We start from the raw sequence: 72,089 nt of genomic DNA, 5'->3' as shown, positions 1-72,089 counted from the left end.
TGGATCATCTGTGTTGACTTTAAAATGTCTGCTTCCTTGTTGGTCAGCAATGCAGATACACCAAGTATCCCTGTTTTCTGTGTATGTGGGACAGCAGAGATTGTGAGAAGCATTGGGTGGAGTTCAATTGGCCTCTATGATCTGACCTCAAACCTGGTGATCTAAACATTCTACATGAGTCACTTGTTGACAGAAAGAACATTATATTCCCACCTCTGCACATAAAACTGGGTCTCATGGAGCAATTTGTTAAAGCTTTGCCAACTGAAGGAGACTGTTTCAAGTATCTCATTTTTGCATTTCCTAGCTTGTCGTTTGAAAAGATAAAATACCTTAATATGTATGTTTGGTAGCAGAACTTTACTACTTGTACACAATTTGACTCACAGTAACAATTTATAGCTTTTATATGAATAAAATAACTCTAAATAAACAGTCTATTCAGGTAATTTTTTCTTTATTTTCTTTTGTATTTACATTTTGTATGATTTTTGGGAGAAAGGGAGGGTATCTTGTACCTTAAAAAGTTGATGTGATAGAGAAAAACTGGGGTCATTTTTGGATTCAGATGCCAAAAGTTAGTCAAAAACAAGTGTCAGATATAACTCAACAAAAATTGTGTTTCCCAGTGTAATGCCACATAGCAAATAACCCCTCAAATCCCCGTGGTTTACATCAAAGATATTTTTTCTTGCTTACAAGTCTGTGGGTTGGCTGAGATTCAGCTGATCATGGCTGGAGTAAGGTGGGCATGGTTCCAAATTACAAGTCTACTTTGGGCCTGCTTTCTATAACTCTTTCTGGGATGGGCACTACTTGGGGCATGGTCTCTTAATGGTGATGGTGAAAACACAAAATGCCAACTCAAATCATGCAAGCACATTTAAGACCTCTGTTATAGTACTCTCACTAACATTCTGTTTGCCAAGGCAAGTTATGAGGACAAGCTAAATATCAATGGGGTGAATAAATACAGTACACTAATTCTATTGAGGGCTACTGCAGAGTTACATGGCCAAGGTCATGGATATATAATTCTATAACAGGGAAAGAGTAACAAATCAAAAACAGTAATTCAATCTACCACAGTCACATATTTGAAAAAATAGTGGAAAAATTGCAAACAGTACAGTTAAGAACCCCTCACAGTATTGTACCCAAGTGAAGAACACAGGTATAGATAATTGTGTTCGGTGGGCCTGAAATAGAAAGACTAATAGTCACACTACTTTTAAGATTTGGGAAGTTTGTAATAAGATAATGCTGACTAGTTCACCTTCCTGGATCTGGATGAAAAATAATAATAGACAATAGTAGACCAGGGTTGAATAAGAACTTGAGTTGGAAAAAAATCTCTGGGAACTAAAACTCTGGCAGACGTGACTAAAAGAGGTGGAGTATCATTTTTGGTTCTTCAGTTGGAAAGACCAGTGTCTTGTCTCCTAGAGGTGACTGGACAAGATAAACCCTTAAAGTCTTTCTCAGTTCTGTGTTTCTGTGATGTCAGTGTTACTTCCTTTCCCAAAACCCCCAGCAGAGCCACATGACAAGACCCATGATGGCCTTTGCAAGTTCTTCTTTTGGTTTCTTTGGCACGAGGCTGATGGAGGAGGAATGAGAGCCTGGAGGTCTGCTTTTGGCTCTTGGTTTTGGGATGTCTCATTGATACCAAGATACCACCCCTGGAAGCCTGGTCGCCACCTCCAGGCAGAATCCCCAAGCTGAAGAGTGTTGTGTGTTAGGAACAACAGACACCTGATGTGCATGGCCAGATTCTACTTTCAAAGTCTTCATACAGATTATAGGACCCTTAGGAGTAATCTGGGTGGAACTGAAGAGTTATTGAACCTCTCTCTGCCTCAGAATCCTCAATGTGCAGTGGGGATGGTACTAGCTACTTTATAGGATTGTCATGCAGATTAAATAAGAAAATATATGTAAATGTCCCAACACAGTGTCCAGCACATTGTATTTAATAAATGGTAGCTTAAAAAAAAACTAAAACACTACAATGCCAAAAACATCCTATTATTTGAAAACAATCAGATGATTTTTTTTTTCTTTTAAAATTTCAGTTCATTGTTATATTGACACCACTAGCCTCAGGCAGTGTTGCCAATTACAGGTTGAAGCTCTTATAAAAAATTCCTCAGGTTCTTCCAGCGAGGGAAAATGGTTTAAAACCCTTACAAAGAAATGTTTATTGATAGGCAATATTATCTGGCCGTGGGCCCCACTGCAGAATGTAGTAGGTAATTTTTGCAGGCCTCCCCTGTCCCCATTGGTTTCCAGGTCCCCAGACACAACTGTGACCCAAATGGCCTGTAACTTGCTTCAGGGCAAAGGCTGTGACTTATCCACTACTACGGGCTCCCTAGTGTTAAGCACAATGGATTGTAAACTCTATATATTTAGTTCATACATGTTTGCTGATGAATAAATACACCCAGAATCAACCTATATACTCAGTATCTACCATCCACATCAGCTCAGGTGCCTCACCGATTTTCAAATAATGGACAGGCATTCTATCTTATAAGAACTTCATATCAGGTGAGTTTGAGGACCTGGACTTTGTGTTGAATGAGTTGCATAATAAATAGCACTTGGCCGGCTCATCTGCCAGGGGACTCTGCTTGTAGTTTAATTAAGCTTTGATAGACCTTTCACCAAGTTTACTGAGAACTTCTGTTTCCTCTGTTAAAGCGTAAAACTAAATGCAGGGGAACTTCCCCAGAAGTGTGTTAAGATCAAACCTGGTCTGTTGTGGGTTCCACATGAGAACCCATCAGGATGTCACCCAGTCTTTTATTTTTATTTTTGTAAGTTTCTCAAGATCATTTTTTATTTTTCAATTACAGTTGACATACAATACCATATTAGTTTCAGGTATACACCCCAGTTATGAGACATACAACTTAAGTGGTCATACTGATAAATCTAGTGCCCATATGACACCATACATAGTTACTAGAATATTATTGACTATATTCCCTATGCTGTACTTTACATGCCCATAACTATTCTGTAACAACCAATTTGTACTTCTTAATCCCTGTACTTCCATGATGCAAATATTGGTATGCTTGAAGTTGTCCCAGAGGCTCCTTACACTACCTTTATCTTTTTGAGTTCTTTTTAATTTTTGTTCTGATTGTGTATTTTTTGCTTTCTTGTATTCCAAATCATTGATTTGATTCGTGGCTTCATCTACTCTACTGTTGATTCCCTGTAAATTATTATTCATTTTAGTTAGTGTATCCTTCATTTCTGATTGGTTCTTTTTTATGGTTTCCATGTCCTTTTTTATGCTGTTGAGGTCCTCACTAAGTTCATTAAGCACACTGATAACTAGTGTTCTGAACTCTGCATCTAGTAGATTGCTAGTTTTCATCTTGTTTAGTTCTTTTTCTGGAGTTTTGTTCTGTTCTTTCATTTGAAACGTGCTTCTTTGCTTCTTCATTTTTGGAGCCTCCATGTATTAGGTAGAGCTGCTTGGTAGAGTGGCCTGATGTAGTAGGTGTTCTGTAGGGTCCAGCAGCATAGCCTCTGCAATCACTCAAGCTAGACATTCCAGGTGCATCCCCTCGTGTGGGCTGAGTACACCTTCCTGTTGTAGTTGAGTCTTGATTGCTGTTGGCAGGTTAATGAGAGGGATTTACTCCCAGGATGAGCAGCTGAAAGGACTGGCTGCAATCACTGACCACTGATCTCCAGCCACCATGGGGGACCAGCTGTGCAGGTGCCCATCCCATAGAGCAAGACTTACTTCAGCAGGGCTCTGGTGCCTGCTGTGTCTGCCCCTTATGTGTGTTGCTTGTGGAGATGGTTGGGTGACGATTCTTCTACATAGTCTGAAGCTGTCCACTTGCTTCACTGGCTCCAGGGCCACCCAGGAGGAGCAGGCCAAGGTCAGCTGCTGCCTTTGTTGTGCCTGGGGCCACCTGGTATGAACTTCAAATAATCAGCAGATGGCTGCTACTTGTGCTGGGCCTGGAGGTGCCCAGGCAAGGCCACGCTGCAAACCAAGGCTGGCTGCTGCTAGTGCCAGGGCTGTGACCACTTAACGAGAGGTACAAGTCATGCTAAGTCCAGACACTGCTTGTTTGAGAGATTTTAGCAAAGTCAGAAGCATGAGCCAGGCCAAGCCATTCATATAAAAAAGCCACTGAAAACAGCTTGGGTGGCCTGTACGTTGGTTTGAGTGAGGTCTCAGGAATCACCAGGGTGGGATGACCAGTGTGAGCCAGGTTGATGGAGACTCAGATATAGCACCTGCCTGTTGGCTCTATGGGGGCGGGGGTGTCTCAGAAAAGGAACAGTGGCCTCTGCCAGCACTTATGTCTGGGAGAAAGGTGCCTCCCAGCTCTTGCCCTCATGCCAGACAACCCAGTTCCTCCCCGTAGGTCCCTAGTGCCTTTCGAGCTATTCATGCATGGGCCCTTTAAGAGGTACTGCCTGGAACTCCAGAAGCCCTCTATCTCTCTCAGTCACAATCCTCCCTGGTTTTTACAGCCAGAAGTTATGGGGACTTCTCTTCCTGGCACTGGGATTCTGGGTTGGAGTGCCTGGTTTGCCTCCTCAGGGGTACCTCTGTAGCCGAGATAGCCATGCTGATTTTTACCCGTCACACATGGGTGTGGGACCAGCCCATTCTGCATCTCTGCTCCTCCCACCGGTCTCAATGTGGCTTCTTCTTTAAATCTCTAGTTGTAGGATTTCCATTCAGCCCGATTTCAGGTGGTCTGAATGATGGTTGTTATGTTGTTCAGTTGTAATTTTGATGTGGTTGTTGGAGATGCAAGTACTGCATTTACTTATGCTACCATATCGACCGGAAGTAATCTCACCCAGCATTTTGAAAGTTTTGTCTGGTTTTCTGCTCCCCTGCCAGCTGTACTTGTTCACACTACCATGAAGCTGGGCCCTGACCTGGATTTAAGCCATCAGTATTGCTACTTTTCCCGGCAGGTACCCAGAGGCTGGGTTTCTTGCCTTTGAACTTGCTTCCCTCTGTCCTGCACTGCCTTTCAAGCTTACCACTAGTCCACCGGCCACTCACTTGTTTTTCTCCTACCTAGGTATTAGATATCCTAGGTTTGGTATGTCAACCAACAGACCTTGAACTAGAGTCCTAATTCTCTTTCCCTCTCTTTAACCCATGAACTTTATCTAGCAATTTGTATTACAGTGTGCCTATAAACTCATATGCCTCCCAGCAGCAAGCAGATCGTGTCAGGAGTGATGTTGGTGGGTAGCATGGGAAGTGGGGGTGGAAAGACTCGACATCCCAGCTAACCTTTGCTTCCCAACATGGGTGCAGAGCCATAGTTCTCTGCTATGAGACAAATAACAGTGTGAGATGCTAAGTGGCCACAGCAACTCACCCCAAGATTCAGTTGCAGTAGGTGGGTGTGGGTAATGGGGATTGGAAGCCACATTAGCCTGGACAAAAAGAGGCATATATGTTGCATTTTTTGGCCCTTGTCTCCAAGTCTTCTTTTATTTTTAAGAGAAGGCAAAATTGGGGACTTTTATATGAAATATCCCAATGTTTCAAAACTAGCTGGCTTATTTATAAAATTCTGTGAGGCCCAATTAAACAGCCTGTAGGCTGTGTGCAGGCCTGTGTGTACAGGTTAGAGGACTCCGGTTTGTAGTGCCTTCTCCTTTTTTTTTTTTTTTTTTTTAAGATTTTATTTATTATTAGAGAAAGGAAGGGAGGGAGAAAGAGAGGGAGAGAAACATTGATGTACTAGAGAGACAGTGATTGGTTGCGTCTCGCGCACCCCTACCTGGGGACCTGGCCCACAACCCAGGCATGTACCCTGACTGGGAATCGAACCTGCAACCTTTTGGCTCACAGGCCGGCACTCAATCTACTGAGCCACACCAGCCAGGGCTATAGTGGCCTCTCAGTGCAAGTTATTTGACTCCTTGGGGGATTAGTATTATCTTCCTTTCCTTCCTTTCATATGCAGAAGTCCATACATCCCACAAGAGTGAGTGGAAGAGCTGGGTTCTGAACCCACCTTTTCCAGCTCCAAGTCCATGGGTCTCGCTGCTACATTGACTGATTTCCCAGTTTCTAAGTTTTCTCAATACATGTCCTAATGTGTTCACATGTGGGATAACAGACACTTCATTCTCCTCTCATGAACACTGCATCTATTAGACCCCCACACTTGGTCAGGGCTAAGTCTTTAAAAAAAAAACAAAAACATTTATTTATTTGTTTGTTTGTTTATTTTTAGAGAGAGGGGAAAGGAGAAAGAGAAAGAGAAACATCACTGTGTGGTTGCCTCTCACTCGCGCCCCCAATTGGGGACCTGACGTGCAACCTAGTCATGTGCCCTGACTGGGAATCGAACCAGCGACACTTGGTTCGCAGGCTGACACTCAATCCACTGAGCCACAGCAGCCAGGGTAGGGCTAATTCTTAGTGCTCTCCAATAAGGCTCATTCCACCACAGCTGGAACCTTGAGCTCTTGAGCCTCATGTGATGACTTGAGAACATCTGCCTCCACTAAAAGGTGTGTGATGGTCCCTGAAGAAATGCACTGCCTATGAGCAGTTAGGGGCAGGTTGGCCTGCACTGTTTAAGTTGGTCCAGGGTACATTAGGCTCTGGGAGGAGGAAACTGAACTTTCTTCCTCTTGCTTTTCCTTCTACCTTAGATATAACCTCTTCCCCAATTTTTCCTTCACGTGAGCCTGGGGTGAAGTCCATCTACCGCACTGAGTCTGTATTCTGATTTCAGGGTCTGAGTGTTGGCATCACCTTTGCTACAATCTCCTAGTATGATTTCAGCTTTAGATCTCACATTTATAAAATGAGAAGCTTGAACTGGTGTATCAGTTGAGACTCCAAGTGCCTGTGAGAGAAAATCCAGCTCAAGTAGGCAAAGGCAGAGTTGAAATGATTGGTTCACGTATGATAATTAAAAATAGCAGGGGCTTGAACAATATTTTCATAAATTGGTTTCTTTGAACTCTCATCTCTGCTCCTCTGTTTTGGCTTTATTTCAAGGCGGCAAGAAGGTTGCCAGTGACTCCAGGTGCACAACATTTTGGATTCAAGCCCAGTTTTTTTTTTAAAAAGGGATGGTGGTCTCTCTCTCTCTTAACAATAGTAGCTAAAGGCTGTGGCACATTGCTGGCTCAGTTTGTGCCAGGTGCCCAACCCTGGGCCGTCCCTAAGGCTGGAGAAATGCAACATGTAGAATTGTGTCACATGGCCCCGCCCCTTCCCTGGACCACCCACGGAATGAGCTTGTGCGAGGAGTGCTTCCAAGGACAATCAAAGAAGGGCAAAGGGGTATTGGAGTGAAACTTCATTACTGATTTAATATTAGTTTTTGACATGTAGAACTTTGAAATGCTACTGAAAGTTGCAACGATACAGAAAGATATGCCCAGAGAAGCATTACTTATGCCATATTTCTTTCACTCTGTTCCCCCACACTCCTTGTAGGAAACCAACTACATTAGTTTTCTGTTTGATCTTCTTGTGCTTCTTCTTATAAAGAGAATAAATATAGGTTAATCTTATTTTTCCCTTCTTCCTTATACAAAAGACGGCAGATTAGATATGCTCTTTTACACTTTGTCTTTTCACCTAACAGTACTTCCTGGAAATCATTCCATATCAAGTCCTAGAGCTCTTCCTCCTATTTTTTTTTTTTTTTTAATACCTCAGTACCTCATTCTGTGTTTGTACCACATTATATGAGACCAATCGCCTGTGCTTGGGCATTTAGGTATTTCTAATATTTTGTAAGTGTAAGGATTGCTGTAGTGAATAACCTTGGATTATTAGTATTTTTTTTATTGTTAGAGGTATATGTTTGGGGTAAATTCCTAGGAGTGGAATTGCTGGGCAGAAGGGTAAATGCATATGTAGTTTTGGTAGATATTGTTGAGTTCCCCTTCACAGGGATGGTACCATATTGTACCCCACCAGCAACGTACCCGAGTCCTGTTTCTTTAGCTTCACCAACAGAGGGTATTGTTAAGCTTTTGAAATTTTTTTGTCAGTCTGATGGGTTAAAAAAAATGTCATTCAATGTGGATTTAATATGCATTTTTATTATGAGAAAAATTGATCATATTTTCATATGTTTAAGAACCAATTTTAAATATTTTTTAATGAATTTGTCTTTTATGTTATTGTCTATGTTTCTATTGGATTTTGGTCTTTTTTATATTTAGAAATTAAAAAATATTAGATATTTGTTCTTTACAATCTATGCTGCAGATATTTTTATGTCATTTTTTGGGGGTCTGTTTTGATGATGATAAAGCTTTTTTTTGTGTGTCAGATTACCAATCTCTTAGTGGTAAGCATCTGGATTTTAGTGATATTAAAATATCTTTTCCTATTCAGTTTATATAGAAATTATTCATGTTTTCTTCTAGCTCTTGTACAATTTCATTTTACATTTAGATCTTTGACTCATTTGGTACTTATTCTTGTGTATAGTGCAAGAAATAGATCTCATTTTTTAAAAAACGGCTATCCAGTTAGCCCAGTGTCAGTTAGCCCCAGTGATTCTGGGATATCTCCTGTATCATAATCTAGATTTCCATAAGTATTTGGGCCTATTTTCTGAATTTCTACTTTATTCCATTACTTAGTCTGTCTTTTTGGGTGTTGACATTACCCTGTTTTGATTATAGAGGCTTGATAGTGTATATTATCAATAATATCTTATAGGATCACTCCTCTTTGATAGAAGCTTTTTGTTTTTGTTTTTGTTTTTTTAAAGAGAGGAGTTATTACAGAATATCTGCGGGGATGATCAAGTAGAAAGATGAGTCAGGAGAGAAAGGGGAAAATTGTATTGCCCTTGAATAAGCACAATGAGATAAGTCTGCAAGAGGCCAGAGGATATTCAGGAAGTTGGTAGATTTGTTGGTAAAGGGAAGAATTCTCTTCTAATTTTGTTTTCAGTGAAATCAGATGAGTGTGAGGAAAGGGAGAAGAAAAAACAGAGTCATTTTGCAGAGGGGGATTGCAAAGAATATAGGGAATGACTAAGACAATGCTGAGTGTCCACCTGAGGTGTATGGCCATAAACATAAAGCAAGACTCATCAACATAGTTATGTGTTTTTCTCTAGCCTCATACAATGGTTTGGGTTTGGGAGCTGAGTGAGCAAGAAGTTGAGTTTAAACAGTGTTGATATTTAGCCAAACTAAAACGCTGAGTTTAAACAGAATTGATATTTAGCCAAACAGAATTGTTATTTAAGTAGTAGGGGAAGTATGGATACCAGTGAGCAGAATGATGGGCCAGGGATTTAAGCTGTGTAAGGAGGGAAAATATAGACAGTGGGTGTGAGGGGTGAATGTAAGGAAGATGGTAGTGTCAATGATTGCAGATCCTGGAGGGGTCTAAGAAGTGTGGAGTCTTTAGAAGAGGAGGTCATGATCCTGGGGAATGATTTAGGGTGTGATCTTGGGAGTGAGTGGATAAGGTGAGATAGAAGGAAACATATCAACAAGAATATAGAAAGACTGAAGGGCCAGGATGTAGACTGTGTTGTCTTTGTGACTGTGACGATAGTGACAGAGAGACAATGAGCCAGATCCTAAAATTTGTATGAATTAGGGGCAGTGGCTGGGAGGTGGTGGATGGTGGCAATGAGAGGGGGTAGCAGGTGGCATCTCAATGAATCCTTTCCCAAGGTCTTGTAGAATTGCAGCACTAGGGAGTTCCGTTCCCTGTCACCCCTGGAAATCTCCATATGCCCCTCTTTAGTTTATTCTCCTGGCAATCTTCCAACGTTGGATTTAGCTGTGATGTCTGAGTCTAAGAGGCTTGCCTATGAGATTTGTCTTCAAGTATTTTAGAGCCTGACATTTCTTAAAACTTAGAGGCAATCAGACAGCCTGGAGGCAGAGTGTAGAGAAGCAAGTGGGTCACGTTCTGAAGGGCTGGTGTGAGTTACACCATAGGAATGATCTGGGATTCCTTTACAGTGTAGACCAGTTAATTGTAAAGGCTACTTGTTGTGACACAGGGACTCAAGGGGGTGAGCTTAAACACTCAAAAGGTCAACTAAACAAAATCCTGTTGAAACCACAGGGAGCCCTGCCTACATGAGGAGGCATTGTACACCCCTAGAATAGCCTACCCAGGCTCCAAAATCAAAGGTTTAGCTCTTTCTCCAAGGGCTTTCCAGTGTTGAAAAACACTCTTCTACTGCAAGCTTTCTTCCCCATCCAGACTTCCTGAGAATCCCCCTCTGAAGTTAGATTCTGAAAAATGAGGTGTCCCAGCCAGGTTAACTGGACCTGGGCCACCTTCAGAAGACCAATGCTGTCACAAGCCCTGGCTCAATCAGTGATCCCAGTGTGGCTTTGGCCAGGCAGCTGAGGCTGACCATTCCTGAGGCCTGTCAACAGGAAGGGCCCCAGATTTTCATGAGGGAAGATCTTCATGGGGCAACCAACTTGAAGGAGTGGGAATAATTAATTGATGGACTTAGGATGGGGTCCGTGTGTGCAGTGACAAATGGGACAAGTGAATGTAAGACCTGGGTCTTTGTGAAGAATTAAAGATCATGGTTTATGACCAGTTAAGATGTCAGAAATAAAATTCAGATTAATTTTTTTCAGTTGTAGTTATATGGTAATCTGGAAGCTGGTGTAGAGGTGGAAGAAAAGTGTGTATTGGACTGGGGGCCCACTGACTCATATTCACATGGGCCGGAGAGAACAGGACAGAAAATCCATCTCCATCCCATGTGATGTCTGAGGAGGTCCTGACTGGCTGAACTCCTTTTACAGATCCTTTTACCTTCTGGACCCCTGTCTGCACACAGGAGTATCTTTGGACTGGTAGACCCTTGACTGCACTATCTGTTTAGATCTTGAGGATAAGGTCAGTTCTATTACCTATGAGACATAATAAAGATGACCTTTAATTTAGTGGCATCGCAGTATTTTGTTCTCATATAAGCTACTATTTATGTTTTCCTGAGGAGCTCTCTTTAGTTTGTTTGCTTTTCTATTATAAAAGTCACCATTTGACTTCTCTTCTCTCTTTGATCTCGATCCTTACTTGTGTTACCTAGAGGGCACATATAGAATAAATGTTACAGGGCTCTAAAGAAGTGTTACTGGGCTCCTGTCTGGTTAAACAATTGCGTGAGAACAGGTACTGAAGTCCCAGCCAGGGAAGAAGGTTTAACTGTGAAATAGAGTGTTAAAATTCTGGGACATTCTAGACATATAAATACCATATTTAACAGTGGCCATTTGGTCTGGTATAGCCGGCCATCAGTTTCCTCAGGTATAAAAGTAGACATTCTAATCTCACCCATTGGAATTATCATAAGGATTAAACAGTGTGACTTGTATGTGTGGTGAGTGCCACTCAGTAGATGTTACTTTCTTTTCTTTTTCTGGTCATAGTGAAATGTGCTGATATATATCCTTGAAAATAACACCTTTAAGAAACCTTCGATGCTTTTGTGCATGAAGGACCCTCATTGCCATTGCATTTAGAGATGAACATTCTGCTATCTCAGCTCTTCCTTCAGCAGCTGCTCCCAGGTCTGTTGGGGTGGGGGAAAACTTTCTGGCCTTCTTCAGAACCATCATTTGTGCAGTGTCCCCAGGGCTATAAACAGCAAGGAAATGAGGAAGAGGAAGCAACATCTGGCGCTAAACAAATACCATCACCTTACAAATGACTTGTCTCATTTGTAATGATACCTGCATATGCAGAGTGGAGGAAAGTCAACACCAGGACCCAATACTAGAGAATAAACACCTGAAAGGCAGTAAGACGCCTTACTGACAGCTTCACTGTGTCTACAGCTAAATTCTATTTTGGAGAAAAGAGCAGGTGCTGATGTTCATAGCTTTTAGTCACACCAGACAGAAAGCCCAACTCTTGTTCTTTGTTTTGCAGAGCAGAATTCTGTAAACAGAGAAGCACAATAGTGGGTCAGTGTTTGGGGCAGTTCCCGGTGGAGGGTGAGCTTGTGCAGGCCCTGGGAGTGTTTCCTGCTTTGCTCCCTCACTCCTGGCCAAGACTACCCATGTTGTGCTGCTGCTGCTGCTGGGGGACTTGGGAATTTTTGAGATGTTCTCAGGCATCATATAGTTATACATGTAAGTGACGAAGAGAGAGGCTTTATGTGCCACCTGATTATTATGGGTATTATACCCTCAAAGAAGAAAACTGTTACTGAATCATTCTGTAACAATTAAGTGACTCCAATTAGGTTGTGATGGGAATGGCTCTGGGCCAAATGGTGATGGAGAATTTGTCTTTGGAATTCACTTGCTATGTCATCTCCTCTTGGCATGATTTTCCTCCCTCAACTGGAATCTACCACCCAGCTCCATGTGAGAAACAGGTCACCCCATGCTGATGCATGCTATCGAGGATCCTTTTTGTAAGGTCCCAGACATGCCTGCTGCCACCAGATGTTGCATACCGTGACATAAATGAGAGGCTGCACAGTGGCAACCATAAATGTGTTTGGTTTGTCTTGCACTGTGTTTTGAACAAAAAAAATCAATCACTTTCAGCATTTAAGAGACTTCACATAAATATCTAAATTTTCAGATTCTTTAAAAAACCTGAAAATTTTAGCAACACTGTGTTAATGTTTTCACATTAGCTATAATTGGCTGGAGCTAGCTAGGAGCTGCTTCTTTTAGAAAAGCTATTGTTCAGTTTGGTATCATCCCCGCTACTCCCTATTGTCCCTACCTAGGTCAAATTTATTTTCTGGCAATTGGCTCTTTTTATTCACTCACGTTACCTTCCTGGCCCTGTAGGTACTTGTGTTTGCGGTCTCTGCTTTAGACCTTCCAAGCTTCCTCCCTCCTCATTTGCTTCCATCCAAACCTTGTCAACTTGGATCCATTTCCATAAGCAATCCTGTTTTAGTGACAACCAAAGGAGCTCTTATTGGAGCAGCAAAATCCCAGAAAAATATTAATGATTCTTTAAAAAAAAAAATAATTTATTTATTTATATGTTGTTTTGTTTATTTATTTATTTTTAGAGAGAGGGGAAAGGAGAAAGAGAGGGAGAGAAACATCACTGTGTGGTTGCCTCTCACACACCCCCAACTGGGGACCTGACGTGCAACCTAGTCATGTGCTCTGACTGGGAATCGAACCAGCGACACTTGGCTCGCAGGCTGACGCTCAATCCACTGAGCCACAGCAGCCAGGGTTTAATGATTCTTAATAATTTGGTATCTTTATCAGTTCATTATGGCCATGATAATGCTGCTTAAAAGTGAATAATAAAATCTTTGCAGGTATATAAAAGAAAGCATTTATTTACTTCAGGTAGCCTACCCATTTGATGAAGGTCAGCAGCGCCAGGCTGGATTCAACTGAGGGGTTGTGGAGAATGGCTGTGCTCCACACTTTCCTCATCTTCTTCCTGGGAATAGTGGGCATGGACATATTCTCATGGTGAAGGAAAAGGTACAAGAAAGTGGAATCAGCACTCCTTGATTCCGCCTAGTTCTATTGGCCAACCAGTCACATGACCAAACCCAAGGTTAAGAGGTGGAGCACTATTCCTGCCCACAGCTGAAGTGCATGGCAGAGTTACAAGGCATGTGTATATTAAAGAGTTAACTTTACCCAACAAGAGGTCTGGTCTTTGTCCTTGGCTACTGGGAGGTGATTGCTAAGCTCCTGGAATGTCTAGCCTGAGGAGTGTCTTTGTTTGCCTGGGGGTTGGTCACTGGACAGTCTAATAACATGATTTATGATGGAGGCTTTTGGAGGAGGCAGCAATATCAATTCTCCCTCTGGCATGACTGAAGACTAATGATCAGCCATGTGAGGAGTATGTAATTGGGCCCTAAATGAATCTCTGGACATGGGCTTTAGTGAGCTTCCCTGGGTGGCAATATTCATTTGTCACACAACAGGGCTGGGAGGAGGTAACACTGTCCATGACTCCACAGGGAGAGGCCACCTGGAGGCTCACATTGGGACCATTCCCAGACTCCGCCCTCTGCATCTCTTCCTTAACTAATTTTAATCTGCATCCTTTCCCTGTAATAAACCATAACTGTGAAAATAACAGATGCTGGTGAGTTCTGTGAGTCCTTCTAATGAATTGTTGGAATTGAGGGTGGCTTTGGGAACCCCCTTGGACTTGAATTCATGTCAGAGCTGAGTGCAGCCGTCTTGTGTGGGCTGTTCCCTAACTTCACAGTTGGCCTAAACTCTCACAGCACGGAAACAAGAAGTGATGAAAATAGAAGCTAATAATGCTAACTGCCACAACACCCCTTTCAAGTACATCTATATCCATTTATTCATCTACTCAGCAAACATTTATTAAGCACCTACTACATGTCCAATGGTATTCTAGGACCTGAGACTAAAAGAAGTAAATAAGGCCTAGCCTTAAGTTCTAGTGGAGGAAACAAAATTTAAAAAAGCAAACAAATATTTGAGCTAGTGTTAGACTGTGAGAAGTATTATGACAAAAAATAAAGCAAGTCAAGTGGGTGGTAGAGGTTAGCTCTTTTATATGGGATGGTTAAGAAAGACTCTTCTGGAAAAGTAATGTTTAGCAGCCTGTGAACAGGGCACTCCAGCATAGAGTTACCGTATCACATGGAATTCATCTTCTGGAAGGTTCTCTTAATGTGGTCCTTGGGGACCGTGGTGTGCCTGTGAAGAACACAGGTGAAGGCTTTCTCCAACATGCCTCAAGTTAAGTCTGAGGCCAATTTCTTTGTGTCTGTTTTTGTGCAACTTGCTTATGTCTGATGGTTTCTTCTTTAGTCAACATGAGAATCATTTCACCTGCTTTTTTTTCTCCCTCACAGAGGATGATCTGTGTCTCTAAATGCTTGTAGTTTCTCGGTGGGGAAACAAGAGTTATTTCTATTTATTTTGTTCATTGAGAGAAGAAATGAGGACATAACTGGAAAGTACAGGGCAGCTACAGAGTAGCCCAAAGGGAAAAACCTAATGGGGAAATTTTATTAAAAAACGGAATTTACATATCTATGCTTTGGGCTTCCCTTTCAGCCTCTCTGTGGTTCTCAAAGCCCCTGGGTGTGTGGGCGTGGATGCTGGGGGGAGCGGGAGTGGTAGAGGGGGCATATGAAGATCCTATGGCTTTGAGGGGAGGGCTGTGAGAGTGGGAAACGAAGACTTTCCACATACAAATGTTCTGGGGCTGAGAATCAGAACATGCTTAACCACGAAGTTTGACTCTTGACCAGGGCTCAGCAGCTGGTAGCTGCTGTGGTAGATTTGTTGTCAGGAGTAGTTCAAGTGCATTCTTTTCTCTCAAAAACCCTTCTCTGGAGAGGAGGTCCAGAAGGCTCCCTTGGGGCAAGGGGGAACACTGCCTTCCCCTTTTGTAGGACTTCCTCATCCGTCAGGCCGTCAACCCAGGAGAGCAAAGTAAAGAGATGAGTGGGTGCACAGGGCAGGAACCATAAGGTATTCCTCTTATCAACCAGAAGCAGTTTCTAGTGAAGCTATTCCTAGTTAATCACAAGCATCTTTTTGCCTGACATGTTCAGCATTTGATAGGTATCTAAAGACAGTGTCAAAATGTGTTCACGGGCCCCTCCTATGGGGCTTTTGCTTAAAGGCTATGCCTTACTCCCATTTCCTTTTTCTCCTTATCTAATTGCTGCCTTCCCAGAATTCACTAATCCCTCCCTTGTTGACTTGTCTTTCTCCTCTGTAAGTCACCACTCCCTTACTCCCCGCTTCCCCCTCCCCCCTCAGACCTTCAGGAGAGAAATGGTGTAGAATTGAGTGACAAAGCAAAGTCCACTTCTTGAAATAATATTCTCCTATGCACATCTTCCTGTGCACAACCTACATGCTGCTTGGTGAATGCGTAATAAGCAGTAAGACACCCTGCCCTCCCTGCCCATGCTCCACACGCCCCTGTGCTGACGGGGGTTGGTGAGGAGAACTAATGTCATATCCAGTTATATTAGAAGAGCTTTCTCCTTCCGTGGCCTTCAACCTCTGATCAGATTCTCAAATTCTGAGTTGCAAATGTTAGGACATGCTCTACTGGCATGCTCTTGGGGAGAACCAAAGGAACAAAGCCACAGTCTTGAGGTAAGTAAGGACAAGAAGGTGGGTCCTGAGAGCCAGCAGAAGTGGTGCTGGCACTGGCTGGCTTTGTTGTAAGCCCAAGGTCAATGGATGCCTGCCGATGGCAGTGAGAACCTGTAACCACAGTGTCTTCTAATGATTTAGGGGTTTCCTCTTTTTAAAGTAGTGGAGTGAAAGACGTGAAGGTGACAGCTAGTGGTTTCAGAAGGACAATGAGCACTTCATTTGTATTAACTTTTCCCTTTCCAGGGAAAGAAAGTGAAGAGCCACGTCATTGTAAACCATCCTCACCAGTGAAGGAAGAACCCAAGTTAGAATTCAGGGCTGTTGCTTCTCCACACCACTGCCACTTCAGATACATGCTGTGAAGTTTTTGGGTTTTTTTGTTTTTGTTTTTAATTGTAATATGGCCTGTTGTTAACTTGAGAATATTTCATAAGGAATGACCTTCTCAGAAATGTGTTCATACCTCAGTGTGAGGGACTGTATAAAAGATGAGGAAGAATATGGTGTGAAAACATACTTGGATAGTTCAATAGGGTAAGAGGGAGTTGCTGTGCCATGGCTGGTGTGGCTCAGTTGATTGGGCATCATACTATAAAACAAAAGGTCACCGCTTCAATTCCTAGTCAGGGCACATGCCTGGGTACCTGGTCGGGAGGTGTGAGAGAGGCAGCTGATCGATGTTTCTCTCCCACATTGATGTTTGTCTCCTTTTCTTTCTCTCTCCCTTTCCCTCCCTCTAAATAAAACAAATTAAAAAAAAATTTTTTTTAAGGAGGGACTTACTGTGATGTCACATCTTTAGGCAGTTAAATAATAAATTGGCTACTTTTATTTTCAGCAATATGGTTTTCTGTGTAATACAAGAAACACCCTTTGCAAATTCCTAGAAATAATGAATAAAGTCTAACAAATATCTACCTGTACCTGTAGGAGAGTAAGGGAAATCTGGAGAGTCAAAATGAAGAAAGAGCGATGAATGTGCCTGAGCTGACCCTGGGGATCTATGGAGGGGTGGGAGTGGGGTTGGGGAACAGCAGTTGTGCAGGCTTGGGAATCCCCTGAGAAATCAAGGAGCTTACTAGGGTCTAATGACTAGCAACCTAGGAGAACAGAAAGTTGGAACTGAGGCCTTCTTTCCCTGTGTAAGGATAAACTAAAAACAATTGCTTATACAGTGCGATGATGAGGAAGCCTGTTTTTTCTTTAAAAAAACAAAATAGAAAATTTTTCCTTAAAACTCATAATTGTAGAGGTGCCCTCACATGGATATGATTAAATTTATATAATTAGAGTCAACTAGGACACAACCTACCAAGAAATTAATACAAAATGCTGTCACAGACTGGCAAGACCCATGGGACACCTTGTTAAAACATGCAAAAACTCTCTGGGAGACAGACCCCTATGTGAAGTCCCAACAAAAGATTAATTTCCAATAAAAAAAAACACACACACAAAAACAATCCATAGAAAGCAAGAGTTAGCAAACAAAACAAAAATCAATATTAAAACCCCAAGAACTTCAGATAATATAATTATCAGGTAGATTATAAAATAAACATTTTTAAAGTTATAAAAGCCATAAAAGAATAAGGGACACAATGAAAGAATAAGACACCATCAAAACAAACAAGCCAACCAACCAACCAACAAGACTAAGTTAAATAAGAAATCAGATATAACTTCAGAAATTAATAAAAATTATAATTGAAGACTCAATGCGTCCAACTGAAGATAACACATCATTGAATAAATAACCAGTGACTGGAAAGATAAACCTGAAGGCTCTGCAGAGGCCTGCACAGAGAAATGAAGAGAGACGACATGGGAAGAGGGCTTACTGACAGGGAGTGTGGAATTGGGGGGTCCAACACACATCTATCAGGTGTTCCAGAAGGAAACAGCAGTGAAAAATGGAGGTTAGGCAATATTTCAAGATAATAACTGAGAATTTTCCAGAATTAATAAAAGATACAAACCTTAGCAAGTTAATAATACAGAATTCCTGACTAGACACAACATAGTGCAGCTGAAACAGCACCAAGTAGAAAGGCAAGATCTTAGAAGCACTGCTACCTTCAAGACCTGTTGCCTCCAAAGAATGAATATCAGGTTGCCTAGAATGTTGCAACAGCAACAACAGAAGCCAGAAGATAGTGGGATAATATATTAAAAGTCCTAAGAAAAAGTAACCATCAACTTACATTATAACTAAACTATCATTTAAAATGTGGGCAAGACAAACATTCCCAGACAAATTAACATGAAGAGCGTTTACTACTTACAGATCTTTGCTGAAAGAATTCATCAAGAAAGTACTTTAGAAGAAATTGACCCTAAAAAGAAGCAGTGAGATGTGTGACGTTAGATAGAGTTGAACAAATATTTAATACATAAAAAAAGACTAATTGGGGAGTGAAAAACAAGGTAGAATGAAGGTGCTGGTCACAACAGTATGCAAGATGGGCAGGAGATTAGCAGAGTTCAGGCATCCATGCATTTTGGGCAGAAAGGTGGCAATACTGATTAACTTTAGACTACTAAATCAACTATGCTTATTAATAGTTATGTAAAGGTAATCACTTAAGGTGAGAAATTGTATGTATAATTTTTAAACCAGCAGAGAGGACACCATTGAATATAAAAATTTGATCAATATTAAGTAAATGCAAGAAAGGAAAAAAGAATCAGAGAATAACCAGGTTAAGTATAAAGCATGAAACAAGTGACAAAGAAATTCAAATACAGCAGGACTCAGAACAAAAGTAAAATTAAACTCAATTAGAAAGACAGATTGTCAGTTGTATTGGATCTTAAAAATCCAACTACAGTATGGCTTTAAAAAAAGACATGGTTAGAACTTAAGGAAAAAAATATTGACTGGAAAAAGGTAGAAAATACAAGCAAAATACTTGCCCCAGTAAAGTGATGTGGTTATATAATTAGAGTAGACAAGGTTGTCTTTGAAGAAAAAAAGTAGCCACTAAATAAAAACAAAAAGGAACAATTCCCTGGGAAGAGATAATATAATTTGAAGGCACCTAAAACATGGCATCAAGTTATATGAGGCAAAAAGTTGGTAAAATTTCAAAGATAAATGGACAATTGTATAGTCATAGAGAGATTTTAACACATCTCTTTCAGTAATTGAAAGTTTAGAATGACCAAAAGTTAGTGAAGATGTAGACCTGAATGACACAATGCACAAGCTTGATCAAAGAGACCTATGTGAAGAGTGCACATTCTTTCCAAGAGCACATGACACATTTACCAGAAGATCACATATTAGGCCACAAAGCACTTCTTGTTAAATAGCAATGAATCATACAGACAACATTCTTGATAATACTCAATGGCTAGACAACAAAAACAACAAGACAAACCAAACAATATATTTGGATTTTTTGAGGTGGCCCCTCTAAATAATTTATGACTATAAAAGTGTCTTAATGGAGGGCCTAAGAACAAATTGTTAACATTAATAAGAAAGGTCAATAAGATCACTGGCTATACAAAAGTAAATTTTTATTAACTGGCAATGAGCAGCTAGAAAAATATAGTTTGGCTAATATACAGTATCTATGAAAAGAGCAATAAAAATATAAAAGTACTAGGAATAAATCTCCTAGGAGATGTAGAAACCATTTTTATGTAAAATTTTAAAGATTCTTGAAGACGTAAATAAATGGAAAGATATCCAATATTGATGGATTTGTAGAATCAATTTCTAAAGCATTGAATGTGTTCCTATTAAAATTTAAATGAGGTTTTTGAGGTTCACAGGTTGATTCAAATATGTAGAAGGTAGAGAAAAGAACCAAGAATGCCAGGACAATTTTGAAGAGAAAGATAAAACTATGAGGGCTCACTCATTCCACTACTGTAGCAAGACTTAACTATAGTTTAAGTAATAATAAAGTGTGATATTAGCTCAGAGTGAGACAGAAAAGAGTTTAGAAACAGGCTTACATACATATGGAAATTTGTATATAGCAGAGATGATATTTCAAATCAGTGGGAAAATAAGAACTTTCAGCAAACTGCATTGGGACAATTGCTTATCCACATGGAAAAAATAAGTGAGATTCCCTACATCAAACTATATTTAAATGGATTAAAGACTTAACATATGACAAAGTATGGCTTTAAAAATTTTGGAAGAAAATTAAGCAGAATGTTTTTATGATCTCAGGGTAGGAAAAGATTTCTTAAACAGCACACCACAAGCACAAACCATAAATAAAAAGATCAATAAACTTTGACATTATATTAGTTTTTAAAACCCCTTTGGACATTAAAGATACCATAAACAGAGTGAAAAATACAAACCTTAGGCGTGGAGAAGACATTTGGCATGCACACAGCCAAGAAGGGATTGGCTCAGAATTTATAAACAACTCCAATGAAAAAGGCCAAGTGGTATCCTGAAAAGGACACCGATGGCCTCATAACATAAGAAAACACATATTTCTCCCTCTTGGTAATCAACGTCATGTAAATTAAACAAAGAGGAACTGATATTTCACACTCTTTATACTGGCAAAAGTGAAAAAAAAAATCTGACAATGCCAAGCCCTACCGAGGGGAGTGTAGTGGACGTTATCTGGAGGACAGGGTGGCAACATCTAATAACATGCCCAGATTGCTGGGCCAGGGGGTTTGAACATCCCCAGCTTCACACAACACTGTTTATAACAACGAAAAATTGAAGGGAAGCTTAAATGCCCAGGTATGGGGTCTAGCAAGGAACAGTTGTTTTATTAAATATATTGCATACAGATGCATTAGATTCTTTTATTTTCTATACTTACTTTTGTGTGCCTAAAAAATTAGCCTTGTGAGAGTTACGAAGGAAAGGCAGTTACACATAGCCGGCGTGCTTGTCAATTGGTGTAACTACTTTAAAGGCAAGTTATCATTCTTTTTAACTGCTAGCATGGACAAAGCTGGAAGTTTGGTTAACAATTTATATGGACAAGAGTGCTGGGAAACAGATACTCTCATACAGTGCGGGCAGGAATATAGTTGGAGTACACTTCAGTGGAAGTAATTCTGGCATTATTTAACAAAATCATAAAACCCCTTTGACCTAGCACAATATCCTCAAGGTACTTACTCTGAGAAAATATAACCACTATTAGAGCAAAGGTTTATCTACATGAAAGTTCATCTTCGTAACCACAGCATTCTTGGTAATATTAATAATTAAAGAAACAACCTAACACTATCGAGACTAGTAACACTAGGTTAATAATGTACTAATCAGTTCTAACTTATGGTACAACTATAGGATGGAATATTATGCAGCCACCGAAACGATACTGTTGAAACTGTTTAATTATGTAGAAACACTTGCAAAACATTAAGCTAAAATCAAGTAGGTTACAAAATAGTTTGTAGAACAGATCATTAAAAATATTTACATTTTATTCACAGAAGTAAAAATATCAAATGTTAGCAATAGTTACTTCTGGATGGATTATACATGGGTTTCTATTTTCTTCTAGATTTAAAAAAATCTTTCCCCAAATTTCTCTGTATGTAGTTCTTACTTTATTAGGAAAGAGTCTCCATTGTTGAAATATTGTAATTTAAGCAGGCTGAATGATACCGACTGACAACCACGCCAGAAGGCAGGGAGCCAAGAACTACAGACTTGCCAGGTTCTTTGGGAAGTCTAGTGAGTTTCTGAGTACAGTATCACAGACTCTGGCAAGACTGAGGACCTGGGTTCATCAGTGCAGTCACCACGGGCAGGCTGGGCAATTGGGGAAGCCGCTCGATCTCTCTGAATCTGGTTTCACCAAACAGCCCCGGCTGGCCTCGCTGCTGGCTTTGTTATGCGGGTCAGCGGGAAGGTGTCACGCGTCTGAGCGCGGTTTGCAAAGCCCCAAGCGGGCACGCACGGATTGCTGTAACCGCTGCCGGGCCACAGCTGCAGAGACGCTAGCTTGGGGGCGCGCGGGGGCGGGAACGCGCGCGGGCCTCGGGCGCCGGGGCGGGCGCGGGGGAGCCCCGGGCGGCGCTGGCTGGGGAAGGGCGTGCCTGCCGCTTCCGCCACGCGCTGGGGATTCCCCTGAGCCGGTGCCGGGGGACGTCCCTGTGTACGCGGGTATAAGGGCGCAGCGCGAACCCAGCGCGGCACAGACCAGCAAGCCCCCAGCCATGTCGCGCGGCCTCCAGCTCCTGCTCCTGAGCTCCGGTAGGGCCCTCGACCTCCTGTCGCCCCCCGCCCCAGCCTTCCCACGACACCCCCTTTCCTCGCTTGCTCATGCCGCTGTCTTTCTCCGTTTTGCAGCCTGCAGCCTGGCGCTAGCAGCGCGGGAAGTGAAGGTGGCTTGTTCCGAGGATGTGGACTTGCCTTGCACCGCCCCCCGGGACCTGCACGTCTCCTACACGGTCTCCTGGACCAAGGTAAGCGACGAGATGCCCACGGGCTGGGGTTTGGTCTGTTCAGTTGGAGGCAGCGGGAACGACCTTCCTAAGATTCGCAACCGTCTGTGGCTGGGGGCGGGGGCGTCTCCCGCAGCTATCTCCAGGCTTCGACACGCCTCCTGACCCGCGCCCCAACACTGTGCACACCCAGGAACGCGGCAGACTTAGGTTTCCTTCCCGAGGATTTCAGTCCTTTCCTACCCCTGGAATTGGCCCGAGATGAATGAGACGAATGACCCGCAGGAGACGTTTTGGGAGGGCAGATAATCTGGCTGGGTTAATCTGCAAGGCCCTGCGGTTGGGCCGACAGTCCGGGGAGAAAGCGGCTAGGGCAGACTTGGACATTGGACAGGAGGATTTATGATTTTTGGTCTTTTGTGACTGTGATGGCCATCAATTTGGGAGTGCAGGGTGGGCAATTCGAAAAGAAGGACTGAGAGACAGACAGATGTGGGTTTGTTTCATAGGTGGTAGTTACCTGTCAGTCATCCCCTTTCTGGGACGCCCTTGGCCTCCCCTTTTACCCCCTGCTTCTCCCCCCTCTGGCAGTCCTGAGAGGTCAGTCAAGGGGGGCGCTGTGAGGGTGCATGAGCGCTGTCCACGCGTGGAAGAACTAGCGTCATTGTCCCTTCTGTAGAGGATTGAATCGCACTGAGGCTTTTTTAAGGCTTTCTCTGAACCAGAACATTTTCAGATTCTAAGATTCTAAGACTGAGGTTCTGGTGGCATTGCAAAACCAAGCCGCGGCTGTTTGCTGTCACCAGCCCTTTGTTCACCTCCTTTAATGAGGTTACTGCCACAACAGCACCTCTGGTTTAAGCCAAATGTGTATGGTATCCCAGCCTTATTCTGCAGCTCTCACTCAAATTTCTGTGTGTTTGTTCCTTTCTGTCAAAGCAGGGTTCTCTACTGCCTGGCATAAAAGATGCTATAAGAACCTGAATGTGTATCTCTGGGTATTTAACAAGGCAGCATAAGACATTTATATTGTGTGTGTGTGTGTGTGTGTGTGTGTGTGTGTGTACTCTCCTAACCAGATTGTCAGTTCCCTGGAGACAGTGCTGCACAACTGCCTTTGTGCATTGTGAATGGCACCCAGTGTTTGCTCTGTTAATTGGGAACGTGGGTGCTGAGCGAATTTATAGTGGTTCTCTGTGAGTTATGCACAGTGGACATGGAGCTGCTGCCTCGGCCTTGGGGCATTGTGTTGTGTGTGAAAGTAGGTTTGTTATTATTCCTACGTCATTTACACCTTGTTCTCTGTGAGATCAGGGAACACATTCCCAAATTGTTCTCATTGTAAAAACAATACTATTTCAATAAAACTAGTGTGAAACCAATATTATTTGAATATTCATCATCTGCTAGCTCTGAGGTAACTATTTATAAATGTAATAGTTGTTTCATTCCTTCCCATAGATCTTCCAAGAGACCAGTACTATTTTTATTTCTGCCTTAGAGATGAGGAAACAGCCTTAGGGAGTGAAATAACATGCTCCACAGCCTGAGTTTTTAACCGTCTATCTTGATGTTTGTTTTCTCCCTTAATTACTTAAGGCAGAGATTTTCAACCCGTGCGCCACAAGAATTTTTAAAACGTGCAATACCTGACTATTTAGCCAGGGGCACTTACCCCTTTTCCATTAGATTGTTAAATGAAAAAACGACAACAGCCAACACAACAATAGTCATCCACTAGGTATGAATCAAAATTATACCTATTTTTTGTTGTGTTGCAGAATTTTAGTAATTAGTTTATGTGCTCCATGAGATGAAAAAGGTTGAAAATTGCTGACATGAGGTAAAAAAGTGAACGTATCCCTGGGCTAGCCAGGGAGGGGCTTATCTTAAAGAAGGGAAAAACATGAAATCACTGTTCCTTCCATAGAATAATTTTAAAAAGAAAACAACATTAATATCCCCAGGAGAGTAATGAAAAACTACTCATGAAACAAGCAGATGAAATTTCAGACTGTAAAGTTCAAACAGTTGTCAAGTTAAATCTTCTTGCACAAGGTCACTTGGAATGATACAGTAAACCATAGCAATTAACCTTGGGCATCTCCTTGCTTGTCAGCTGATGATGTAACTCTGGAATGTATGTGCTTGTTTATTGAACATGGTTCTTGCATGATTTACCCTGAAGGTGTTTCAAAACTGTGTTTAAAAAATAACAAAACAAAAGTCTCTTGGCATTCTCTTTTTTTCTGTTGGTCCATGGAATAGAATCATTGAAAAATCATAACCATAGTTTTTTTTTGGAAGTAAACCGTGATTGAGTAGTGGTGGATAGGAGAACCATGCTCTGCCAATAAACACGATCAGATACCTCAAAAATGATATGCATTGTTCCTTCAAGAACTTTTTAACAGGTCTCAGCATATTCTGTAGATAATTTGTTCTTTTTCAACCCAGTAATTAGACTTTGGCATCGATTGTTCTTGTACAACAAAAATGGATAGAGGGTTCTGGAAATGAGGCCAGTGGTGAAATATGGAAATACTTCATTTCACAGAGGATTAAGTGTCTTGTCATTTTCCCTTGCCCCCAATTTTCTTCTATAAAATGTTTCAGCCAAGTAGAGAGGTAGCTGTAAAGTGAGGACTTTAAACCTGGTGACTACAGCCAGCCTAGCTCCTGCTGCCTCCTGCGTCATCACTAATGTGGTCTGTGAAACCTTTTTGCACAGGTGTGGGTTGCCCGCTGGACATGAGCAGCAGATAGTCCCTAAGAGTGTGGAGGTTCCACTTCCCGCCAGACTGCATCACATTGTCACAGGTTTTCTGCCTGTCATAACTATGGTTATAATGACTCACAATTAAAAATTCCATGTACCACTCAGGTCTCCAGCACCACAGAGCATCCTGCACTGTCCATTTGGCACTGATCACTTGGGATTAACAGAAGGACCTGTGTGAACCATGTTTTGTATCATGTACCTTTTACCAAAAGACTCAAAGCAGATGGCGCCCAATTAGTGTTTGTAACATTAGGGCAAGTTGGGAGGGAATAGTGTCCATTTTATTCTCTCTGGTACAAATGTACAGTGACAGGGAGCCAGAGGCGGCTCAATAATGACATGCACAGGGTCGGGGAGGGGAGGTCAGAGGTGGAGCCAGCAGTAGGTACAGATAGCCCAATTCTTGTTAACCCAACTATACTTTCCTCCTCTCTGTGTGTCTTCCTCTCTGGGATCCAACAATGGATCCTTCTCTCATCCCTTCCTATAGTGTACCTTTTAAGGCAGAATGAGTGATTGAGGAGAAACACAAAAGTGAATGCAGTACAGCCATTAAATTTAGCTTTGAAAGCTCTGAGTAGATTGTGGTTGCTTGGGGAGGTATTTTGAGAAAATCTGCAAATAAACTTTGGTCTAGCACTCTTCTTCCGCTGGCTGTGACCCTGGGTTAGATTGTAGCAAAAGAGGGCATAGCACAGTCCTGTTCCTGCCAGGAGTCATAACATCTTAGAACATCTCTTAAAGGACTACATCTGTGCTCTGTACTGAGCATCATTGGCCCACACTCTCTTTAATGAAGCCGCACAGGTTTGGAGGGGGAGGGTGACACTGGATGGAGTGTTTGGGCTTGGGTGATGTTTGCTCCCACTACTGAGGAGTGCTTATTAGTCAGGAGGACGCAGCAAGCACTGGGTTTTATCATGCCAGCAGCCTGACAGCCTATGCTGATGCATAACGAAAGAGGATACATAGCTCATTTCTGGGTGACGCTGCAGGGGTGGGGACAGACATGCGTCACAAGACAAGTGCCCTTTTTAGATGATTTCCAAAGGAAGGGAGAAAGGGGAAGTAAGACTCTGGTTACAGAGAATAAATCTGACTTGAAGTTTATAATATTTAGAAGAGCACTAGCTGTGGAAGATCATGGGATGTCCTATGGACTAAGGGATCTGTGGGAGAGCGGGTTAAGGGCTTACATGAGGCTACTTCACCACATGGATATTTCTTGTTCTTCATTCGTTATGAAACTGTCTTCCATGCATTGTGAATATCCTCTTTAGTGGAGTTACATTTTCCTTCTCTACCGTCTTATGTAATAGTGAGACACAAAGCCAAGAGGCACTGAAGAGAGCAGAGTGTCTTGGGATGGGCTGCAGTTGATGAATGGTCTGGCAGATGCAATCTGTACAGCCACAGACCCTGATGGACCTGTGAAGGAGCCACTCACTGTACTTTCTTCATTTTGGAATGCCATCTGTTGTAAGAGAGATTTAAGAACATGTCTTCAGGAGAAAAAGGAAATATTTGTACATTAAATCGTCGTCGGCAGCCGTCCGTCTCGAGAGTGAGAGACGATGGTGTAGCTTCTTAAGAGTCTATCTGCACCGCCGAGAATGGCTGTGTAGTCCGACTCGGGAGTGACACGGTATCTGTCTCCTCCCGTGTTGAATCGACATCTTGCGATGACGCTGGAGTGTCCTCTCCAGTGAAACTGAAGCTACAGAGCCTGGGCAGGGTGATATGGAGGGTCTGCTGTTGCCCATGCAGCAGACCCCCCCCTCTCTTCGCAGCTGAAGGGTCCAAGGGAAAGACGGAGTCAATACAGCTTGGCTTCAGGTGCGCCGCAGGAGTTGCCGGTGTTGACTACAACGTCAAACCCCCTTAGGGACTCCGGCTCCGGATTTTCTGTCGGGGTTTACTCCCTTAGCCTTTCCCCTGAAGAGGTATGCCGCAAGGCAGTGGAGGTTTTTTGGAATCAGAGTTTTCCTTCTCTGATGTGCCCTGACTGGAAGATCGAACCAGCGACACTTAGCTCGCAGGCCGACGCTCAATCCACTAAGCCAAACCAGCCAGCACTAAAACATTGAAAGGTGAAACCAATGCGTATATTAGCATCAAAGAAAAATCATACTGTCTTCATTGGCATCTATACTACTTTACTACTATCACTTTTCTGTGTTCCACTTTAGGTCAGATTCTGAGAGACACAAAGTTGGTTTTCAGGTGTCTGTCATATTTACACTTTCATTATTTAGTAAGTATTTCTAAGTCCCAAATATGTGCCAAGTCCTGGGCCTGACATTGGCCATCCCAAGATCAACACGGAACTTTTGCCAGAGGACCATCTTGAGCAAAGGCTGGACATAGGAATCCACAAGCATTTTGGGAAAGCAATGGGTAACCAGTGATTTAGAGGCAAGAATTATACCGCAGAGGCGGAGAGGTAATGTTAGAAAGTAGGCTGGGAGCAGATTGTAAAGAACCTTGAATGCCAGGCTACAAGGGCTTGAACTTGATCCTTTTGACAGCAAGGAGCCACTTAAAGTTTTTAAGGAAAGAGGATGACATAATGAAAAATGTCATATTTCTTGTTGTGAAGGACCGGATATGATTCATCCTGAAAGATGAATCTCAGAGTGAGGCTTTATTCTTTCACTACAGTGAATCTTCTATCAGGTTAACTTGATCAGACTTGTGCACATGTGTGGATATACCTTTCCTTCCCTTGTGGTCACCAGCCCTGTCCACGTGGTTCTGTGGAAGAGTGGGCAAGACAGCATGTGGCTGCCTCAGAGTGGCAAAGAAGAAGTAGCCATGGTGGATTCACTGAGAATTTGGGGTACTGATGAGTCAGGGCAAAGTTGCTGACATCTGTTAGCTTGAAAGAGGGTGGAGAGGAAGAAGGCAGCTGAGGAATAAATAGAAAAAACACTAAGCACTTGTTTTCCATGAATAAAAGGGGGAACCTGAATCACATGAGGACTGGATTATCTTCATTCTGTACTTGGTTATGTCACTGCACAAAGAAGAGGAAGAGAAAAGAAGGTCTCCGTGATGTAAGGGAAGGTTTTATGTAAGGCAGGACTAAGAAGAGATTCGCTTACCTAAAAATAAGTATTGCTCCATCAAAAAACCATTTCCATGATCCCTCTTGGTCACTCCTGCAATGACCCCAAATTTTCTACCAGCAGTCCTTAGGTCAAACCAAACCTAGACTAGAGTACTTCCCTAAGATTCTTTTATACCTGTAAGCGTATTTTTGAGTTTTGTTTTTGCACTGGAGATACTTGGGTAAAATTCCCATGTGTCACGTAGTACTAGGATAAATGTAAGGGCCCAAGGCTTGTTAGTATCACTTGTAGTTTCCTGGAGCATCAACTAATCTACTCTTGTTCTTGTACCAATTCTTCAAGAGAGGATCTATTCCAGAAGAGCTGGTGGTTGTCTGAGATTATGGGTCCAGCTGTGAAAATTTATGGAAAAATAAGAATGCTAGTTGCCATAAGCAATTCATATTTACCTTGGACCAGACTCACACTGGGTCAGTTCTGGAGAGCAGAGGTTCTGAATCAAAGCAGGCCCTGGTGTCTCATTCCTTGAGGAGGGGGAGACATGTGAGCCAGAGGGATAAAACAGGATTGGCCTAGGGGCTGGAGCCATGTGGAGATAGCTCCCTGTGTGCCACGTTTATTTGTGGGGTGGTGAGGGGTGTCTCTATCAGTTAGGACTCTTTCATTTGTGAAGGATTACAATTCGACCAAAACTAGGTTAAAGAAAAGGGAATACTGCATATTGGTTTCTATAGTTGAAATGGAATAAATTTAAAAATCAAAGTATTGTTTATACTTCAGTTGCAGCTGGTGGTGTGGATTGAATGGTGTCCCACAAAAAGATATGCCTTGGCCCTAATCCCTGATGTTTGTGAATGGGATCTTATTTGGAAATAGGGTTTTTTCAGATGTAATCAAGTCAAAGTGAGGTCATACTTGATTAGGCTGGGTACTAATCCAGTGACTGGTGTCCTTAAAAGAAGAGAAAACAGAGACACACACACAGAGAACACCATTTGAAGATGGAGGCAGAGATTGGAGTGACCTGTCCACAAACTGAGGAATGCCAAGAGTTTCCAGCAAACCAGAGATAGGAGTGAGGCATGGAACAGATTCTCCGCTAGAGCCCTCAGACACAGCAGGGCCCTGCCAACACCTTGATTTTTGACTTTTGGCCTCCAGAACTCTCAGCGAATCAATTTCTGGTGTTTTAAACTGCTCAGTTTGTGGTACTTGGTTATGGAACTGTAGGAAACAAATACAGTTATATTCAGAGGTTTGTGAATATCCTCAGGGCTTCATGTCTTTCAGTCTCTCAACTCTTTCTTCCTTCATGTTGGTTTTATTATCAGCTTCCGCACGGTGGATAGTAGCTGATAACCGCAGACTTGTATAACCTGCCAGGATCAAGTGCAAAGGAAAAGATTTTGCCTTTCTTTTCATATCTCAGTGAATTTCTGATTATACTTAAGTGGGTTTGATTGGGTCACATGTCCATCAGAACGAGTTTATCTGGTCACAGATGTCAAGCTTGAGTGAAATGGGCCTGCTCTGGAACCAGATGTAGCGCCCTGTGAAGGACATTACCTCCGCTTATAAGGGTGTGCCTACCAAGCCAGCGGGACCCACAAGATACTAGTGGAAGAAGTATGATTGGCATGAACAACGAGTGGTCTGAGGTTACCTTCAAAGGGTTTTTGACCCCTTATGACGGTGCTTTAGAAAATTCAGAGTGTTGTTGGCTATTTTAGAGACATTGTGAGTAGAAAAATAATTTCTTCCTAGAGCAGAGATTGGGACTTTTAGGAAACTTTGCCAGAGAGGAGACTGAAAGTATCAACGATAAGGAATGCCTGAATGAAATGGATGGAGTGGAAAGCTATCAGAGATAATTTCTGTTACTGACATTATCAATTATAAAGCACGTTTATGTGTTTTCTGATTTGATTCTTAGAATAACGCCATGAAGTAAGTAAGGTAGTTCCAAGTGAGGAAATGAGACTCTGAGGTGATGTGATTTACCAAAGTTGACCTGAGAAGCTGAGCTTGACGTCAGGCCTTTCAATTCCAAGGCCAGTGCCCTTGTATCAGTAACTTTCTCATTGTATTTAAACTTCCTTCCTTCATTCAGCAAGTACCTTTTGAATATTTCCTATGTGCAGGGAACTATTTAGAATACTGAATGAAACCTTGGCTATGAAAAGAAAAGAGAGTAGTAACATTTTTAGGACTCTCTGTATGATTGATGCTATGCTACATGTCCACCTCCGTCATCACAGATATCTTTAGACCAACGTTGTGAGATATAATTACCACCTGACACCCCATTTCGGTGGAGCAGATGAAGCCTGAGAGCTGCTCAGTCAGTTGGCTGAGGGTAGAACTCACCATGGTGAGACTAGGGTTTGGTTCCAAGTCCAACTTCTGTGTTTTTAATTATGTTGCCTCTGCTATATTCGTGACTCTGTTAACAGTCATAAATTCAACTCTGTTTGTTAGATCCAGTAAATTTCAAAGTGGAAAATCATTTTCCCAATAAAACTACACTTAGAAAAAAAACGATGTTAATGTGCATACATTCTACCCTCATTAGGACATCAACCTCTAAGCCAAACTATTTTGCACATTATAAAGAGCTGTTTTTATGATGGATGGTGATTATATTGGCACTTTAATTGAGTTGGAAACCAAGGTACATGAATGTTAGTGCATGAGAAATGCAATAAAAAAAAAAACAGCTGTTAAATGTGATTGGAATATATCAGATTAATATCACCTTTAAATTCTTCAAGTACATAGCTTTAAATATGTTTAATCAAATTTGTAGGATTAAATATTTACATGCATATATATACACACATTGCCCCTTAAAGAAATCTTTTCTAGTAGTTTCCTATCACATTCTTTTTAAAAAGATTTTTATTTATTTTATTTTTAGAGAGAGGGGTAGTGGGGAGAGAGATGGGAAGGGAGGAAGAAAGAGAGGGAGAGAAACATCGACATGTGGTTGCCTCTCATATACCCCCCAACCAGGGACTCAGCCCAGAATCCAAGCACGTGCCCCAACTGGGAATCGAACAGGTGACCCTTTGTTCTCAGGCCGGCACTCAATCCACTGAGCCACACCAGCCAGGGCTCCTATCATATTCTTACCAAATCTCATTTATAATTAATTTAGATTTCAGGCTTGTCATCAGAATTTTTTGTCATTGAAATGGAAGTGTAGCTCTCTTATATTCAAATATAGTAATCCAGAATATTAGTACATAGTTGGATAAAATAATGTAAAATGATGAATTTTTAATTAAAATATTGCTTTATTTTCAGCCATATTTCACTATTTATTTGATTTATTTTATTCTTGTTCAAATTTGTCTATCATTAAAAAAAACAAACTTTATTTATGTGCCCTTAAAGTTAATACTTGTGTTTGATTGATTTAGTACTCAGCAAATTAAAGAGAGTTTATTTTAATTTCAGGCTTGTGATTTCCTTAAGGTCAAACTGCAATTTTAGAGAAAGAATATAGTATTTAAATTATTTAGTGAAACTGGTGGCATCCATAGGTTTTCTGAAAATGAGATGTCCTGTATTTTACCCTTTTCCAGTTCAATAGAAAAAATAGAACGGTCAGCATAGGACTTAATGCAGGGAGTGTGGATTTTTAAAAGATAATTGGGATGAGTGTTTTGAGGAATTAATTTGCCCAAATCATGTTGTGGTTTAGCACACTACAATATTAGCGCTGTGAAACATGCATTCAATCATTCCTGTCAATTATACTTGGCTGTGAATGAATCTGAGGGTTCCTTTGTTATAAATTACTATTTCCTATAATGCTTTTGTAGAGAGGCAGTGAAACACTTCTAGATTTTGAATGTTTAAAGAGCTGTTCTTGCCAGTTAATTTTGAGCCAGCTCAAATGTTTGTAAGGACTTATAAAACAAAGCAAAGTTGAGGATGGCTCATTTACTGTTACATTGTCTTCCTCCCACTGAAGTTCTCCTTGGTCTCTCAAACGCTGCTGCTGCCACCATGGTGAGCTCACCCCAGGGGCGGCGTGATGGCTGCTCGGCCACAGAGTCGAAGGCAGTGATTTGAACTTTTACGTAGAGTCTCTTGATATTGCTAGTGCCACTCCCATTTTCAGCATGCAACATTAACGTAAAAAATACAACTACTGTATTTTTGCGGTTGTAGGCAAATCCCAGATTGCCCGAGTGGGGTTGCATGAGAAGGCGTCAATGCAAGAAATGTCCAGACCTGTAGAGAATTTTTATGAGTTTATTTGAACCAAACTGACCACAGTTGCTGGGAAGCAAAATCTCAACAGATTGAGAAAATGCTATGGAGAATGGCAGTTTTGCAGCTTATTTTATACATTAGAATCAAAGCAGGAGACATAAGGAAGGTTATATGAAACCCATTGGTGGTATACTAAGGGGTGGGAGAACACTCTGGGGAAGTCTCTGGGATTGGATAAAAAGACAATATGGAGAAACATTTCTTTTACATTGGTGGGTACTGGATAGTTAACAGTTAACATTTACAGCACATGGAGATGGTATGCGGGAACACGGTAACAATGAGGAGTTCTGTGGTCTTGTGTTCTGGAGCAGCTGTTGTGTCCTGAGGGTCTGAAAAAGAAGATTACTCTGACATTTCAAAGGCATGTTATCTTAGATGCAAAAAGACAATACATGGGTTCATGTAAGGTAAAGACTGGCTTTTATCAAGGAAGTTACAGGCCTAGGATGTGACTACTGCCATAACCCACTTTTCATTAGTAATTTTTATGTTCAGACCATCCTATGTGGTTACTTTCAGTCTCTTGAGTTTGCAAGGCCGCCACACAGGCTTCCCCTGAGCTCGTCAGGTTTAGTGCGTGGCCCCTTTTTCATCCACAAAGGTATATCTTAAAATAACAAAAAGAAGGGGAATAGGCATCATCTGTACTCACAGCTTGAAGCTAGAGGAGGGTTATGAAATATTTCCAGGCACATCGTGTGGATTTATAGCTTCCTTTTGCTGGAGAGAGTTATCAGGCAAAGAGAGTTGTTTGTTACTGTGGCCAGAGTTCCCAGGTGAAGTCTGTAGGTTTTCTTGTTCTCTGGGTCCTTCAGGAAGACCCAGGAAGGGGCCATTGGAAGATGACCCTGTGGGGATTGAGATACTTTGCCGTGATCCCACTGGTGGTTGTGGTGGCTCAGGACATCAAAATTCTGCAGGTTGCTTTGAGGTTCTTTGTTCTGCCTTTCCCCAACTTCTTTGTGTCCTTCTCATGATCTCACCTTGCCTTTGTTTTGCTATTTGAAAATAACTAGAGGCCCAGTGGAAGTTATGCTAGAGGCCCATGGAATTCTGACCATCAAATAAATTTTTGTTGTTGTTACTGCTGATGTTCAAAATGAATTCTCTTCTGCATATAGGCAGAAGGACGCTGCCACTTGGTTCCGATCAGTCAGGCATACTTATTTCGGAGGTTCCCAGCAGCCAGCATGGTACGGCCCTCTTCATGTAAATAACTGCAATAGTTTATGTTCCCACCAGCTCCAGAGAGGTTGGAAGGTTTGATCTTGACTCTCAGATGGGTCTCTCTGAGCTGAGGGTGGGAGGTCCCCAGCAGAAAACTGGATGGGAGGAGAGGAGGCCCCCAGGAGAAAACAAGAGGGAGATCATTTCGAAATGATGGTTGCAATGAGTTTCCATCTCTTCAGATGCAGAGATTTCTAGCAGAACGGAGTTCCAGTGAAATCTGTTAGAAAGAAATCTGAGTTGAGTGCTTTTGGAGGTTAAGTTTGAAAAGACGTCACCATGGAGATTTCAGAGACCAGGCTGAATTGATTAGTTCAAACTGGAAATGGGGAGTGGGGAGTCTCGGAACAGGTGGCCCTGGATGGTCCTGGGCACCTGGCCCATCTAAAGTTCTGGTAGGAGGAAGCACCTTTGCAGGCAGCGAGGAGGGGACAGATGTGAGCACACAATGAGGTTTTAGTTTGTGGTTTAATTAGCATTGAAAAGGGAAAAATTGAGCTATATTGTATGTGTTCTAGAATCCATTGAACGACCTAATTATGGTAAGGTTCCTCGGCCACACCTTCTTTTCCCCCCTTTATTTTTGAACACCTAAAGGCCCCAGACTGTAGATCGTTGATTATTTAGGAAGGAACCTTCCAACACAAGAACTATCAAGAAATGAGATTTACGTTCATAGACTCAGCCTGAGAAAAGCCATTAGTCTTAGCAACCCCTTGCCAGGAAGGAGTAAGTGGAGTGGGGCTCCTTGTAGGAGCCATAAATCTGCCACCAGATGTCTCTGTAGTCCACTCCACAGGAATGCTAACTATCCCCCAAGGCTGTGGAAGCTGGAGCCTGAGCTTTCTGGTGACTTCGTAGTGTGCTCCCTAACTTAATAAATTAAGCAGAAACCAACCACTGAGGGTGTATTTGTGTGATCTTCTCTCCTGAGCTGCACTGCCTCACTGGGTGTTCCCCTGACCCCTTGGTTTTTTATTTTCCTGGTTCCCCTTTGAGAAGGGGAAGGGGAGTTGTAGGCGCCACCAGAACAGGAGATGACACCTGGGCAGGTGCAGGCACAGACGTGGCAGTGAAGCCTGCTCCTGCTGTATCTCACCCTACGGTGGCTCTTTGGTGCTGTTGCAATGCTGGGGACAGACAGGGAAGGAACCCCGCTGAACCCCAGGCTCCCCGCCGCTGCTCATGAGCACCGGAACAGTGATTAGCCTCTCTGTTTGTTTAAATCCATGTTAGAAGCTTTAAAACATTTCATTGGAGGATGGATGGGCAAGTTAATTAGGCAAATTAAAGACATATGTGGGGGAAAAGAGAGCTGATGGTGAATGTGGTACGTGCCTAATCTTTGAAGCAGATGATGAAAAGACCCCAGCAATTAATCGCAAAGATAGTTCAGGGGAAGAAAACCAGTCATATTAGTTTGGCTAATCTACCCCAGTCAGTCCGGCTGGTCTGTCCTGCGTCCAGGGATTTAAGCTGTAACTGTCCTTCTGGGTATATCTTGCTGTGGCTGCCAAGTGATCTGACACGGAATTCCTGCGTGGCTCTGCTGTCACCTGTCTCCCTACTTCAGTAGAGGAGTAAGTGTGGTGCCTCCTGTGACGTTATGGATGACCAAACAGTTACACAGCCTTCGGAGAACAGGGGACTGTTCATGGGAGGCATTACCCATTGGCACCTCTGCTTTTCGTTGAGTTGTCTGGCAATGATTGTAACAGATTTAGGGATGTTTCCAAATCAAAAGCTGGGATACGAAAATGAGAATCAGTCAGCAGGTGAGTTGGTATCTGAAGAAAACAAGAGAACATTTAATACAGAACAACCAGCAACAACATTTGATTCAGAGTGATTTACCCACTTCGTCAGATCACTGCCGTCCAGACACCGTCAGCGTCAGCGGCAACACCCCCTCTTTTCTGTAGGGTAGAAGACGGGAAAGGAGGGATCGTAAAATGCAGTCCTGACCTAATTCCAAAACAGACAGTCTTAAAGAATTGTCAGGGATCCTCTCCTCCTCCCCTAAACGCCACACATCCACACAATATCTTGCTTTAAAAAGACTGCTGGGGATGGGTTTTATGAAAACAGGAGGTGGCACCTTGACAAGGCAGCTCAGTGCCAGCAGGTTTGTCAAGAGAGCACGATTCCATAGGGTTCTTTTTTTTAACAGCTTACGACGGAGGGCGGGGAAGAGAGGATAGAGGTGCTCCAGGAAGATCTGCGGAGCTATCACCAGATGGAGCAGGAGGCCTCCAGTCCAGGGCCGTATTCCCTGAGGATCCGGAACACCACCAGCTGCAGCTCAGGGACATACAGATGCACTCTGGAGGGGCCGGACGGGCAGAGGAACCAAAGTGGCACAGTGATCTTGAAGGTGACAGGTGAGGTGATCTGCTGCCCTTGTTTTCTGCTTGCAAAATGCTTATGTACTTTCTGTGGGTCCTAAAATTGACCCTCTCAGTTGGAGCCTAAGTTGGAAGCTTTGGGTCACTTCTGTGGCTAACAGCTAAATTCTACTGCAAGAATGTCGTGGCTTTTTTCTTTTTCTTTAAAGAAGAACAGATTTACCCATCCTCACTGGGGTAGATGCCAAACGTAGTCAGACAACTCATCTGGCTGTTGTTTAGTCCTCTAAGAGTCCTTTGGAGCAAATAGGAAGTGTCTGAGTCCAGTTTTTTTGAAGATGGAGAAATTGTGTGGTTCCCAGCACCAGGTAACTGTGTCATAATCTGCTCCTTTGGGGCCTTGTAACCTGCCCTAAGGTAGCTGCCTCATGGTGGTAGACTTTCCCAATACCTCAACTCAGGCCAGAGTAAAAGAGTACAGCAAAGAAACAATGTTCCAGTGACAGAATACCATTTTTGCTCCAAGAATTGATTGCCAAGACAAGGATTATCTCCTTGGATTTTTTTCATGACTTCTTCTTTTAAAAAAAAAATAATTTGTTTGTTCGTTTATTTATTTATTTATTTATTTATTTATTTATTTTTAGAGAGAGGGGAAAGGAGAAAGAGAGGGAGAGAAACATCACTGTGTGGTTGCCTCTCACTCTTGCCCCCAACTGGGGACCTGACGTGCAACTTAGTTATGTGTCTTGACTGGGAATCGAACCAGCGACACTTGGTTCACAGGCTGACAGCTCAATCCACTGAGCCACACCAGCCAGGGTTTCATGATTTCTTTATGTAACTTAAAATATGCCTTGCATTTGACTTTTGCCCAATTCTTGTCAGTGGCTGAGTCTTGAAATGACAAACATGTTGTTATCATAGAGTCCCAGATTTTTAAATTATTTTATTTTTATTTTTATTTTTTTAGAGAGAGGGAAAGGGAGGGAGAAAGGAAGGGAGAGAAACACCGATCAATTGCCTTCTGTACATGCTCCGACCTGGGACTGACCCCACAACCTAGGCATGTGCCCTGACCAGGTATCGAACCAGTGATCTTTTGGTTTGCAGGATGACAGGACAATGCCCAACCAACTGAGCCTCATTGGCTGTGGCCCCTGATTCTTTAGAATAGCTGTTTTTCCTATTGGGTATTTGAAGAGAATCTGATTTAAGATAATATTCTAATACTCCCAAGAACACAATCACTGTTTATTGGTCAGTGTTTGGATTTGGTTCACTGTTACACACACATGCATGTGTATACACACCCCTTATAACTCTTCTCAGTCTCTACCCCTTTATCTTGCTTTATTTGTCTCTGCAGGACTTACTACACCTAACACGCTACATTCTCTGCTTTGTCTTCTGCTATATCCGGGTGCACAGTAGGCTTCCATGAATATTATTCACATGAAAGAGAAATGAGAGCCACCTGGCAGGAAGAGCACAGCTGAAATGAAAGAGAAAGCTACTTTTCTTTCCTTTCCTTTTCAAAGGCCTTCAAGTTGCCCGGTTCAGTGGTCAGACTCTATAGAGTCACTTTGACGTGGTTCAGATATTAGTTGTGTTATTCTTTAATGTGATCTTGGGCAAATCTCTGTTTGATTCTAAGCCTTAGTTCTCTCATCTCTAAAATGGGGACGATAATTTCTACAACATAAGGCTTGTTATGAAGGTTAAATGAGATATTGGACTAAAATGCCTAGGACAGCGCCTGGGGTAGGCTGAGTGCTCAATAAATGTTAGGAACCATTAGAACAATGGCTCTCAACCTTGAGGTCTCAGATTCCTGTGAGTGTCCATTCTCAGACTATTGCACTAAATTTTAAATCCAGTTTCAGGGGTCAACAGTTTTCTTGAGGACCATCATTGGTCCCTGAGAAGAGTTCCCCCATCATCTGCACTCTGCCTGCGTCTGCCTGGCCTTTAGGTAGACTCAGTAGGCAACTTGCTTCCCCAGACAGTACAGTGGATGTCATGCCTGAGTGGGGAGAGGCTGTCTCCGCTATGTCCCCTCCTGGGCTGAACACTTCACTCACCCTCCCAGAGTGCTGCAATCACAGCCTTTAACAACCTCTTGGGGAGCTGTTCTGTAGGCCACCCTTGCTATCAGCTTTGGTGGAGGAGCTTTAATGATTTTACAAAAATGGTAGCCAGGCGGCTCACCTGCCTCATTTTATAGTCCTGCACTCTTACGAATGTCAGGACACCTAGCATTCTACACAGCATCAGTGAAGTTAGATTATGTGCGAATCAACAAGTGGGGGTTTGTCAGATATGAAGGCAAAATAAAAGCCAGGAAACACCACAGATTTGAAATGCAGGCAGATGGGCAACAGGATAAGTCTGGACCAGACCCCCGGCTCTGCCACCTGCCTTAGTCCCTCAGCCTACTGAGCCTCGCCTCCTTCATCTGTAAAATGGGGATACTCAGGCCTCCTCAGAAGGTCCCGTGAGATGCTGTATGTCAGTCCCATTGCACACAGCTGGATGCAGAGTGAGAGTGAGTGCTGTCTGCTGCCACCACTGTCATTGCTGTCATTACTCTTGTTCTTCCGACAGCACAGATGTGAGGGCAGGAATGGGAGGCAAGGATTTAAAAAGCAAGGACAAAGCATCTTTGCCTTTTATTCTGGCAGAAAAGAAAAGTTTCGTTAAATGGCTTAATATTTCACTTATTTTTTTTAAAGGATGTCATATGGAGCGCAAAGAAGAGACTTTTAAGAAATACAGAGCTGAGATTGTACTGCTGTTGGCTTTGGTGGTTTTTTACTTAACACTCATCATTTTCACTTGTGTAAGTATCTTCTTGAAAGACCTGTTATTATTTAAAGATTAACCGGGGCACCAAATCGAATGTTTTGTAGATAGTGTGAATCATTTAACAACAGAGTGAGAGTCTCTGTGCCCTGGACTTATTGAGGCCCCCTGATGGTGAGAACTTACTAGCAAGCGCCAAGCTTGTTTTTTGTCTTATGGCTCTGCTCGGAGCACTGAGATGACACATGAAGTAAGACACATGAAGAAAGTTTGAGAAATGCCAGAGGGCCTTTGTAGTTACAGTGGTAGAAAGTGTAACACTGACTATCTACCCTCCGGGCAGTGGGGTACACAGAGAATGTCCTGTGGTAGAGGGTGGCTGACCGGTGCTTAGGCATCATTGGCATGCCTTTGAGTTGTCGGCAGCAGCCTCCAGCTTAAAGACCCTGAACCTCTTTCTGCCTAGTTGCTCACCTGTGTTGACTGAAATTGTAGGGGAGTAGGGTCAGCTCTGGACCAGGACCGCTAGGAAGTGATCTTTCCCATATGTCTCGATACCATCAGGAAGGACTGGCTACTTATGGACTGGGACAGATCTCACCCAGGAGTTATGCCGGGGATTTTTTTTGTCATTGATTGGGTCCCTTTATTGACTTACTTGGCTCTTTGACCATGTACTCATCTCTCTGGTTGCTATTTTAGCCATTAGTCAATTAGAAGACTCCAGTGAGCACCTACTATATATAAGGCATTAACCTAAGCACTGTCAGGGATATAAAGAAGTGTAGGAGCTTTAATTTGGTCCTTAGAGTTATTTGCACATAAGATAATTAGAATTACTGGGCAGTAAATTTAAAAAGTGATACTTATTTCTGTGAGTACTGATTTTTTCATACAGGTAATTAACAGCAGGGGCTTGAAATGACCCCAGTCTATAATCAGTGCATGTCCTGGTCAGAGTTTACAGATAGCAGTGAAATAGTCCAAATTCATTGTCGAGTGAGTGAGGTAGCCAGTAGATGGAGGGCTCCCAGAATGAGCTGCCCAGGCAGTCCTTAGTGAATGGAGTTTAAATCAAGGTGATAACTGATGCATTTTTCCAATCATTCACTTCTCATTTATCTCTTGTATTTTATATTTCAGAAGTTTGCACAACAACAGAGCATTTTTCCAGAGTTTTCTAAACCTGGCATGGAACGAGCTTTCCTCCCAGTCACCTCCCCAAACAAGCATGTGGAGCCCGTACCTCTTCACAAGACAGAACTGGTATGAGCAAGATTTCTGCAGGTTGTTTTTCCTAAAGTCAAAGGCTCGGTGGTGTGGCTCATGACACACAGAACGCAAGAAGAATGCGCCCACACTGAAGATGGCAGCCTTCTTGTGAAGCCTTTCACCTGACAGAAACATCTGAAAGGGGATTCCACTGTACTATTTGTGACCAAGATTTTGAAAATCATCACATGACCACACAGCATGGGGCCACCCTGCAGGGTGCTCTCTAGTGCTGCCCCTTCACAGCTACATGCTCAGTGTTTTATTCAGCTACCTGGTCAACCTCTTTGACATTTTTTTCAGTCATATAAAAGCTATGGTGAGGTGCAGTTGGAAAAGGGCCTTGGAAGTACGAATCTCCACAGCTGGCTCTGTGACAGACTCTTGAGGACAGCTGCACATCTGGGAAACATCTCTTTGAATTTGCTGTGTTTTCTTGGACTAGCCCAGATGTTTTATGTCTGGGAGAAATGGACAGGCCATGCTGTGAGACAGTGGGAAATATTTAGCAAATAATTTCCTGCTGTGAAGGCTCTGCTATTACTAAGGAGTATTATGTGTACATAGAAATAACAGGTCAGTAAACTGTTCCCCAACAGGGCCTTTTCATCTGGGAAAGGCATTTATAAAGAAGCAATAAAGAAGAATGCCACTTTTATTTTTATATCTCTATATATGCTTGTCAAAGAACTTAATGTTTTTTCTCGTTTGAAATCTGTATCTACAGTTAGATATTGTTGCTCACTGATGAGCAGCCTGACTATGGAGAGTGAGAAGACACCAGGGAGGGTGACAGTGGGACAGAGATCTGTTTTGTGACCTGGGAAAATGCTGGACCAATCATGCAGCTGGGTTCTAGCCCCAGTTGTTCCACTACCTGTATGATCTTGGGCAAGATCCTATGGTTTCTACTGTCTTATTGTCAGCCAAAAGATTGTTGAATGAGTTGATTGAAATAATGTGTGTGAAGATGCTCTGAAAAAGTGTAAAGCACTATGCAAATCTGAAGCCTCACTGAGTTGTTATCCTTATTATTGCAGTACTGTTCTGGGCAGGGGAGAATGACTTTCACTTTTTGTGTTTTGTATTGTTGCAAACAAAAAAAATCTACAATGGAGACTTTGTTTGGGGACGTGAGGGGCCTGTTCAGTGGCCTGTTCCTGAAGCACCCGCCAAAAGCACTTCATGAGCCACTGGAACTTGGAGAAAAGGAAATTCACTTAAGTTTCATTGATATTTTAACAATTGTGCTTTTCTGATCAAATGTGGCCCTTTCCCTACTTGTTTTCCAAAGAAAACAAGTGCTCACACTAATATTTGAGAGTAAAAGGGATGTCAAGTTGATTTAGGGTTTTTGCCTCCTGTCTCAGCTTTCATGTTATTAAATATAGCCGTGTGATTAGGGAACGTTTTTCTTTTTTATACTTAAAAATTCTTCTAAGACTTTGAGATGAGTGGTACGAAGTCTGTAAACTGGTTTGAGAACCCAAAGCCAAGGTGGAATTCTAGAAATGAAAGATCGGCTGAGTCCTTCCTCTGAGAGGGAGGATATTTACGAGAAGCAGACTGCTAAAAAATGGCACCGCCTTCTTCCCAAAGGTGTCCCTGAATCCATCCTAGTGTTGCATTGCCACCGGGTAGTACATGATCAACTTGACTACATGCATGACTGCAGGTAGGAGAGAAGAAGGGTTTCTACTTCAGAAGGTTGTGTAAAGTCAAGGGCTCTGTACCTGGAATTCATGAGGTTTCACTCAAGAGTCTCAAATAGGTCCATTACCCCCCAAAGGGTAAGAACAACTAGTGTGAGTGATTGTAACAGTTATAAAAGCATCATAGGCGAGTCCACTTTGGAAAATGGCTCTTGGTAAAGATGAATGCCCGTAAAATGTCTATAAAAGTTATAGATTCCCTTTCAGTGGAATCTGTTTACCCGAAGTGCTGGAAGCTTGCTGAGGGAATCATACTGCCTTCAGAGGATTAATCTACAATGAAACTAAATGCTTCACAGCCATTAGAATTACCACACCTGAAAAACTAGGGAGGGGGAAGCCCTTCAGACTGACTTAAGCTGAAAACCTAATGAAAATTTGAGACTGGGTAGACTCCACATTTTATACATAATATTTGGTATAAAAAATGTGTGTGTGTGTGTAAGAGAGAGACAGAGAGAGAGAGAGAGGTGAGAAGGGCAGAATTTATCAAGTTTTCCACTGCCTCGATTAAGGCCTATCAAGATATTTCATAGGAAGATAGATGATCATAAAGCGTATTTATGTTTTTGTTTCCACTGCCAGAGAAACCTTTGTTCTTAGAACTACAGTTATAATAATTTAACCTTGTGATGTTGCAAGGCACAGATACATGAATATCAACTCCACATTCTTTCAAAAGATGACCTGTGGTTTTTGTTTTCATAATAATTCTTAACTGGGTTCATCATAGAAAACACTGAGCTGTACTCACGGAACCCAGCAGAGCCCAATTATTTGCTGGGTTTGCAGAAGAGATATGACAGCAGCCTGTGGACACAGAGAAAGCATGTGTGGCTCATGCGTTTGACCCCCACACAGTACAGTTGGGAATCTCAGAATAATTCTTTCTGATCCCCCAGCTCGTTTCTCATCAGCAATTTTATGTGGCTGCGTTACCTGGCTATTTACTCCATCTTTCCCATGTAAAGATAGCCAAAGGCCTAAAAATCTTAGGATGGAAGCTGTTTGCTTAATTCAACAACAATTGTTCCTCATAATTTTGCAACTGTTCATTTGCAGAGCCAAGTTTTATATAATTTGTTGGTAAGATACAATCAATCAGTTCTTTGGTCAGAGTCAATTATTGCTATGTATTGTCTTCTCAAGACTAGATATGTTTATTCTCTAATTTTCACCTTTAAATTGCATAAGAAATTAAAATTCTACCACCTGACTTTTTGTAGCATGTGTGTTGAGTGGATGAAATGAAACAAGTATATTTGCGGAGTATATACTCTGAATGAAATACTGTTGTAGGCACTTTATGTAGCACTCAAAGAGAAAGACACAGTCATTTTTTTCAAGGAGTTTCCAATCTAATAGAAGGACAAAGGAGCCCAGAGCCATATGTCCAGCTACTTATTTTACTTAACATTGGGGAAATATACAAAGAATGGTACAAACACAAAAATATGACCATGGGAGGGTCCAAATTCATGTGGGAGTACTTAGAAAGCTTTAAAGAACTGGATCCATTTGAACTTGGACTTGAAAGATAAGCAGGATTTTGAATTGTAGTAATGGGACAGTGTGCTGGGAATGGCAGGGGCCCAGTCTCTAGGGCAAAAAGGCAGAGACCACATGTGAACAGAGAATTGCATGAGAATTTTGTAGGCATAGGGCACCCGCGGTCCAGGCCAAGTAGGAAAGAGGCAATAGTGGAAGGCATGTTATAGAGAATTTGCAGTGTTGAAGGGTTCTGGGTTGAGGAGCCATATAATTAAATTCATTTCTAGGGCAATAACCAGAAAAACAAAGTGCAATATAAAAGGGCCAAAGGAAATGAGAAGCAGGAAGATCATCTAGGAAGCAGATGGAAGCCCAAAGAAGCACAGTATCAGTATCAATGGAAGAGAAGATGAGACTGGAAACAAGCTGGCTCCTACACGTTGTCTTTCCCATTTTTCGTCCTGGATTTTTTTTTTATGATCTTAGCTGCTCTATGTACTTTTTATTTTTTACTTAGGTCTCTTTTCCTTTTTTAAAAAAGTAACAGAATGGAAAAACTATTCCTTCTATCTTGACCTCTACATAACAGGCAGAACTTAATCACCTTAGACGGCAGAAGAAATCCCCATACACATGGTCAGAGAGAAAACACACGGCTCTGGTGCTCCTGCCATCACAGCCAGCACATGGTGAGAGCTGGCTTTACCATTCCTACTTCCACTCCTGCCTCACCTGTCCTGTCCCAGCAAGATACTCCTGGCTTCTTCTCTATAATTTGATATTCTATTTGATCACTGATTGGTTGATTGAGGATATGGGGAGTGCATCATCCTAACTCTTTAGGTTTGTTTTTCTGTGTTTATAGTCATATAGCTAACATTTGCTTCTTTCATTGGTTCTGTGCCTTTATACTTTTGTTCAAGTGATTACATGTTACATAATTGCTCCTTAGCGATTTTTAAAAATGAAATCTTCCAGCAATGGGCTGACCAACAGACCCTGCTAACAGAACATTAAAATAAACCAAAAGATACCTTCAAGGGAGCCTAATGGGTTGTGCATGGGTAACATGGGATGGGTACAGATCTGTTTTAGAGAAAAGGAAAATGGTGCCATGTAACATTTGTTGCCCCAGGGATTGAGAAATTACGCATGAGCCCCATCCTCTCCTTCAAAGACAAGCCATCTCACTGCCAGATATATCTTTTTTCTTTTCCACTTCCTTGTTTCATTCTCCCCATGGGATCTCAGTCCAGCACATGGTTAGGTAACAAAGAACTATCAGGAAAACATCATCTAGGTGGGGTGTACTTATTTCCATGGTTCCTGAGAAGTTAGGGTGAAGGAAGGTGGTGAAATCTGGGCACTGAAAGCAGCTCTTCTATTCTTTTGATGCAGAAACACATACAGACTCCCTCTGGGCAAGGGAGAGAGATCTCACTTAGTGATTCATTAGATTCTTCATGTGAAGGAGATATTGTTTTATTCTTCACTATAAGAGGGGCCATTTCTTCAAACTGACCATGCCCCCCACCCCCACTCTTTTTCCAAAGTAGCCTGTTTACAATCTACTCATGTAGATTACAGTACTTAGTAGAGACAAGTGGAGAGAAATTCAGACATTGAAAAGCTTCAGGATATCCCACAGAGTTGGAATGCTTTTTCAAAGCGAAAGAAATCTGCAAATGTGTATGTACATGCCTAGGTACCCAAAAGAGCCAGCTGGACAGCCCATAAGCGGCTTCCATTCAGGAACAACAAAAGCCATGTCGGAAGCCAAGGGACAGGAGGCTGGGAACTAATAATAATTTTGCACTTACACAGCAGTTTTCATCGGAAGACCTCAGAGTGCTTTATAAACATTAATTAAATTGCCCCACAGCTCTGTGAGATGTCTGTGTATCACCATTTCCAGTTTGCAGGGGGTGGAGGGAGGAGAAATGTATGCATGGCCTGAAGTTGGAACCGGGCCAAGTCAAAATGCATGTGGATTGTGCACTCAGAAAAAGCAGCGGGACCGTTTCCCCTGTGATCCAAAGCTGTGATCACGTACCTGCTGGACCAAAGAGGAGAGGGTCTGTATGCTCTCTGACACGGGGTCCTCATCCAGGGAACTGGAGATGGGGAGCCCCTGGAGGCAGCACCAGCTGTCACGGGAATCCTTTTCCACAGACTGGGGGGCCAAGCAGTGCAAAGAAAAGAGGCAGATGTTGCTCCTATCGGACTGGGCCAAAGAAGTCAGCAACTTTACCTTCTTTGAAAGTGATTTCTGAATCGCAATCAAATGGTAGCTCTGCCCAAACAGAAACAATCTTTGCCAAATGGCTCACTCTCTTTTTATTTCTGAATAAATGCAAACAAGATCTGAATATAGCTGCTTATTTCCCCAGGCTCTACATAACCAAGGGCATAAGGAAAAACCTTAATAAAAATAAAAGTATCTTTAATGTCGAGTTCCTCCACCAAATACAGCTGGTATCCCAAATGCAGGCCCAATTCCTTGTGGGTCCTGAGTGACTCACCATTGAGTGCCCTTGGCCAACCAACCATTAGGCTTTCCTCTTGGGACTGCTGTACCGCTGTCACTCTGCCACCTGGTGGACTGATCAGCAACTGCGTCCTACATTCCCGCTGCTTAGGTCTCCTGAGACTGGGTTTGAAATCTGTTGCTCTTTCTGTAGCAGCTGCTGGGCCCTTAAAAGCTGGAAGGGGCTCTCTTACTTATAAAAGCTTCCTAAATAAAAAGCTAACTTCCTGACATTTCTTTCAGTTCCTGAAATTGGGGCATTTTCCACCGCCACAGTGCTGCATTCAGAAACAGCTTGTTCCTCCTCTACAGCCAGCCAAGACCCACAGTAGGGCCCAAGCACCTGACAAAGACTCCTTTGACCAAGCACTCTGCTGGACTGGGCCTGACCTCGGGCTTTCTCTTGAGCAAGAATTCTTCTGAGTCCGTTTAGGGAAAATCTCCCACCCTTGGTATCTGACCACCCTTGATATCTTATCACCCTGGACTGCCTTCAGCAGGAATTCTGTTGAGTCAGTTTAGCAAGAATCCCTCGTACCCTTGATATCTCTATTAGTAGTTTCCATCCACTGACCCTCACTGGTCACACGCTGATCTCAGGTGTGTATTACAGTTGACCTGCACTGGTCCACTTACCCTCTCATTTTTTTCAATAAATACATTTTTTCCTGTGACACGGACCATGCCCTCGTGGTAAGCAAGGTGCGCATAATGCCGAAGAGGTTGCACCACTCCAAGATGAAGGGTCGCCCACGCATCAACACCAGTTGTGCCAGCAACCCAGTTAAGACCCAGCAATTCATCAACAGGATGGAAGATGTACTCGGCGAGGGAGTGGCGGCAGATGACATTATCGAATCCAATTGGCCACGTCTCCGCGACGCCATATACAACTCCACCATTATTGCTTACGGGAAGAAAGAGCGGAAGAACGCTGACCGGTACGAGGCTCACTGGGAAGAAATGGAACCCGTGATCGAGGCTAAGAAGAAGGCCCTACAGGCTTACAAGGCCACGCCCACTCCCAGTACACTTCAAGCTCTACGGGCTGCCAGGAACAAAGTCCAGAGGACCGCCCGCCACTGTGCCAACACCTATTGGCTAAACCTGTGCAGAAGCATCCAGGAAGCCGCCGATATAGGCAACGCACGAGGAATGTATGAGGGTATCAAGAAGGCAACAGGCCCAATCCCCTCCAAGATCGCCCCCCTTAAGTCCAAGACAGGTGAGGTCATCACTGACCAGGAACAGCAAATGCGGCGGTGGACCGAGCACTACCTCGAGCTGTATGCAACGAGGAACACCGTAACAGACACTGCTCTTAAAGCCATCCCAGACCTACCAGTCATGGAGGAGCTAGACACCCCACCTACTGCGGCAGAGCTCGGCAAAGCCATCGACCGCCTCGCTTGCGGGAAAGCACCAGGAAGCAACGGAATCCCTCCAGAAATCCTTAAAAGCGGGAAACCAGTCCTGCTACAGCCGCTCCACCATCTACTCTGTCGCTGCTGGAAGGAGGGTTACATCCCCCAGGATATGAGAGACGCCAACATTATCACCATGTACAAGAACAAAGGAGACCGCAGCGACTGCAACAACTACCGGGGCATCTCTCTCCTCAGCGTCGTCGGCAAAGTATTCGCCCGGGTCGCTCTTGCCCGCCTGCAGACCCTTGCTTCCCGCGTCTACCCAGAGTCCCAGTGTGGCTTCAGAGCTGGCCGATCAACAGTGGACCTGATCTTCTCCCTACGCCAGCTGCAGGAGAAGTGTCACGAGCAGCATAAACCACTCTACCTCGCCTTTATCGACCTCACGAAGGCGTTTGATCTGGTCAGTCGAAGCGGACTCTTCAGCTTGCTACGGAAGATTGGCTGTCCACCACATCTGCTTGCTGTGGTCATGTCCTTTCACGACAACATGCACAGCACGGTGTCCTACAACGGCGCAACCTCTGAGGCCTTCCCAGTCAGCAGCGGAGTAAAGCAGGGCTGCGTCCTCGCGCCTACGCTGTTCGGAATCTTCTTCTCCATGCTCCTCCAATACGCCTTTAAGGACTGCAGTGAGGGTGTCTTCATTCACACCAGATCCGATGGCAAGCTCTACAACCTGGCCCGTCTACGAGCCAAGACCAAAGTCAAAGAGGTGCTCATCTGTGAGATGCTCTTCGCCGACGACGCAGCCTTGACATCACACTCCGAAGAGGGACTCCAGCAGCTAGTCACTTGCCTTTCCCACGCATGCAAGGAGTTCGGACTAGCCATCAGCCTGACGAAGATGAACGTTATGGCTCAAGGCACGGGGACTCCCCCATGCATCACCATCGACGGATACACCCTGGAGGTTGTCAACGACTTCACTTACCTCGGGTCCACCATCTCGAGCTCTCTGTTAGTCGACTTGGAGGTCAATCGGAGAATCACCAGGGCAGCCACAGTTATGGCCAAACTGAACCGGCGAGCGTGGAACAATTCCAGCCTCACTGAGAAAACCAGACTGCGCATCTACCAAGCCTGCGTACTCAGCACTCTCCTCTATGGCAGCGAGACGTGGACCACCTACGCAAGGCACGAAAGGAAACTCAACAGCTTCCACATGAGGTGCCTGCGACGCGTCCTGCATGTCGCCTGGCAGGATAAGGTCCCCAACACCGAGGTGCTGAAGCGAGCCAACATGAGCAGTTTGCATCCAGTTCTTAGTGAGAGACGCCTCAGGTGGCTCGGCCATGTCAAAAGAATGGATGCAGGCCGTATCCCCAAAGACCTCCTCTACGGCGAGCTAGCAGAAGGCCAGAGGATGACAGGGCGCCCAAAACTGCGGTTCAAAGACATCTGCAAAAAGGACATGACACAATGCTCCATCAATCTCAACACATGGGAAGTTCAAGCAGACGACCGCCTAGCCTGGAGGCTCGCGGTCAGGCAAGGTACGTCACGCGCAGAGGCTGCGCGCAACGAGGAGGCGGCCCAGAAAAGATCGAGGCGGAAGCAGCGTCAACAGCAGCAACAACGGCCATCTGCCTTCACCTGTAACAAGTGCGGCAGGGATTGTCACTCCCGAGTCGGACTGCACAGCCATTCTCCGCGGTGCAGATAGACTCTCAAGAAGCTATGCCATCGTCTCTCGAGACGGACGGCTGCCGATGATGATGATGATGACATTTTTTCCTCTTCCTTATGATTTTATTAATAACATTTTCATTTTTTTAGCTTACTTTATTGTAAGAATACCATGTATAATACACATAATGTACAAAATATGTGTTAATTGATTATGTTATCAGTAAGGTTTCTGGTCTACCATAGGCTATCAGTAGTTAAGTTTTGGGGAGCTCAAAAGTTATGCATGGATTTTCAACTGCATAGGAATTGGCTTCTCCTAAGGGTCAAATATATAAATCCCCATTCTTCTTGTTGGAGTCCAAGTTAAGCCCAATCTCTCTCCTACTGCAAAACCCTATTGCAGTGGCCCTCGATGAATAGTCTACCTTACTGTCTTTAGTCTTTAACAAGTGTCGTGAATAATTCTTTCTTTAACAACTTCAGCTGTCACTGTGGTTGGCCCTGCCCACACAAGGTATCAGGGGTTGAAATCTTTGAGACTTAATCCCAGGAAGGCCCTGATCCATTAGATTTAAAGTCTCTCGATAATCTCTCCCCTGCAGCATACTGAGGTCAGCAGCCACGTATTTTAAATTTGGAAGGGCATTTGTAATTTCAAATCATCTTTTTCCCTGCCAGCAAATGAGTCATGATTTTTTTTGTTAAAAAAAAATAAGTCTCCTTGTTTTCTGCTCAGGTATAATGGAGCTCCTGCTCACCCCGCTGGGTGAGGTGTATATTCTCTCTCTTCAGACATTACATTCTGCCTTTCCCAGATATGGGACCGAATGTCCAGAGTCTGCATCTCCTTCATGACCCTCCCCACAGTTTAGCTCAGAATCATAGCTGGCTGACTGGGATGTAGCAGCCTAGGCCTCCTTTCATGGTTTCCCAGGTCCTGAGGGGCTAGTAAGGAGGAAGCGAAGCACCTTGGTTCTCATTTCTCCTCATTGCCTCCCTGCTTAACATCATGCTGGTGGGGAACGTGATGTGCTAATCTGACTACTTTTTTCTCATAAAAATCCAATCTCATTGTCCCCAATGCTAATGCTTGGTAGAGAAAAGGCCAGACCAAACCTTGACCGCAATAACAGGAAGCAAAAGTGGCCCAGAGATTCTGGGCACATAAAAAGACCAATTAATAGAAGGTGCGAAAGAGGACCTATGGGGGCATTTCTTTGTGGGGAACAAGGGCTGGAATAGACACAAGAGGAGCACAGGCTTTGTGCCAGGCACTTTACATCCATTACTTTTTTCTCACTTTATAGATTAGGTAACTGAGCCTCCGAGAGGTTAAGTAATGTCCCAGGCCCCATAGCTCCTGCGTGGAGCCAGGATTCAGTCCTAGGTCTGCAGATCTATTTGACTTCAATGCCTTGGCTCTTTCCAAGAAACCCTATTCCTCCCACAGGGGGAAAAATGTGTGTGCTCTGGGGAAGAGCTATGCAGTCCTCACCCACCTTCCATGAAGGAGCCTGGTTGTCTTTGGTTTACCACCCCTCTGTGGTTCAGACCTTGCTACCATTCATGTGGTTTCCAATAAAATATTCATAATAACCTCTGAGGTGACAGAAATGGCACTAGTCTGCTGACATCTGGAAGGGCTCAGGCTGCTGCAATCACTGGTGCAGGCTCCAGGCTTAGCCCTTATAGCCCCTGTAGACTGCAGATGGTCTGAATCAGATACCTGGGCGGAGAAGGGTGTGAACAAAATGGCAACCAGGCCTGAAGGTTCCCCTGAGGCAGAGCCATGAGTTCATCCCTTTGGTAAGGCCAATCTGTGCAGCACGTCCTTGGGGAGTAGTGACCAGTGTGACAAGTGACCTTGACAGAATTACAGCCGTCTTATTTTCAGTTGGGTGAGCCAGTCTTGCCCAATTTCTCTAGAGCGTTTGGTGCAAACATAGTCTGTGGATCCACATTGTACATGTCCGTGTCTGCCTCTTCCCCTCCACTGTTTAATGTATTTATCCTGTGTCTTGTACAACTGACACCTTTCTCTTCCCTGGTGAGAGTGAGTCTCCAGGCTTCCCTCCTCCTTCCACCAGATGTGCAGCGAAGCAATGAGGACAAGGATCTTGTTCCAAGCCCATTGAACAGCGCTAGCATTTAGTGACCTTCTGCACCAGTAATTCCGTCCTTCGGGGATTGAAATTGATTTTCCTCCTTTCTGTTTGTGAGCACAACCCGAGGGTATAGCTCTGTTACAAATGCTGATCTCAGGTGTGTGTTTAGAGGTGAACAGCAGCACTCTTGAAAAGATAAACTAGAAAAGTTGTTTTAAGAATGCCCTCTATAACCTTTACAAATGAACAAGATGTGTGCTTCCATTTCCAAGGAGTAACTTACTTTATCCGTGCTGTTGTGTGTGTGTGTGTGTGTGTGAGAGAGAGAGAGAGAGAGAGAGAGAGAGAGAGAGAGAGAGAGAGAGAGAGAGAGAGAGAGAGAGAGAAAGAGAGAGAGAGAGAGAGACTGTGTGTGTGCAGTGGGATGGGGACTGAGGTGTCTGAAGCTGTGAGAGGATGTGTAAAACTATGCATATTTTTGCCCAAATAACTAAATAGTTGGACAGAGAGCAAATCAAGTAAGGCACTTACTTCTGATTGCAAGCTTTAAGGAAGTGTCCAAAAAGTTAGTACTCAAGATAACGTATTGAATGCCATATATTTTTAAAATAAAAATTAATGAAAAAAATCCACAATGTGCAAAATATCAAAATTTTAATCATCACCCAGAGATACATTTATTGATTCTAGAGAGAGAGGAATGGAGAGAGAGAGAGAGAGAGAGAGAGAGAGAGAGAGAGAGAGAGGAAGAGAGAGAGAGGGGTGAGAAACATCAATTGGCTGCCTGACTGGGAATTGAACCCACGATGTTTTGGTGTATGGAATGACAGTCCAACCAACTGAGCAACTCAGCCAGGGCAAAATAAATAAAAAATTTAAGTAAACAACTGATATTATTGCCTTTTCCGTTTGCCTTAGACTCCAGTATGGCTTGATGTTTCACTGCTTTATAAACTCCTGATATTTTGTTTATGATAGATTTTTATGTTAATTTTTATTTTATAAATATTGCATAAAACATTATTTATTTTGATTCCTGAGTTTTCTGGTGTCCCTTTGGGTTTCGCAGGTGAAGCACCACTCCTTGGCCCTGCTCCTCATCATGCATGGCCTGAGTCAGGGATGGGTCTGTTTTTGAGAAAGGCTTTTGGAAGCATTTATTTTCAGCCTCCAAACGGAAGATGAATTGTTGAACTATTTCTTTAGGAGACAACTATTTAATCCAGAATGGCATTCAGGTTTTGTCATTTTCTTGGTCATAGCTAACATCATCTTGAATGCCACTCAGATGTGAAGTAGAACTGAATAGTGTCAGTTCTTGGGGATAGTGTCAATTCTGTATAGTCTATGGATGGTTCAAAAATGGTCCAGGCCCTGGGAGGATACCATGAGGATCTTGGTAGATGCTCAGGTTGAATGTCGATGCCCAGTCCTTGCTGACGATGTTTGCAGAGGAGCTCAACCTCCTCTCCTAAACTGCCCAGCTCACTGCATGTGCCCAGCTGTGAGCCCAGAAGCACTTCTTACACTCACATCACTGTCACTGGTGTGCTCACAGGAACGGGCTGTGCAGGTATCATTTCAGTAGCTGCCCTTTAGGATATGGCCTGATGACTTCTGTTACTTCTGGAAGAGCTAGATATTTCGTAATTGTAAAATTGACCTCTGTTCCACAGCTGCACTACACACTGGAGTGTTTCCTGGCAAAGCCATCTAACCCAAAATTAAATGACATTTCTTGGCAAGAGATAGGCAAGTGGTTGAAAATATCTCAGCAACCACTTTGCTCAACTTAGAATATTCCTTTACATCCAATATCCCAAGTCTTTCATGGGCCTGTTAACTAGCAAGGTTAAAAGGGTGGCATGGTGAGCTTGGAGTCCGGCCATGTGAAATAAGAGGTCAGCAAGAGGCTGCCTGGCTCTGGTTTTCAGTTTCAACTTCTCCAGTGTACTGTTTCCCACTTCAAACCTGCTCTTCCTCCTCCAGTTTGTTCCCTTTCAGGGGTTGACATTATCACCTATATCCAACCAAACATTTTCAATTTTACCTCCTTAATTATTTAGATCCCTTCCTGCTGCCAGAGTGCTCTTGTTATAATGCTGATGTGATTACGTCATTGTACTTTTTATTTTATTTTTTTAAAAAGATTTTACTTACTTATTTTTAGAGAGAGGGGAAGGGAGGAAGAAAGAGAGGGAGAGAAACATCAATGTGTGAGAGAAATATCCACTGATAGCCTCTCGCACGCCCCCAACTGGGGACCTGGCCCACAATACAGGCATGTGTTCTGACTGGGAATTGAACCAGCAACCTTTTGGTTTATGAGAGGATGCTCAACCCACTGAGCCATGTGGGTAAGGGTCATTGTACTGTTTAGAACCTTCTGCAACCCTGTCTAGCCTAAAAGGTGAGCTTTAACATCTCTGTTTTGGCTCTGCTCCTCTCTGTGCTCATGGCTCACTGCTCTTCCCCCAGACCACTTGCAGCACTCAACCCCTGGGCCTTTGCACACACCCATACCTCTGTCACTCTTCAGTTTCCTCTTGGAGGGTAACTGCATGGCTGCCAGCCTTCTTAGAGCTGAATAGCCAATGAGGCCAGGTGGCAATGGGGTCTCAGGTTCAGCATGTAGACTTTAAGTCATTGTCCTGATGTCACTTCGTGCCACTCCCCTGCCCTCCAACATACCTGGGGGTCTCAATTCTGGAGCCTCTTATGTTCATTTCACCGCCCACCCCCCCACCCCCCAACTAAAACCCCTGCATCTCATGGTAGGTGGAGGTGGGGACCAACTTCTGGTGGGACAAGCTGATGAAGCAGCCTGGAGCTCTTGATGGCTTCCAATCAATTCTCCCGCTTTTAGTCTCCAGCCTCCCTCCCATCTTCAGTGACTCCAGGGCCTCTAATTCCTGAAATTTTCTAGGATTCTAGAGAGCAGATGATTATTTATCATTGCCATCCCTTTAGGAGGCACTTACGATTATAGCTTTCCCAGGTTTGCTAACATCCTTGGACTGACTTCATTTTACTTATCGGTAAAATGATAAAATTTTCACATCATTTTCAATTTCATTTAAGGAGTTGAATGAGCTAAGAATTCCTCAGGTGACTGCTAAGCCAGGACCAGCTTATAGTTGGTCGGGGAACTTAGGGCTGTGGAAGTGTTGTGTGAAATTTCCCTTTCTTTCACAGTTGACTGTGGTTAGAGGGAAATCACGCATGTTGGCTCAAGGATAAGTTAGCAAATCAGTATAGATCTGTTTTGAGGTTAAAGTGCAAGGTTGATTGTATGTATGAAATACGTATGAATCTTGTTTTTAGATCTTCCCATTTTAGTAGACTTTTTAATTAATTGACTGACAATGACAGTGTGCATTGATCGTGTGTTGGATAAGAGAGTTAGTGAAAGGAAACGGCCAGGCATTCATGCTGGGGAAAAGCTGAAGGACCTCCTTAGACAGGCGTGAGTGATGTCACCCTAGGGCTGAGGGAATAGCCACATTACCTGAGTCCCCTCTGTGAGTTAGTGGGTGATAACATTAGGTTCAGGCACAGATGTTCTTGGACCAATTAAATAGTTCAGAGCCCTTAAAAAAGACCAAGTTTTCATTATGCTTTCCAAGAGTGGGCCATAATTTTTATTTAAGTACACACAAGCCACAGAAGTCTGAAATGCATTACCACTCAATGTATGTAACTGTTGTTTGGCGTACGGGAGATTGCTCTGAATTGCTACTTAGGGAGCCATGTGCGGTCACTTCTGGCAACAGCCAGCCACCAGGGCAGTGCTTTCCTGGCAAGCATGGACAGGATCTTGGAGCCACGATTATTTAGGAAAGGGGAATGCGCAGATATGCCCTGAGCCTGACTCTGAGGCCTGCTTTGGGACTCATTTGCACTTTCTAGGGGGCTCTGATACTCTAAGGCAGGTAGTGGTCTTTCGTTGTTACTACCAGAGGTAAGAACCCTGGATAGAATTGCCAAGTCTTTTGCTAGAGCCAAAAAAGGAAAAATCAGTCAAATAAAGATAAGTTTGGCTTTCTAATAGATCACGAGCCTGCAAATGTACACTTGGCCTTGCTGGTAGGCTCGAGGAAAGGGATAGGAACTATGCAGAGATTCTAAAGTCAGCCCAATGAGGCCAGCCTCCTGTCCCATGGGACCCACGGAGCCCAAGGTCTGGCCAATCTCTGCTTCAGACCAGGTGCTCCTGCCCTGTCTCCTTGCTGTCAGGGGAAAGGTTGGTCCACCCTGGAGTCTCATTTACCTGGCATGAACACTTGGCTCTGTTAGATATTACATTTGGTCTTTTCAAATCTCACTGCTTCTCATGGCTCCACAAGCTCCATCTCACTGCCCCCACCCCTACATGACTTGGCCTCACTTCAGCCTCTTGCTCCTCCTACACAGTCCACACAGAAACGTGCAAAAACGGACACTGCTCTGATTTCTCCTTTGTCTGAGTCCCTTCTTGACAGGCCTACGACCCTGGAGGATTTTGTCTGGCTCACATGTACACAGTTTACTCAATTTCCAATGTGGTTAAATGTCATTCTATGTGGAAGGAAATGTACTGATCTTTGAACATTCACAGCTGGGTGTGAAAACAAGCTGATGCCACTGACGATCTGTGGGTTCAGCAGATTCATGTGATAAACTTGTCTGGTGAGCCACACCATCAGGGCCACAAAGCCCCATCCTTTCCAAACTGTAACCAAAACTCATATGCATCTTGAAGTGACTCAGATGAGGGCTGGTGTCAAAATGAAAACAAGATCCTTCAGTCTCGAGTTGACCCTGTATGTGAAGGAGGCTGAGGGAGAGCCTGGAGGGTAAACGGTGAGAATGTGAAGGTCTTGTGGATAGAGCAGATGGGGTTTGACAATTTGAGTAATGAAAAAGGAAGAATTCCAAGGAGACAAAGAAGGTTATTCCAAAATTGATTTCTGGGACTTTGTACTAGCTTAACTCATTGACGAACTGACAAAGATGGACTGGGTTTGGACACACTATTAGGGTCAAATATGTAGTGTCTGATCTTTGATTGTGCTAGTCACTTACTTGGAGGCTTGACTCTGTGCCTCAGTTTCTTCAATTGTTGGCACCATGGACACTAAGAAAATCAACTGTCATTATTGCTCACTGGAATTTTTAGGAGTCTGTTTCAAAGCATGGATTGAAGCAAAATTGCATGATCACCAAGACCACAGTTGTACCCTGGGTTTGATGAGCTCTCCAAGATAGCTGTAGGTCAGATGCTAGAACTTGATCAGGCGTGGGAGGAAGGGGATCATTTTTTCATGGATCAGAATGAACAAAGCATGGATGAGCAGTATTAGAGAAAATACCTTAAGAAGAAACTCAAATCAAAGCCAGACAGGCCATCCTAAGGGGCAGAGTATGTTGTGTTTACTATACCCTTCCAAATATAGCCCCAGAAACCCAATGAATATACAACATCAAGTGTGAACTGTAATGTAAACTGGAGTTTGATAATACTGATGTGTCAGTGTAGGTTCATTGATGGTAAAAAAAGGTGTCTTTTCAGTGGGTGGTTGAGGCTGTCCTGCCTCCAATGCCCTGGCTTGGTTGGAAACTCTCTGTCCTGCTGAGGTTTCATGACCACAGCAGAACAAATTTATCCAAGACATTGTATTTTGTCTGGAGGGATGGGAGGTGGCTAGTCTCTCTAGTGGAGAAGAGCACTGAACTTCCGTCTCCTGTGCCTTTTATTGAGGAGGGGATTCGGGAGATACAAGGTCAAATTTATGAATCATCAATAAGCTTTCAGATGCTTGGGTTACAGTTGACAGTTACAGATTACAGATATCAATATAGAGCACACAGTGACCAGTCTGTGTCAGGGTCTGCTAAACATCTTCATGCCACACTGGCATGGGGTGCAAGGGTTCATACATTTTTAGCAACAGATAGTTTATAGTTAACTAAGAGATAAGAAAAGCAGAGCAAGTTCCAAAGCATAATATGTATTCTTTAAACCCAATTCCCATGGGAACCCTCTGAGTGACCTTCAGTCCTGTCTGCTGCACAACCTTTTGGTTTTCCTCTGAGACTTAGAGGCCTTCCCAGGGGAGGTGGGTAGGGGGCTGGCTCACGGCTTGGGCTACAATTCCCGAACCCACAAGGAGCGGTCCCCCACAGGTGGCGCTGGTAATGGGAAAGGCTATTCATGTGTGAACATGGGAAATCTCTACCTTTCCTCAATTTTGATGCAAACCTAAAACTGCTTTAAAAAAAGTAAAATCTAAATGAAAATTTTAAAAATATATATGGTCCCAGCAAGTGGGTACTACTTTGTAGATACTGTTTGACCATTGAAGAATGAGCCATCAGGTTTGGATCTGTGCATAAGCCTTTATTAATACATGTTTATTTGTTTTCAATTGTTTTATACTGGTGGCTCAATTGGTTCGAGATTATTTGAGGCTATATGTGATGTTGTAATTGTATGTTTGGTTTTAATAATTTCAAATATAACATTTTATATTCAGTCCCACCAAATTTCATAATCTTTGATTTGCATTATTACTCAAATTTTTCAAGATCTTTTTGAGACTGAGGTCTGTCTTCTAATATGTTATATGTTTTCTTCAGCTTCCTGATAAATGCAAACATGTTTAATATGCTTTTATTGACAAAAAGTGTTGAAAAGATAAAGTGAAGAACAATTTCTGCAGAATTCTGTTAGCAATTTCTTTCCAACTTAATATCAATCTAGTAACTCAATCTCTTTGTATAATTTCAATCAACCAGCTATTGATCATTCAAGCCAATATGCCTAATATGGAATCTACTCCTCCTTAACGGCTGATGGCCATGCTGCCTAGTCCAAGCTCTTACCTTCCATTCTGTCTATACCATGTCCCTTCTAAGGGAGCTCCTTTACATAGGTAGGCTTACTTTATGTCCGGTCATTATTGCCCTTGCTAGTTCATCCTGACACAGAAAAGCAATCATGTCGTCTTTGGCCATGTCCAAAAAAATAAACAATAAAAAAACTAGGCCAACATATTCTCTAATTTTGAATTCTGAATTAACAAAAATGAAAGGAACTTTATAATTTCAGTAGACCTGTAAGTAAAAGGATCTCATGAGGTTGGGTTGGGGCTGAGGTTAGCCAAAGCTGGCCTCCCTCTAGGGAGAGAGAGTTGATGGTGAGGTTTGAAAGCTTCTTTTGTATCTTAGATCATTCTGAGAACATTGTGAAGGGTATGGACTCTCTCCCCAGAGAAACGTATAAATAAACACACACACACACACACACACACACACACGTGACATTTTGCTTGCTGTTACAGAATGTTTATAAACCTTCTACATCTCCTAGAAAAGAGGTGATAAATTGGGTTGGTACTAAGACAATGAAAAAGATGTGCAGAAAGAAACAGGAGTGGAGAGAGACAGAGGTCCCCTGTCCCCAGACCTGCCTCATATCCTGAAGTCTGTAGGTCTGATTCCTGTCTTCCTGACCTTTCTAATAAGCCCTACTCTTATTGGGAAAAATTGAGTGAGTTTCTGTCCCTGAAACTAAAGGTGCCTGGCTTAAATAATCAGGTTATCACCCACCCAGTCATGCAAGCCATAAACCCTAGAGTCACATCTTTGACCCCAGACATCACTTTCTAAGGGCTTCATGCTTGATCCATCGCCCTTCTTACTGTGCTGATATTCCAGGGGCAAACCCATCTCTTCTCTCACACTTAACTTGTCTATAACCTGGTGATTTTTATGTCTCCCACCCATATTATTTTCCAAACTGTAGATTAGGTATCCAGCCACCTACTCTCTACCTGGTTGTCCCATAAATATTGGAAATGCATGAATATTGCACCTTCAAGTTGAAGTCATAGTTTTCATACCACAAAAACAAACAAACAAAAACAGAAAGCAAAATGAAAAAAACCAACATGCAAATTTGCTTTTTTCTAAACATGCTTTCTCTTTCTCTCTCTCTCTGGCAACGGTATCCATCCTAAGAAGCCCGGGAAGCAACTCTAACACTGGTCTCTCAAATGACCTCAGTGGAATCAATCATTATGTCTTGCTGATTCTGATGAGTTTTCATACCTGTATGTTTCTTTCCTTTGACCACCATAATCCTTATTCTGCCATCCTCATCCATCACTTTTATGAGGTTTATTGTAAAATAAAACTAATCCATCTCCCTGTCTCGTCTTGACCACTCCAATCTGTCCTCCAGTTTTAGTCGCATGTTCAGCCTAAGACATTTTCACTTAAATTGCTTTGGTAGTTCCACATAATCTACTCCTAAAGTCCACATGACCTACAAGGCAGAGGGGCCTCCACAATATCTCCTGCTTCTTGCCTTCTTGCCCCATCTCCTGCCCCTCCCTGCCCGTCACTCCATCCTCCAGCCAGCTGACTTTCTTAGGCTTCCCATCCAGACCGTTCTACTTCCTGTCCCCCATCCAGACCGTTCTACTTCCTGTCCTGCCTTCTGCTGGGGATGCTCTGCTCAAGCTGGAGGGTTTTCATAGGCTCCTCTTCAGCTAAATTCCATTTGGGGGTCTGGAAAAATACAGTATGTATACACAAAATTACTGATGTTTTCATAAAGAAATTCGGAAGAATTGTACATCATACATTACATGGTCAAACATCATAAAATTCTATTTAAAGATCTCTAATACACCGACTCTAACTTTTACTATCTAAGGTCTTCACTATTCCTCGTTTGATGATCTCTTCAAGGCTCCTTTCTGCCCCAGTGACATTTACCTCCCCAGCTATGCTCACTTCAGCCTTTGTCTCCTCTTGTATTTCTACATATCCACCCTGGTTTTCTTTTTGTTTGTTTGTTTTTTAAATGGAGATGACTATTGTTCTCATTTAGATCTTTCAGCTAGTATCCTTCAGTTTAGCACTCCATCAACAGATGCAACATTTTCCTAAGGCTTTGTAACCATAAACGCAAGTTTGGCTGCCTGCTGCAAAGAAGGCCATACTTGTGAGACAGGGGTTTGTGTAAAAGGAAAGAGGTTTATTCAGGAGCCCCCACCTGAGAGAATGGTGGACTCCTGTTCCAAAGACTGTCTTTCCTTCCTGCTCAAGCCCACGGTTCTGATAGGTATAGGGAGGGGAGGGCTTTGGTTTTCTATCTAATTATTTTGCTAGCTTTTGGCACACTGGGGCCCTGTCCATTCATCTTTCTAGCCTTTGACATCTTCAGTGTAAGAACCTCCCACTGCGCCATCTTGGCTAATAGGGGAGACCCGCCCCCACCCCACCATGTTCCTTGACTGTCCGGGGTATCAGGCTCAGTGGGGGTGAGGCTACAGAACCTGCTGTAAGGAAGCCTGGAGATCCCCTAGCCCTCAGTCTGCCTCCCCACACTGGTCGTGGTATCTGCACAACCGGGGATCCAGTTAGAATCCCCAGGGAATCACTCCTGGGTCCTGCCAGCCTAGGTCCTCTGTGCAGCCCCATGGGCCCACGCCTCTCAAGTGGCTAGTCATGTTGATGCTCTGGCAGACTGTCTACAGTAACAGTTTGGCCTTCATTGGAAGGTGGCGTGAAGCTGAAATATGTGAGTTTTAACTCATGTAAATTTTAAAGAACACAGATTTTAAAATAACTTTAAAATAACACATTTTTTCTGGTTACAAAAATAATTTCTGCTCTTGAGGAAATATTAAAAGTTACAAAGAAATATAAAGAGGGCTATAAGAGCATCACATTGCTAACTAGCACAGACGTGTATCATACTTCTCTCTCTCTCTCTCTCTCTCTGGTTTGGCCAAGATCCCCACCACAAAGGAAGAATCTCTCCTAGTACTTCTTGGAAGGCTGAAATCAAACCTAACTTGCAAAAAATTCTGGAGAAAATTATAATTTTCTTTTTGTTTTTGTCTTTGTTAATAAAAATAAACTGCTGCATCTTGGGAACCCACATATATTCACTCTTTTTAAAAATGATTGTTTTAGAGAAGGAAGACTTCCGGCCAAGAAGGAAGAGTAGACAGACACGCTGCGTCTCCCTCCACAACTGAGAAGGAATACAACTACCTCAAAACTAGAAACAACCAGAAGTTCCAGAAAATCAAAGTGCGTGGAAGTCCAGCAAACAAAGATATAAAGAAGAAATACTCATCAAGACAGAATCCAGCAAGTGAACTACACTACAGAACATGTGAAACATATGAAACAGACTCCTGGGGATCTGAAAGATACAATGCAAACCCCAGAACTGCTATATATATATCTGTCCAGTAAAAGTCCAGCCATTGTTAATATAATGAGAAAAGTTTGTATGACATTGATATAACCTGGCAGCCAAGGAGAGTAGACTGGAATGTGCATGCATGAACAATGACTAGTCAGTGGGGGTGGTAGACACCGTGGAGTGAGCATGTGTATTGTTTGGCTGTCTCATTCAAAATGACTGAGCAAGTAGAGCAATGAATGTGTATCAAGTTTTGTGTTAAGGAAACTCTTCAGGTGATTCAGAGGACTTCTGCAATGGAAGTCGCCTGGTTTTCCATGCCCTAAGAAGGCGCAGTGAAGTTGCAGCAGGATCAAGACCATGTTAACTGTATTCTTTGGAAGGTGTTGTCCATCACAGGTATGTCCTTCCAGGTCAAACAATTAATAAGGAGTACTACCTCAACACTCTTCACTGATTGAGAGATGCAGTATAATGAAAACGGCCTTCGCTATGAGCAACTGGTGATTGGCAGCTTGACCACAACAACAGGTCCTCTCATGCATTGTGTCTCATGCAAAGCTTTTTGGAAAACCATCAAATGATCCAGGTGACTCAGCCCTCCTACAGCCCATATTTGGCACCCTCTGACATCTTGCTTTTCCCAAAACTAAAATCATCTTTGAAAGGGAAGAAATTTTAGACCATTGATGAGATTCAGGAAAATACAGTGGGGCGGTTGATAGCGATTCAGACAAAGGATTTAGCAGTGTTTTGAATGGTAGAAGAGATGCTGCATAAACTGTGCGAGGTCCCAAGGTGCCTACTTAGAAATGGAATGAGGTGTCATTGTCCTATGTACAATGTTTTTTTTTTTTTTTTATCTTCAATAAATGCCTCTATTTAAAAAAAAAGATTGTTTTATTTAATATTTAAGTAGGATGTTCATTCACATGATTCAGAATTCTAGGAAAATAAAAACTTAGCATGATTTTTAAATATGTCTGCAAATTCCTTGCCCCTCCTCATATTAAAATAGTCTAATTCTTCTCCCCTTGTATATAATCTGGTCTTCATGATGCAGTACCAGGGGTGTTCATCCAGAAATTTTTATGCACTTAAAAAAATGTATATACTTCCCTTCTTTTCCACACATTGTTTTATACTTTGATTTTTTCTTTTTCTGTTTTCACCTATCAGTACATTTTGGAGAGTGTTCATTTTTTCTTACAGTTGAATAATATTGCCTTTTCTGGGTCCCTTTTCAATGAACGTTTATGTAGTTTCCAATCTTTTGCTTTTATAATTTTGCAACAAGTAATCTTGTTGCAACATTGTGAAAGCAAAATAATCGCTTTGCATATATGTGGGTATGACTGTGGAATAAAGGCCTTGAAATGGAATTGCTGGGTCAAAGGGCAGGCACATTTGTAATTTTAATAAATATTGCCATATTGACCTCCATAGCCTTCCAATTTATCCCTCTTCAAGTGATAAATGTGTTCCTTTTGCTTCAAGCCTTACCAGCCTAGTATGTTATTGGACTTTTGGATCTTTGCCAACTTAAGTGATAAGTAGATAGTGTCTCAGTGCAGTTTTAATTTGTATTTTTTTATTGAGTGACTTTGAACATATGAGTATTTCATATTTTAAGAGCCTTTTTATATTTACTTTGTTATGAACTGTTTATATCTTTTGTCCACTTTTTAAATTGCTGTTGGTTTAAAAAAATAATTTGAACATACATATTAGGGAAATTAAGCTTTTGTTTTTGATGGTAGAAATAAATTTTTTCCTGATTTTGTTGTTTGTCATTTTGACTTTGCTTATAATATTTCTTTCATGAAAAACTTTTATTTTAATTTTCCATGATGGAATTGTCTTTTCTTTGATGGCTTCTGACTGTTATGTCAGTTGGATAAGTCTTTCCCCATTCTAAAGTTACTAAATGATTCCCTTATGCTTTCTTTTACTGTTTTGGGGTTTTAACATTTTTACAATTAGAATTTATTGAGGTATAAGGTTTGGATTCAATCTTTTTTAAAAAAATGGCTTCTGTGTTATCCAACACTACTGATCAAATAATCTACTTTCTTCTTACTCATTTAAGATGTCACTTATAGATTTAAAAAAATATATATTTCTAGGCTCTCTATTTTCTTTCATTGTCTGTTCTGAGGCAATATCACACTTTTTAGCTTTAGAATATGTTTTAATATCTGGTATAAATACTTGCCATTCATTACTCTTTTAATTCATAGTTTTCCAGGTAATTCTTATTTGTCCATATTGAATTTTGAATCACTGTGTCTGCATTTTTATAAGAGCATATCTGAAGTAAATGTCTGCAATAAATTTTAAAACTTTGATGACATAGTCACTTTCTTTCAAGACTCTTATCTTTTCCACTCTCAGTCTTAAATGGTTCTCACATCTTGGTCAGAGGCAATTCTAAGGGACAGAACTTTCACTACCTTCTGAAAATAAAATTATTAGCAGTATAAGTAAAAGAAACCATGCGTTTAGTATACGCAGTCTTTAGCACATGTCTAGAGAGCTTAACCCTGTTAACCCTGGCTGGTTTGGCTCAGTGGATTGAGAGTCGGCCTGCGAGCTAAGTGTCGCTGGTTCGATCTTCCAGTCAGGGCACATCAGAGGAGGAAAACTCTGACTCCAAAAAACCTCCGCTGCCTTGCGGCATACCTCTTCAGGGGAAAGGCTAAGGGAGTAAACCCCGACAGAAAATCCGGAGCCGGAGTCCCTAAGGCGGTTTGACGTTGTAGTCAACACCGGCAACTCCTGCGGTGCACCTGAAGCCAAGCTGTATTGACTCCGTCTTTCCCTTGGACCCTTCAGCTGCGAAGAGAGGGGGGGGTCTGCTGCATGGGCAACAGCAGACCCTCCATATCACCCTGCCCAGGCTCTGTAGCTTCAGCTTCACTGGAGAGGACACTCCAGCGTCATCGCAAGATGTCGATTCAACACGGGAGGAGACAGATACCGTGTCACTCCCGAGTTGGACTGCACAGCCATTCTCGGAGGTGCAGATAGACTCTTAAGAAGCTACACCATCGTCTCTCGAGACAGACGGCTGCCGAAGAGGAGAGAGCTTAAATCCATCACTAGTGAGCAGATCTTAGAAAAGCATCGGTAACGCCCTCTATTTGCCAGGCCAGTTGGAGCATATGCTCAAAGTCTCCACTCACACAGTCTCCACTGATTTTTTTCCTTTCATATGCAAGGATTTCCATACTCATTTATTCATCAGCTATTTGAAGGGAACCCATTATGGGCCAGGCACTGTTCTAGATAATGGTAATGCAGTAGTGTACAAAAAAGATTTTTTAAAATCTCTGCTCTTCTGGATTTTGCTTTCTAGAAAGCTGATGGGACTCATGAGACCCAAGATGGTGAAGGAGTAAGTAGAAACTACACTAACCTACTCACAGTACAAATCTGGAATTACAAATAAATTGTAGAGAAGTTGTCCTGAATAACCAGCTGAACACTAGCTGGTGAGAAGTCTTATAAACAAGTGCAGACAGAAGAAACTGCTTCACCACAACGTGACTGGTAGAGAGTGTGGAAGAGGCACACCAGGGCTGGCTGGTCTCCCACATGTGGCAAATGAGGTTCTGGAGGGATATTTCAGTGGCTGAGGGGGTTCCCCCTGAGAAGTGTGGGGTCTAAACTGTAAGCTGGGTTCACTGGCCTACAGCACCAGAACAAGATGGGAACCTAGATATCATCCAGTTGTGAAAAGCAGCAGGGTTTCTGAACACCAGGGAGAGATGGCTGGAGATGCAGAGAGCCTCTTAAAGGGCCAAGGTACAGAATTTTGTTTGCAGCCACTTACCTTGGGCTCTGGCAGAAGGAGGGCAGAGTAGACTAGAAACACATTGAGGAGAGTCTGGGGCTGGTAGTTCTTGGGAGAGAATTGAAGGGACAGCTCCCAGGATCCCTGTGCTGAGTCTTTCCTTATACTGCAGGAGCCATCTTTCTCAGACAAAGTACAGCCCTCCAAGTGGCATCAGCCTTGGGGGAAGCAATAGCTCTACCTACAGGAATCACTCTTGCCCAACCCTGTGGAGGTTAAGCCTGGTGGCTGAGTACAGTTTGAGGCTATCTCACTGATTAAGTTTAACAACTAAGGTGGATTTCTGGGAGCTCTGAGACTTTAAGTGACCCTCCCCAGGCCTTATGCTGGTAAAACTGGTCTTGTTGCACAGCCTGGTTCTTTCTGCACACAAACAGGCCCAGCAAAGGGAGTCATATGCTTTGGATTACTGATAGTTCCAAACAGGTTGCCAAGGGCCAGTCACAATCAGTGTCTGACAAAGATCTGCACTATAGTCTTTGCATATCTACCTAATACACAGAAACAAATACAAAGAAGCAACCAAAATGGGAAGACAAAGAAACAGACCCCAAATGAAAAAACAAGACAATTCTCCAGAAGACTTAGATGAAATGGAGACAAGCAATTTATAAGATAGAGAGTTTAGAGTAATGATTATAAGGATACTCAACAGCATAAAAAAAAAGACATAGAAACTATAAACCATAAAAAAGGACCAGTCAGAAATAAAGAATGCAATATCTCAAATAAAAAATACACAAGAATGAATAAACAGAGGATCAAATCAGTGCTTTGGAAGACAAGGTAGAAAAAATCACCCAGCCATTGCAGCAAAAGAAAAAGGAAGTTAAAAAATGAGAAGAACTTAAGAAACATTTTGGGCAACATGAAACATAACAACATTTGCATCATGAAAATACCAGAAGGAGAAGAGATCAAGCAAGGGATTGAGAATCTATTTGAAGAAATAGTGACTAAAAACTTCCCTAATCTGGTGAAGGAAAAAGAAGAAGAAAAAGAGAAAAAAAAAAAGCAGAGGAAAATAATAAAATAGCATTAAATATGTATCTATCAATAATAACCTTAAATGTAAATGGATTAAATACTCTAACCAAAAGATATAAAGTAGCTGAATGGATAAGAAAACAAGACCCACATACATGCTGCCCCCAAGAGACCCACCTCAGATCAAAAGATATACACAGACTAAAAGTAAAGAGATTGAAAAAAATATCTCATGCAAATGGAAAGTAAACAAGAGCTGGGGTGGCAATACTTATATCCAATGAAATAAACTTTAAAACCAAGGCTATAGTAAGAGACAGAGAAAGACACTACATGATAAAGGGAACAATCCAAAAAGAGGACATAACCCTAGTAAACATTTATGCAGCAACATAGGAGCACCTAAATATGTAAAGCAGATCTTGATGGATATAAAAGGAGAGAGCAACAGAAATACAATTATAGTCAGGGATTTTAACATCCCATTGACTTCAATGGATAGATCTTTCAGACAGAAAATCAATAAAGAGACAGTGGCCTTAAATGACACACTATATCAAATGGATTAATTGATATCTTCAGAGCATTTCACCCCAAAGTAGCATACATACTTTTGAAGTTTACATTGAATGTTTTTGAGGATAGGTGATATGTTAGGACACAAAACAAGTCTCACTAAATTTAAGAAGATTGAAATCGTATCGAGCATCTTCTCTGACCACAATGTTATGAAACTAGGAATTAATCATAGAAACACCAAAAAACATGCAAAGACATGAAGGCTAAATAACATGTTATTAAACAATGAATGGGTCAACAATGAGATCAAGGAAGAATTCAAAATATACTTTGAAACAAATGAAAATGAGGACACAACAATCCAAAATCTGTGGGACACTGGGAAAGCAATCCTAAGAGTGAAATTCATAGCATTACAGCTTATCTTAAAAAATAAGAAAAAGCTCAAATAAATGATTTATCTTTACCCTTAAAGAGGCTTGAAAAATAACAACAAACAAAGCCCAAAGTGAGTAGAAGGAAGGAAATAGTAAAGATCAGAGCAGAAGCAAATGAAAGAGAGTCTAAAAAGAAGATACAAAAGATCAATGAATCCAAGAGCTGGTTCTTTGAAAAGATGAACAAGATTGACAAACCTTTAACCAGACTCATCAAGAAAAAAAGAGAGAGGACCCAAATAAATAAAATCAGAAATGAAAGAGGATAAATAACAACTGACACCAGAGAAATAGAAAAGATTTAAAGAAAATATTATGAACAATTTATGCCAACAAACTGGACAACCTGGACAAATTGGATAAATTCCTAGAAACACAATCTTCCAAAACTAAATCATGAAGAATCAGAGAATCTGAATAGACAGATTACACCTTATGAAATTGAAGCAGTAATCGAAAAACTCCCAACAAACAAATAATCTGAACCGGGTGGCTTCACAGGTGAATTTTACCAAACATTGCGAGAAGAACTAACACCTCTCCTTATCAAATTATTTCAAAAAATTCAAGAGGAGGGAAGACTCAAGCTCATTTTACGAGGCCAGCATTATCCTAATTCCAAAACCAGATAAAGACACTATAAAAAAGAAAATTATAGGCCAACATCCCTGATGAACATAGGTGCTTAAATTCACAACAAAATATTAGCAAATCATATACAACAATGTATCAAAAAGAGTACATACCATGATCAGGTAGAATTTACTTTGGGAATGCAAGGTTGGTACAACATTGACAAATCAATAAATGTGATTCACCATATAAACAAAATGAAGGATAAAAACCACATGATCATATCAGTAGATGCAGAAAAAGCATTTGATAAACTCCAGCACTCATTTATGATAAAAACTCTCAGCCTGGTGGGAAAAGAGGAAACATACCTAACATAATAAAGGTCATGTGTCACATACCCATTGTCAGCACCACGTTTGATGGGCAAAAACTGTAAATATTCCCCTTAAGATTGGGAACAAAACAAGGATGTCTGCTTTTACCTCTCTAATTCTAGTACTAGAAGTCCTAGTCACAGCAATTAGACAAGAAGAAGTAATAAAAGACATCCAAATTGGAAAGGAAGATGTAGACTGTTTTTATTTGCAGATGACATGATCCTGTACACAGAGAACCCAAAGATTCCACCAAGAAACTACTAGAACTGATAAATTAATTCAGCAAAGTAGCAGGATACTAAATTAATATCTAGAAATGAGTTGCATTTTTATATGCCAATAATGAACTAACAGAAAGGTAAATTAAGAAAACAATCAATCTCTTTCATAATTACTTCAAAAAGAGTAAAATACCTAGGAATAAACCTAACCAAAAATGTTAAAGACCTGTTCTCAGAAAATTATCAGCTACTGAGGAAAGAAACAGAAAAAGATACAATTAAGTAGAAGCACATACATAGGAAGAATTAACATTATTAAAATGTCCATACTACCCAAGCAGTATATAGAGTCAATGCAATTCCTATCAAGATTTCAATGAAGTATTTTACAGAACTAGAACAAATATTTCAAAAACTTATATGGAACCACAAAAGGCCCTGCACAGAAACAGCAATCCTGAGAAAGAAGAACAAAGTTGGAGGAATGACACTACATAATATGAAACTATACTATAAAGTGATAGTAATCAAAACAGCATGGTACTGGCATAAAAAGAGACACATAGATCAATGGAACAGAACAGAGGACTCCAAAATAAACCCACACCTTTATAGTCAATTAATATTTTACAGAGGAAGCAAGAAAGCACATACAATGACCCAAAGATAGTTTATTCAATAAATGATGTTGGTTAAATTGGACAGATGTGTGCAGAAATATGAACCTATATCACTTTCTTACATAACATACGAGAATAAATTCAAAATGGATCAAAGACTTAAATGTTAGACACAAAACCATAAAAATCATAGAAGAAAAAATAGGCAGCAAAATCTTGGATATTGCTTGTAGTAATTTTTATCAGATATATCTCTTTAGGTGAGGGAAACAAAAGAAAAAATAAACAAGTGGGGCCACATCAAACTAAAATGTTTTTGCACAACAAGGGAAAACATCAACAAAATAAAAAAAACAACCCAAAGAACAGGAGAACATATTTTCCGATACATCTGATAAGGGGTTAATTTATAAAATTTATGAAGAATTTATAAAACTCAACACCAAACAAACAAACAAAAAACCCAAAAAACCACAGAATTAAAAGATCAGCAAAAGAATTGAATAGACACTTCTTCAAAGAGGACATACAGATGGCCAATAGACATATGAAAAATGCTTAATGTCACTAATTATTAGAGAAATGCAAATTAAAACCACACTGAGATACCACCTCACACCTGTCAGAATGGCTATCATCAATAAATCAACAACCAAGTGCTGGTGAGGATGTGGAGAAAAGGGAACCCTTTGCACTGTTGGTGGGAATGCACACTGTTGTAGCCACCATTGAAAGCAGTATGGAGATACGTCAAAAAATAAAAAATAGATCTGTCTTTTGACCCAAGGATCCCACCTCATGTAAATAAATCTGAAGGAACCCCAAACACCAATTCAAAAGAATGTAAGCACTTCTATGTTCATTGCAGTGTTATTTACAATCGCTAGGATAGAGAAGTGGCCCAGCATCCATCAGTAGATTAATGGATATAAAAACTATGGGATATTTACACAATGGAATATTACTTGACCATAAAAAAGGAGAAAAATTTTACCCTTTGGACAGTATGTATGGACCTGGAGAATATTATGCTAAGTGAAATAAGCCATTCAGAGAAAGACAAATACCATATGATTTCACTCATATGTGGAATCTAATGAAGAAACTGAACTAACAAGCAAAATAGAGACAGACTCATAGACAGAGAGCAGATAACAGCCAAGGTGTGGGGCAGTTAAGGTATGGAGGGACTGAGCAAAAAGGAAAAAGGATTCATGGACATGAACAACAGTATGGTGATTATGGGGGTTATAAGAGAACTAAATAATAATGGAAAAAATACAATAAAATTAAAAAAAAATACAAAGCTGATAGTCTCTCTCTCTCTCTTTATCCAAAACTTCTATTACCAAGCCCAAGTCAAGAGCTCCTGACCAATGTTGTAGACACCTGTTGTTCTTGGTTACTCACTTCCTGACCTCTTCTTTTGACAGCAGCACTCTGGGTTTCTTTCTTGTTTTCTAATTAAAATCCTCATCTGAGGATACATCTACCAATTTCAGAGAGAGGAAGTGGGGTGGGGAGAGAGAGAAGCATCGATGTGAGAGACATATTGATAGGCCACCTCCCAGACACACCCACACTGGGGATTGAACCCAGGGCTTCTTGGTGCATGGGATGATGCTACAACCGAGCAACACTCTGGCTTTCCTTTGAGGGAACCATCCTTCCCACTTCTGGTTCTGCAGGTGCCAACAGCAGCACTTCAAATGCCTGCTGTTTGTGATTGCTTCAGGGATATGTAACGTATTAACTCAGAAGAATGAGAGTCCAGTACTGTTTCTGAAACAACTGAAGAATGGGAGTTGTTTTCATTGAGTTTGCTAATAGAAGGTAAACTGTACTTTCTGTGGCTTTCTTAATCATCCTTCAGGTGTGGAAAGTTTTTAAACAATGAGAACATAGAAGAAAGCAAGAGCAAAACATTTTACTGACATTGTTTGAGCTCTTTGATCCACCTACATTTAACACCAGATCTTCCCTTCAACTTTTTAGTTCATTAGCCACCAATTCTCAGTTGAGCCCATGAGATCACATTTTTCTTTTCTTAGACTCCAACTTCATTACTCATATTCTGAGAACTTGCCTATGAACTGTGAAGCTATAAACATTGTTTTAAACCTTTTTCCCCATTGTTCTTTCCTGAGAGTTACTAAGTACCTTACTACTGTTTGTTGGTCTCTGTTTTTGCCCTGACACTGAAGCTGAACCAGGACTGGGAAAGAACTGCCTGGAAGGACTCTGCCTGAGTGTGGGTACTTTCAGGGCTAAGTTGTGCTAAATGGCCTTTGTAAAATGATCTTTCTGGGTTGCCATGATGAAGGAAAAGCACAAAGCAGTAGCCAAGAAACCATGCCGTAGTCAGGAGTTGGAAGTTAGCTCATTAGTGGGTGAAAGTACAAGAGCCAACCAGAAGGAGAAATAAAGAACAGGTGTGGCAAAAATGAGGCATTCAAGGCCTGAAGTAGGGCATTAGCAAGTGCAATAGATAGGTCTTAGGACTTAGGTCTGTGAATTCTCACCACCCAGTAGGTATTCTGTAATGGAGTGAACATATGAAAGGGGCAAGCTGGGTTAAGCTCTGACATAGTGCATGTTTTTCTTTAATCCACACTTGAATATCACTTAAAGTTGTCTTGAACATAGTTAAGTCTTGTGAAGCATGTGCATCTAATATTTACAAGATAAACTCTATAATTTCTCAAGAGCCTATCATTTTAGTATAGCACATGATGGTTCAGAAGACTAAATTGAATTCTTGAAAGAGCTCAATATTACTCAACCAGATAATACTTCCCAGGAGGGCAGTTGGAATTCTGCCCCAACAGAATTCCAGCTGGGGAGTTGTTAACTGGCATTTGGTGGGCAGCAAGCAGGCTTGAACTATTGGTTTACAAAACAAATTATTGTCCCTCCCAAAATGAAAATAGGACTGACCCCCAAATGAAAACCCCTGAATGTACACTAGACAATTAACTTCTACTGTCTATTTTCTAAAGGCACCTTTATTTTCAAAGTCATAAATTTCAATGGAAGAAGACCTAAAAACACTACCTCTTCCCCAAACTCAACTTTGCCTCTTATGTAGATATTATCTATTTACACTTGAATCAGA

The 72,089-nt window shown here is 42.2% G+C and overlaps 1 protein-coding gene across 2 annotated transcripts; it reads left to right on the top strand.

Moving 5' to 3' along the window:
- The first annotated feature begins 22,102 nt into the window (after positions 1–22,102).
- Positions 22,103–41,682, top strand: CD83 (CD83 molecule). Of its 2 annotated transcripts, none has more exons than XM_090271755.1 (5): positions 22,103–22,300; positions 22,397–22,512; positions 36,029–36,239; positions 38,939–39,045; positions 40,155–41,682. In XM_090271755.1, exons 1-5 carry the CDS (start codon positions 22,264–22,266, stop codon positions 40,278–40,280), a joined length of 597 nt encoding a protein of 198 aa, XP_090127881.1. In that variant the 5' UTR covers positions 22,103–22,263; the 3' UTR covers positions 40,281–41,682. The 2 variants fall into 2 exon arrangements, with proteins under 2 accessions (XP_090127881.1, XP_090127880.1); XM_090271754.1 differs by having other exon boundaries at positions 22,105–22,300; positions 40,152–41,682.
- Positions 41,683–72,089: the final 30,407 nt, after the last annotated feature.

The sequence above is a fragment of the Furipterus horrens genome, unplaced genomic scaffold (genome assembly GCF_987537825.1).
Source record: "Furipterus horrens unplaced genomic scaffold, mFurHor1.1.pri manual_scaffold_3, whole genome shotgun sequence".
Taxonomy (NCBI): Eukaryota; Metazoa; Chordata; class Mammalia; order Chiroptera; family Furipteridae; genus Furipterus; species Furipterus horrens.
Note: the sequence above shows the minus strand (reverse complement) of the source record. Positions and strands in the feature narration are given on the sequence as shown.

What these genes read in the sequence shown, in the direction of transcription:
- CD83 (XM_090271754.1), top strand. Translation starts at nt 22,264, where the DNA reads ATGTCGCGCGGCCTCCAGCTCCTGCTCCTGAGCTCCG. An exon ending in GCTCCTGCTCCTGAGCTCCG is followed by an intron (nt 22,301 to 22,396) that starts GTAGGGCCCTCG and finishes TCCGTTTTGCAG; the next exon opens with CCTGCAGCCTGGCGCTAGCA. An exon ending in CACTCATCATTTTCACTTGT is followed by an intron (nt 39,046 to 40,151) that starts GTAAGTATCTTC and finishes TTTATATTTCAG; the next exon opens with AAGTTTGCACAACAACAGAG.